The sequence below is a fragment of the Argiope bruennichi genome, chromosome X1, assembly GCF_947563725.1.
Source record: "Argiope bruennichi chromosome X1, qqArgBrue1.1, whole genome shotgun sequence".
Classification (NCBI taxonomy): domain Eukaryota; kingdom Metazoa; phylum Arthropoda; class Arachnida; order Araneae; family Araneidae; genus Argiope; species Argiope bruennichi.
The window spans coordinates 3078492-3150580 of NC_079162.1; the positions used below are offsets into that span (position 1 = coordinate 3078492).

At 33.4% G+C, this 72089-nt stretch overlaps 3 protein-coding genes across 3 annotated transcripts; all 3 read right to left on the reverse strand.

Moving 5' to 3' along the window:
* Nucleotides 1-30222: 30222 nt before the first annotated feature.
* LOC129958422 (uncharacterized) lies at nt 30223-31191 on the reverse strand. The gene has a single exon (XM_056070907.1). It carries the CDS (start codon nt 31189-31191, stop codon nt 30223-30225), a length of 969 nt encoding a protein of 322 aa, XP_055926882.1.
* Nucleotides 31192-46550: 15359 nt separating this feature from the next.
* Nucleotides 46551-47639, reverse strand: LOC129958424 (uncharacterized). The gene has a single exon (XM_056070914.1). The coding sequence runs from the start codon at nt 47637-47639 to the stop codon at nt 46551-46553; it is 1089 nt and encodes a 362-aa protein (XP_055926889.1).
* A 3853-nt stretch (nt 47640-51492) lies between these two features.
* LOC129958425 (uncharacterized) lies at nt 51493-52227 on the reverse strand. Its single transcript, XM_056070915.1, has one exon. It carries the CDS (start codon nt 52225-52227, stop codon nt 51493-51495), a length of 735 nt encoding a protein of 244 aa, XP_055926890.1.
* Between the last annotated feature and the right edge of the window lie 19862 nt (nt 52228-72089).

Here is a 72089-nt window from a genome sequence, read left to right on the forward strand (position 1 = left end):
TATTTCAAAACAATATTATGAATTTAAAATATTTCTATAATTTATCGTAATTTTAAGAATCAAGTTCCCGCACATGCGCAGAATCAATTAATCTTCTTAGCATTGTGCTTTTAAAAAAAGATTTACACAATACTTAAAACTTATAACCGAGTCGTAATAAGAGTCTTTGACCATTCAGAAACTCTCGAGGTACGAGTCTTGGTGGCTAGATCGGCAGGGTGTGTCATTGTATTTTGCTGGTATTCTGTTCGAATCTCGAGATCGACAAATAATTTATAATTTTTCTCTTTTTTAAATAAATTTTATCTTTATTTATTCATTATTCATAGAGTTACTATGAATCATTCCAAATCATATATTTCAAAACAATATTATAAGTATAAAATATTTCTTTATTTTATCGGAATTTTAAGAGTCAAGTTCCCGCACATGCGCAGAATCTATTAATATTCTTAGCATTGTGCTTTTAAAACCAGATTTACACAATACTTAATACTTATTGCCGAGTCGGAATGAGAATCGTTGACCCTTCAGAAGCTCTCGAGGTACGAGTCTTAGTGGCTAGATCGGCTGGGTGTGTCTTTGTATTTTGCTGGTCTTCTGTTCGAATCTCGAGATCGACAAATAATTTATAATTTTTCTTTTTTTAAAATAAATTTTATCTTTTTTTTCTCCATTATTCATAGAGTTACTATGAATCATTCCAAATCATATATTTCAAAACCATATTATAAATTTAAAATATTTCTATATTTTATCGGAATTTTAAGAGTCAAGTTCCCGTACATGCGCAGAATCTATTAATATTCTTAGCATTGTGCTTTTAAAACCAGATTTACACAATACTTAAAACTTATTGCCGAGTCGTAATAAGAGTCTTTGACCATTCAGAAACTCTCCTGGTACGAGTCTTGGTGGCTAGATCGGCAGGGTGTGTCATTGTATTTTGCTGGTATTCTGTTCGAATCTCGAGATCGACAAATAATTTATAATTTTTCTTTTTTTTTAAATAAATTTTATCTATATTTCTCCATTATTCATAGCGTTACTATGAATCATTCCAAATCATATATTTCAAAACAATATTATAAATTTAAAATATTTCTTTAATTTATCGTAATTTTAAGAATCAAGTTCCCGCACATGCGCAGAATCTATTAATCTTCTTAGCATTGTGCTTTTAAAACCAGATTTACACAATACTTAAAACTTATTGCCGAGTCGTAATAAAAGTCTTTGACCATTCAGAAACTCTCGAGGTACGAGTCTTGGTGGCTAGATCGGCAGGGTGTGTCATTGTATTTTGCTGGTATTCTGTTCGAATCTCGAGATCGACAAATAATTTATATATTTTCTTTTTTTAAAATAAATTTTATCTTTATTTCTCCATTATTCATAGAGTTACTATGAATCATTCCAAATCATATATTTCAAAACAATTTTATGAATTTAAAATATTTCTATAATTTATCGTAATTTTAAGAATCAAGTTCCCGCACATGCGCAGAATCTATTAATATTCTTAGCATTGTGCTTTTAAAACCAGATTTACACAATACTTAATACTTATTGCCGAGTCGTAATGAGAATCGTTGACCCTTCAGAAGCTCTCGAGGTACGAGTCTTGGTGGCTAGATCGGCAGGGTGTGTCTTTGTATTTTGCTGGTCTTCTGTTCGAATCTCGAGATCGACAAATAATTTATAATTTTTTCTTTTTTAAAAATAAATTTTATCTTTTTTTTCTCCATTAATCATAGAGTTACTATGAAACATTCCAAATCATATATTTCAAAACAATATTATAAATTTAAAATATTTCTATATTTTATCGGAATTTTAAGAATCAAAATCCCGCACATGCGCAGAATCTATTAATCTTCTTAGCATTGTGCTTTTAAAACCAGATTTACACAATACTTAAAACTTATTGCCGAGTCGTAATAAGAGTCTTTGACCATTCAGAAACTCTCCTGTTACGAGTCTTGGTGGCTAGATCGGCAGGGTGTGTCATTGTATTTTGCTGGTATTCTGTTCGAATCTCGAGATCGACAAATAATTTATAATTTTTCTTTTTTTTTAAATAAATTTTATCTATATTTCTCCATTATTCATAGCGTTACTATGAATCATTCCAAATCATATATTTCAAAACAATATTATAAATTTAAAATATTTCTTTAATTTATCGTAATTTTAAGAATCAAGTTCCCGCACATGCGCAGAATCTATTAATCTTCTTAGCATTGTGCTTTTAAAACCAGATTTACACAATACTTAAAACTTATTGCCGAGTCGTAATAAAAGTCTTTGACCATTCAGAAACTCTCGAGGTACGAGTCTTGGTGGCTATATCGGCAGGGTGTGTCATTGTATTTTACTGGTATTCTGTTCGAATCTCGAGATCGACAAATAATTTATAATTTTTCTTTTTTTTAAATAAATTTTATCGTTATTTCTCCATTATTCATAGAGTTACTATGAATCATTCCAAATCATATATTTTAAAACAATAATATAAATTTAAAATATTTCTATATTTTATCAGAATTTTAAGAGTCAAGTTCCCGCACATGCGCAGAATGTATTAATTATCTTAGCATTGTGCTTTTAAAACCAGATTTACACAATACTTAAAACTTATTGCCGAGTCGTAATGAGAATCTTTGACCCTTCAGAAGCTCTCGAGGTACGAGTCTTGGTGGCTAGATCGGCAGGGTGTCTCATTGAATTTTGCTGGTCTTCTATTCGAATCTCGAGATCGACAAATAATTTATAATTTTTCTTTTTTTTAAATAAATTTTATCTTTATTTCTCCATTATTCATAGAGTTACTATGAATCATTCCAAATCATATATTTCAAAACAATATTATAAGTATAAAATATTTCTATATTTTATCGGAATTTTAAGAGTCAAGTTCCCGCACATGCGCAGAATCTATTAATATTCTTAGCATTGTGCTTTTAAAACCAGATTTACACAATACTTAATACTTATTGCCGAGTCGTAATGAGAATCGTTGACCCTTCAGAAGCTCTCGAGGTACGAGTCTTGGTGGCTAGATCGGCATGTGTGTCTTTGTATTTTGCTGGTCTTCTGTTCGAATCTCGAGATCGACAAATAATTTATAATTTTTCTTTTTTTTAAATAAATTTTATCTATATTTCTCCATTATTCATAGCGTTACTATGAATCATTCCAAATCATATATTTCAAAACAATATTATAAATTTAAAATATTTCTTTAATTTATCGTAATTTTAAGAATCAAGTTCCCGCACATGCGCAGAATCTATTAATCTTCTTAGCATTGTGCTTTTAAAACCAGATTTACACAATACTTAATACTTATTGCCGAGTCGTAATGAGAATCGTTGACCCTTCAGAAGCTCTCGAGGTACGAGTCTTGGTGGCTAGATCGGCAGGGTGTGTCTTTGTATTTTGCTGGTCTTCTGTTCGAATCTCGAGATCGACAAATAATTTATAATTTTTCTTTTTTAAAAATAAATTTTATCTTTTTTTTCTCCATTAATCATAGAGTTACTATGAAACATTCCAAATCATATATTTCAAAACAATATTATAAATTTAAAATATTTCTATATTTTATCGGAATTTTAAGAATCAAGTTCCCGCACATGCGCAGAATCTATTAATCTTCTTAGCATTGTGCTTTTAAAACCAGATTTACACAATACTTAAAACTTATTGCCGAGTCGTAATAAAAGTCTTTGACCATTCAGAAACTCTCGAGGTACGAGTCTTGGTGGCTAGATCGGCAGGGTGTGTCATTGTATTTTGCTGGTATTCTGTTCGAATCTCGAGATCGACAAATAATTTATATATTTTCTTTTTTTAAAATAAATTTTATCTTTATTTCTCCATTATTCATAGAGTTACTATGAATCATTCCAAATCATATATTTCAAAACAATATTATAAATTTAAAATATTTCTATATTTTATCGGAATTTTAAGAGTGAAGTTCCCGCACATGCGCAGAATCTATTAATCTTCTTAGCATTGTGCTTTTAAAACCAGATTTACACAATACTTAAAACTTATTGCCGAGTCGTAATAAAAGTCTTTGACCATTCAGAAACTCTCGAGGTACGAGTCTTGGTGGCTATATCGGCAGGGTGTGTCATTGTATTTTACTGGTATTCTGTTCGAATCTCGAGATCGACAAATAATTTATAATTTTTCTTTTTTTTAAATAAATTTTATCGTTATTTCTCCATTATTCATAGAGTTACTATGAATCATTCCAAATCATATATTTTAAAACAATAATATAAATTTAAAATATTTCTATATTTTATCAGAATTTTAAGAGTCAAGTTCCCGCACATGCGCAGAATGTATTAATTATCTTAGCATTGTGCTTTTAAAACCAGATTTACACAATACTTAAAACTTATTGCCGAGTCGTAATGAGAATCTTTGACCCTTCAGAAGCTCTCGAGGTACGAGTCTTGGTGGCTAGATCGGCAGGGTGTCTCATTGAATTTTGCTGGTCTTCTATTCGAATCTCGAGATCGACAAATAATTTATAATTTTTCTTTTTTTTAAATAAATTTTATCTTTATTTCTCCATTATTCATAGAGTTACTATGAATCATTCCAAATCATATATTTCAAAACAATATTATAAGTATAAAATATTTCTATATTTTATCGGCATTTTAAGAGTCAAGTTCCCGCACATGCGCAGAATCTATTAATATTCTTAGCATTGTGCTTTTAAAACCAGATTTACACAATACTTAATACTTATTGCCGAGTCGTAATGAGAATCGTTGACCCTTCAGAAGCTCTCGAGGTACGAGTCTTGGTGGCTAGATCGGCATGTGTGTCTTTGTATTTTGCTGGTCTTCTGTTCGAATCTCGAGATCGACAAATAATTTATAATTTTTCTTTTTTTTAAATAAATTTTATCTTTTTTTCTCCATTAATCATAGATTTACTATGAATCATTCCAAATCATATATTTCAAAACAATATTATAAATTTAAAATATTTCTATATTTTATCGGAATTTTAAGAGTCAAGTTCTCGCACATGCGCAGAATCTATTAATATTCTTAGCATTGTGCTTTTAAAACCAGATTTACACAATACTTAAAACTTATTGCCGAGTCGTAATAAGAGTCTTTGACCATTCAGAAACTCTCGAGGTACGAGTCTTGGTGGCTAGATCGACAGGGTGTGTCATTGTATTTTGCTGGTCTTCTGTTCGAATCTCGAGATCGACAAATAATTTATAATTTTTCTTTTTTTTAAATAAATTTTATCTATATTTCTCCATTATTCATAGCGTTACTATGAATCATTCCAAATCATATATTTCAAAACAATATTATAAATTTAAAATATTTCTTTAATTTATCGTAATTTTAAGAATCAAGTTCCCGCACATGCGCAGAATCTATTAATCTTCTTAGCATTGTGCTTTTAAAACCAGATTTACACAATACTTAAAACTTATTGCCGAGTCGTAATAAAAGTCTTTGACCATTCAGAAACTCTCGAGGTACGAGTCTTGGTGGCTAGATCGGCAGGGTGTGTCATTGTATTTTGCTGGTATTCTGTTCGAATCTCGGGATCGACAAATAATTTATAATTTTTCTTTTTTTTAAATAAATTTTATCGTTATTTCTCCATTATTCATAGAGTTACTATGAATCATTCCAAATCATATATTTCAAAACAATATTATAAATTTAATATATTTCTATATTTTATCGGAATTTTAAGAGTCAAGTTCCCGCACATGCGCAGAATCTATTAATTATCTTAGCATTGTGCTTTTAAAACCAGATTTACACAATACTTAAAACTTATTGCCGAGTCGTAATGAGAATCTTTGACCCCTCAGAAGCTCTCGAGGTACGAGTCTTGGTGGCTAGATCGGCAGGGTGTGTCATTGTACTTTGCTGGTCTTCTATTCGAATCTCGAGATCGAGAAACAATTTATAATTTTTCTTTTTTTTAAATAAATTTTATCTTTATTTCTCCATTATTCATAGAGTTTTTATGAATCATTCCAAATCATATATTTCAAAACAATATTATAAATTTAATATATTTCTATATTTTATCGGAATTTTAAGAGTCAAGTTCGCGCACATGCGCAGAATCTATTAATCTTCTTAGCATTGTGCTTTTAAAACCAGATTTACACAATACTTAAAACTTATTGCCGAGTCGTAATAAGAGTCTTTGACCATTCAGAAACTCTCGAGGTACGAGTCTTGGTGGCTAGATCGGCAGGGTGTGTCATTGTATTTTGCTGGTCTTCTGTTCGAATCTCGAGATCGACAAATAATTTATAATTTTTCTTTTTTTTAAATAAATTTTATCTATATTTCTCCATTATTCATAGCGTTACTATGAATCATTCCAAATCATATATTTCAAAACAATATTATAAATTTAAAATATTTCTATATTTTATCAGAATTTTAAGAGTCAAGTTCGCGCACATGCGCAGAATCTATTAATCTTCTTAGCATTGTGCTTTTAAAACCAGATTTACACAATACTTAATACTTATTGCCGAGTCGTAATGAGAATCTTTGACCCTTCAGAAGCTCTCGAGGTACGAGTCTTGGTGGCTAGATCGGCAGGGTGTGTCATTGTATTTTGCTGGTCTTCTGTTCGAGTCTCGAGATCGACAAATAATTTATAATTTTTCTTTTTTTAAATAAATTTTATCTTTATTTCTCCATTATTCATAGAGTTACTATGAATCATTCCAAATCATATATTTCAAAACAATATTATAAATTTAAAATATTTCTATATTTTATAGGAATTTTAAGAGTTAAGTTCCCGCACATGCGCAGAACATATTAATATTCTTAGCAGTGTGCTTTTAAAACCAGATTTACACAATACTTAAAACTTATTGCCGAGTCGTAATGAGAATCTTTGACCCTTCAGAAGCTCTCGAGGTACGAGTCTTGGTTGCTAGATCGGCAGGGTGTGTCATTGTATTTTGCTGGTCTTCTGTTCGAGTCTCGAGATCGACAAATAATTTATAATTTTTTCTTTTTTTTAAATAAATTTTATCTTTATTTCTCCATTATTCATAGAGCTACTATGAATCATCCCAAATCATATATTTCAAAACAATATTATAAATTTAAAATATTTCTATATTTTATCGGAATTTTAAGAGTCAAGTTCCCGCACATGCGTAGAATCTATTAATATTCTTAGCATTGTGCTTTTAAAACCAGATTTACACAATACTTAAAACTTATTGCCGAGTCGTAATGAGAATCTTTGACCCTTCAGAAGCTCTCGAGGTACGAGTCTTGGTGGCTAGATCGGCACGGTGTGTCATTGTATTTTGCTGTTCTTCTGTTCGAATCTCGATATCGACAAATAATTTATAATTTTTCTTTTTTTTAAATAAATTTTATCTTTATTTCTCCATTATTCATAGAGTTACTATGAATCATTCCAAATCATATATTTCAAAACTATATTATAAATTTAAAATATTTCTATATTTTATCGGAATTTTAAGAGTCAAGTTCCCGCACATGCGTAGAATCTATTAAAATTCTTAGCATTGTGCTTTTAAAACCAGATTTACACAATACTTAATACTTATTGCCGAGTCGTAATGAGAATCTTTGACCCTTCAGAAGCTCTCGAGGTACGAGTCTTGGTGGCTAGATCGGCAGGGTGTGTCATTGTATTTTGCTGGTCTTCTGTTCGAGTCTCGACATCGACAAATAATTTATAATTTTTCTTTTTTTAAATAAATTTTATCTTTATTTCTCCATTATTCATAGAGTTACTATGAATCATTCCAAATCATATATTTCAAAACAATATTATAAATTTAAAATATTTCTATATTTTATAGGAATTTTAAGAGTTAAGTTCCCGCACATGCGCAGAACATATTAATATTCTTAGCAGTGTGCTTTTAAAACCAGATTTACACAATACTTAAAACTTATTGCCGAGTCGTAATGAGAATCTTTGACCCTTCAGAAGCTCTCGAGGAACGAGTCTTGGTTGCTAGATCGGCAGGGTGTGTCATTGTATTTTGCTGGTCTTCTGTTCGAGTCTCGAGATCGACAAATAATTTATAATTTTTTCTTTTTTTTAAATAAATTTTATCTTTATTTCTCCATTATTCATAGAGCTACTATGAATCATTCCAAATCATATATTTCAAAACAATATTATAAATTTAAAATATTTCTATATTTTATCGGAATTTTAAGAGTTAAGTTCCCGCACATGCGTAGAATCTATTAATATTCTTAGCATTGTGCTTTTAAAACCAGATTTACACAATACTTAATACTTATTGCCGAGTCGTAATGAGAATCTTTGACGCTTCAGAAGCTCTCGAGGTACGAGTCTTGGTGGCTAGATCGGCAGGGTGTGTCATTGTATTTTTCTGGTCTTCTTTTCGAATCTCGAGATCTACAAATAATTTATAATTTTTCTTTTTTTTAAATAAATTTTATCTTTATTTCTCCATTATTCATAGAGTTACTATGAATCATTCCAAATCATATATTTCAAAAAAATATTATAAATTTAAAATATTTCTATATTTTATCGGAATTTTAAGAGTCAAGTTCCCGCACATGCGTAGAATCTATTAATATTCTTAGCATTGTGCTTTTAAAACCAGATTTACACAATACTTAATACTTATTGCCGAGTCGTAATGAGAATCTTTGACCCTTCAGAAGCTCTCGAGGTACGAGTCTTGGTGGCTAGATCGGCAGGGTGTGTCATTGTATTTTGCTGGTCTTCTTTTAGAATCTCGAGATCGACAAATAATTTATAATTTTTCTTTTTTATAAATAAATTTTATCTATATTTCTCCATTATTCATAGCGTTACTATGAATCATTCCAAATCATATATTTCAAAACAATATCATAAATTTAAAATATTTCTATATTTTATAGGAATTTTAAGAGTCAAGTTCCCGCACATGTGCAGAATCTATTAATTATCTTAGCATTATGCTTTTAAAACCAGATTTACACAATACTTAATACTTATTGCCGAGTCGTAATGAGAATCTTTGACCCTTCAGCAGCTCTCGAGGTACGAGTCTTGGTGGCTAGATCGGCAGGATGTGTCATTGTATTTTGCTGGTCTTCTGTTCGAGTCTCGAGATCGACAAATAATTTATAATTTTTCTTTTTTTTAAATAAATTTTATCTTTATTTCTCCATTATTCATAGAGTTACTATGAATCATTCCAAATCATATATTTCAAAACAATATTATAAATTTAAAATATTTCTATATTTTATCGGAATTTTAAGAGTCAAGTTCCCGCACATGCGCAGAATCTATTAATTATCTTAGCATTGTGCTTTTAAAAAAAGATTTACACAATACTTAAAACTTATTGCCGAGTCGTAATGAGAATCTTTGACCCTTCAGAAGCTCTCGAGGTACGAGTCTTGGTGGCTAGATCGGCAGGGTGTGTCATTGTATTTTGCTGGTCTTCTGTTCGAATCTCGAGATCGACAAATAATTTATAATTTTTCTTTTTTTTAAATAAATTTTATCTTTATTTCTCCATTATTCATAGAGTTACTATGAATCATTCCAAATCATATATTTCAAAACCATATTATAAATTTAAAATATTTCTATATTTTATCGGAATTTTAAGAGTCAAGTTCCCGTACATGCGCAGAATCTATTAATATTCTTAGCATTGTGCTTTTAAAACCAGATTTACACAATACTTAATACTTATTGCCGAGTCGTAATGAGAATCTTTGACCCTTCAGAAGCTCTCGAGATACGAGTCTTGGTGGCTAGATCGGCAGGATGTGTCATTTTATTTTGCTGGTATTCTGTTCGAATCTCGAGATCGACAAATAATTTATAATTTTTCTTTTTTTTAAATAAATTTTATCTTTATTTCTCCATTATTCATAGAGTTACTCTGAATCATTCCAAATCACATATTTCAAAACAATATTATAAATTTAAAATATTTCTATATTTTATCGGAATTTTAAGAGTCAAGTTCCCGCATATGCGCAGAATCAATTAATATTCTTAGCAGTGTGCTTTTAAAAAAAGATTTACACAATACTTAAAACTTATTGCCGAGTCGTAATGAGAATCTTTGACCCTTCAGAAGCTCTCGAGGTACGAGTCTTGGTGGCTAGATCGGCAGGGTGTGTCATTGTCTTTTGCTGGTCTTCTGTTCGAATCTCGAGATCGACAAATAATTTATAATTTTTCTTTTTTTTAAATAAATTTTATCTTTATTTCTCCATTATTCATAGAGTTACTATGAATCATTCCAAATCATATATTTCAAAACCATATTATAAATTTAAAATATTTCTATATTTTATCGGAATTTTAAGAGTCAAGTTCCCGTACATGCGCAGAATCTATTAATATTCTTAGCATTGTGCTTTTAAAACCAGATTTACACAATACTTAATACTTATTGCCGAGTCGTAATGAGAATCTTTGACCCTTCAGAAGCTCTCGAGATACGAGTCTTGGTGGCTAGATCGGCAGGATGTGTCATTTTATTTTGCTGGTATTCTGTTCGAATCTCGAGATCGACAAATAATTTATAATTTTTCTTTTTTTTAAATAAATTTTATCTTTATTTCTCCATTATTCATAGAGTTACTCTGAATCATTCCAAATCACATATTTCAAAACAATATTATAAATTTAAAATATTTCTATATTTTATCGGAATTTTAAGAGTCAAGTTCCCGCATATGCGCAGAATCTATTAATATTCTTAGCAGTGTGCTTTTAAAAAAAGATTTACACAATACTTAAAACTTATTGCCGAGTCGTAATGAGAATCTTTGACCCTTCAGAAGCTCTCGAGGTACGAGTCTTGGTGGCTAGATCGGCAGGGTGTGTCATTGTATTTTGCTGTTCTTCTGTTCGAATCTCGATATCGACAAATAATTTATAATTTTTCTTTTTTTTAAATAAATTTTATCTTTATTTCTCCATTATTCATAGAGTTAATATGAATCATTCCAAATCATATATTTCAAAACTATATTATAAATTTAAAATATTTCTATATTTTATCGGAATTTTAAGAGTCAAGTTCGCGCACATGCGCAGAATCTATTAATATTCTTAGCATTGTGCTTTTAAAACCAGATTTACACAACACTTAATACTTATTGCCGAGTCGTAATGAGAATCTTTGACCCTTCAGAAGCTCTCGAGGTACGAGTGTTGGTGGCTAGATCGGCAGGGTGTGTCATTGTATTTTTCTGTTCTTCTGTTCGAATCTCGATATCGACAAATAATTTATAATTTGTCTTTTTTTTAAATAAATTTTATCTTTATTTCTCCATTATTCATAGAGTTACTATGAATCATTCCAAATCATATATTTCAAAACAATATTATAAATTTAATATATTTCTATATTTTATCGGAATTTTAAGAGTCAAGTTCGCGCACATGCGCAGAATCTATTAATATTCTTAGCATTGTGCTTTTAAAACCAGATTTACACAACACTTAATACTTATTGCCGAGTCGTAATGAGAATCTTTGACCCTTCAGAAGCTCTCGAGGTACGAGTCTTGGTGGCTAGATCGGCAGGGTGTGTCATTGTATTTTGCTGGTCTTCTTTTCGAATCTCGAGATCTACAAATAATTTATAATTTTTCTTTTTTTTAAATAAATTTTATCTTTATTTCTCCATTATTCATAGAGTTACTATGAATCATTCCAAATCATATATTTCAAAAAAATATTATAAATTTAAAATATTTCTATATTTTATCTGAATTTTAAGAGTCAAGTTCCCGCACATGCGTAGAATCTATTAATATTCTTAGCATTGTGCTTTTAAAACCAGATTTACACAATACTTAATACTTATTGCCGAGTCGTAATGAGAATCTTTGACCCTTCAGCAGCTCTCGAGGTACGAGTCTTGGTGGCTAGATCGGCAGGATGTGTCATTGTATTTTGCTGGTCTTCTGTTCGAGTCTCGAGATCGACAAATAATTTATAATTTTTCTTTTTTTTAAATAAATTTTATCTTTATTTCTCCATTATTCATAGAGTTACTATGAATCATTCCAAATCATATATTTCAAAACAATATTATAAATTTAAAATATTTCTATATTTTATCGGAATTTTAAGAGTCAAGTTCCCGCACATGCGCAGAATCTATTAATATTCTTAGCAGTGTGCTTTTAAAACCAGATTTACACAATACTTAAAACTTATTGCCGAGTCCTAATGAGAATCTTTGACCCTTCAGCAGCTCTCGAGGTACGAGTCTTGGTGGCTAGTTCGGCAGGGTGTGTCATTGTATTTTGCTGGTCTTCTGTTCGAATCTCGAGATCGACAAATAATTTATAATTTTTCTTTTTTTTAAATAAATTTTATCTATATTTCTCCATTATTCATAGCGTTACTATGAATCATTCCAAATCATATATTTCAAAACAATATTATAAATTTAAAATATTTCTATATTTTATCGGAATTTTAAGAATCAAGTTCCCGCACATGCGCAGAATCTATTAATCTTCTTAGCATTGTGCTTTTAAAACCAGATTTACACAATACTTAATACTTATTGCCGAATCGTAATGAGAATCTTTGACCCTTCAGAAGCTCTCGAGGTACGAGTCTTGGTGGCTAGATCGGCAGGGTGTGTCATTGTATTTTGCTGGTCTTCTGTTCGAATCTCGAGATCGACAAATAATTTATAATTTTTCTTTTTTTAAAAATAAATTTTATCTTTATTTCTCCATTATTCATAGAGTTACTATGAATCATTCCAAATCATATATTTCAAAACAATATTATAAATTTAAAATATTTCTATATTTTATAGGAATTTTAAGAGTGAAGTTGACGCACATGCGCAGAACATATAAATATTCTTAGCATTGTGCTTTTAAAACCAGATTTACACAATACTTAAAACTTATTGCCGAGTCGTAATGAGAATCTTTGACCCTTCAGAAGCTCTCGAGGTACGAGTCTTGGTTGTTAGATCGGCAGGGTGTGTCATTGTATTTTGCTGGTCTTCTGTTCGAGTCTCGAGATCGACAAATAATTTATTTATTATTTTTTTTAAGTAAATTTTATCTTTATTTCTCCATTATTCATAGAGTTACTATGAATCATTCCAAATCATATATTTCAAAACAATATTATAAATTTAAAATATTTCTATATTTTATCGGAATTTTAAGAATCAAGTTCCCGCACATGCGTAGAATCTATTAATATTCTTAGCATTGTGCTTTTAAAACCAGATTTACACAATACTTAAAACTTATTGCCGAGGCGTAATAAGAGTCTTTGACCATTCAGAAACTCTCGAGGTACGAGTCTTGGTGGCTAGATCGGCAGGGTGTGTCTTTGTATTTTGCTGGTATTCTGTTCGAATCTCGAGATCGACAAATAATTTATAATTTTTCTTTTTTTTAAATAAATTTTATCTTTATTTCTCCATTATTCATAGAGTTACTATGAATCATTCCAAATCATATATTTCAAAACAATATTATAAATTTAATATATTTCTATATTTTATCGGAATTTTAAGAGTCAAGTTCCCGCACATGCGCAGAATCTATTAATCTTCTTAGCATTGTGCTTTTAAAACCAGATTTACACAATACTTAAAACTTATTGCCGAGTCGTAAAAAGAGTCTTTGACCATTCAGAAACTCTCGAGGTACGAGTCTTGGTGGCTAGATCGGCAGGGTGTGTCATTGTATTTTGCTGGTATTCTGTTCGAATCTCGAGATCGACAAATAATTTATAATTTTTCTTTTTTTTAAATAAATTTTATCTTTATTTCTCCATTATTCATAGAGTAACTATGAATCATTCCAAATCATATATTTCAAAACAATATTATAAATTTAATATATTTCTATATTTTATCGGAATTTTAAGAATCAAGTTCCCGCACATGCGCAGAATCTATTAATTATCTTAGCATTGTGCTTTTAAAAACAGATTTACACAATACTTAAAACTTATTGCCGAGTCGTAATGAGAATCTTTGACCCTTCAGAAGCTCTCGAGGTACGAGTCTTGGTGGCTAGATCGGCAGGGTGTGTCATTGTATTTCGCTGGTCTTCTGTTCGAATCTCGAGATCGACAAATAATTTTTAATTTTTCTTTTTTTAAAAATAAATTTTATCTTTATTTCTCCATTATTCATAGAGTTACTATGAATCATTCCAAATCATATATTTCAAAACAATATTATAAATTTAAAATATTTCTATATTTTATAGGAATTTTAAGAGTGAAGTTGACGCACATGCGCAGAACATATAAATATTCTTAGCAGTGTGCTTTTAAAACCAGATTTACACAATACTTAAAACTTATTGCCGAGTCGTAATGAGAATCTTTGACCCTTCAGAAGCTCTCGAGGTACGAGTCTTGGTTGTTAGATCGGCAGGGTGTGTCATTGTATTTTGCTGGTCTTCTGTTCGAGTCTCGAGATCGACAAATAATTTATTTATTATTTTTTTTAAGTAAATTTTATCTTTATTTCTCCATTATTCATAGAGTTACTATGAATCATTCCAAATCATATATTTCAAAACAATATTATAAATTTAAAATATTTCTATATTTTATCGGAATTTTAAGAATCAAGTTCCCGCACATGCGTAGAATCTATTAATATTCTTAGCATTGTGCTTTTAAAACCAGATTTACACAATACTTAATACTTATTGCCGAGTCGTAATGAGAGTCTTTGACCCTTCAGAAGCTCTCGAGGTACGAGTCTTGGTGGCTAGATCGGCACGGTGTGTCATTGTATTTTGCTGTTCTTCTGTTCGAATCTCGAGATCGACAAATAATTTATAATTTTTCTTTTTTTAAAATAAATTTTATCTTTATTTCTCCATTATACATAGAGTTACTATGAATCATTCCAAATCATATATTTCAAAACAATATTATAAATTTAAAATATTTCTATATTTTATCGGAATTTTAAGAGTCAAGTTCCCGCACATGCGCAGAATCTATTAATATTCTTAGCAGTGTGCTTTTAAAAACAGATTTACACAATACTTAAAACTTATTGCCGAGTCGTAATGAGAATCTTTGACCCTTCAGCAGCTCTCGAGGTACGAGTCTTGGTGGCTAGATCGGCAGGGTGTGTCATTGTATTTTGCTGGTCTTTTGTTCGAATCTCGAGATCGACAAATAATTTATAATTTTTCTTTTTTTTAAATAAATTTTATCTATATTTCTCCATTATTCATAGCGTTACTATGAATCATTCCAAATCATATAAAACAAAACAATATTATAAATTTAAAATATTTCTATATTTTATCGGAATTTTAAGATTCAAGTTCCCGCACATGCGCAAAATCTATTAATATTCTTAGCATTGTGCTTTTAAAACCAGATTTACACAATACTTAAAACTTATTGCCGAGGCGTAATAAGAGTCTTTGACCATTCAGAAACTCTCGAGGTACGAGTCTTGGTGGCTAGATCGGCAGGGTGTGTCATTGTATTTTGCTGGTATTCTGTTCGAATCTCGAGATCGACAAATAATTTATAATTTTTCTTTTTTTTAAATAAATTTTATCTTTATTTCTCCATTATTCATAGAGTTACTATGAATCATTCCAAATCATATATTTCAAAACAATATTATAAATTTAATATATTTCTATATTTTATCGGAATTTTAAGAGTCAAGTTCCCGCACATGCGCAGAATCTATTAATCTTCTTAGCATTGTGCTTTTAAAACCAGATTTACACAATACTTAAAACTTATTGCCGAGTCGTAAAAAGAGTCTTTGACCATTCAGAAACTCTCGAGGTACGAGTCTTGGTGGCTAGATCGGCAGGGTGTGTCATTGTATTTTGCTGGTATTCTGTTCGAATCTCGAGATCGACAAATAATTTATAATTTTTCTTTTTTTTAAATAAATTTTATCTTTATTTCTCCATTATTCATAGAGTAACTATGAATCATTCCAAATCATATATTTCAAAACAATATTATAAATTTAATATATTTCTATATTTTATCGGAATTTTAAGAATCAAGTTCCCGCACATGCGCAGAATCTATTAATTATCTTAGCATTGTGCTTTTAAAAACAGATTTACACAATACTTAAAACTTATTGCCGAGTCGTAATGAGAATCTTTGACCCTTCAGAAGCTCTCGAGGTACGAGTCTTGGTGGCTAGATCGGCAGGGTGTGTCATTGTATTTCGCTGGTCTTCTGTTCGAATCTCGAGATCGACAAATAATTTATAATTTTTCTTTTTTTAAAAATAAATTTTATCTTTATTTCTCCATTATTCATAGAGTTACTATGAATCATTCCAAATCATATATTTCAAAACAATATTATAAATTTAAAATATTTCTATATTTTATAGGAATTTTAAGAGTGAAGTTGACGCACATGCGCAGAACATATAAATATTCTTAGCAGTGTGCTTTTAAAACCAGATTTACACAATACTTAAAACTTATTGCCGAGTCGTAATGAGAATCTTTGACCCTTCAGAAGCTCTCGAGGTACGAGTCTTGGTTGTTAGATCGGCAGGGTGTGTCATTGTATTTTGCTGGTCTTCTGTTCGAGTCTCGAGATCGACAAATAATTTATTTATTATTTTTTTTAAGTAAATTTTATCTTTATTTCTCCATTATTCATAGAGTTACTATGAATCATTCCAAATCATATATTTCAAAACAATATTATAAATTTAAAATATTTCTATATTTTATCGGAATTTTAAGAATCAAGTTCCCGCACATGCGTAGAATCTATTAATATTCTTAGCATTGTGCTTTTAAAACCAGATTTACACAATACTTAATACTTATTGCCGAGTCGTAATGAGAGTCTTTGACCCTTCAGAAGCTCTCGAGGTACGAGTCTTGGTGGCTAGATCGGCACGGTGTGTCATTGTATTTTGCTGTTCTTCTGTTCGAATCTCGAGATCGACAAATAATTTATAATTTTTCTTTTTTTAAAATAAATTTTATCTTTATTTCTCCATTATACATAGAGTTACTATGAATCATTCCAAATCATATATTTCAAAACAATATTATAAATTTAAAATATTTCTATATTTTATCGGAATTTTAAGAGTCAAGTTCCCGCACATGCGCAGAATCTATTAATATTCTTAGCAGTGTGCTTTTAAAAACAGATTTACACAATACTTAAAACTTATTGCCGAGTCGTAATGAGAATCTTTGACCCTTCAGCAGCTCTCGAGGTACGAGTCTTGGTGGCTAGATCGGCAGGGTGTGTCATTGTATTTTGCTGGTCTTTTGTTCGAATCTCGAGATCGACAAATAATTTATAATTTTTCTTTTTTTTAAATAAATTTTATCTATATTTCTCCATTATTCATAGCGTTACTATGAATCATTCCAAATCATATAAAACAAAACAATATTATAAATTTAAAATATTTCTATATTTTATCGGAATTTTAAGATTCAAGTTCCCGCACATGCGCAAAATCTATTAATATTCTTAGCATTGTGCTTTTAAAACCAGATTTACACAATACTTAAAACTTATTGCCGAGGCGTAATAAGAGTCTTTGACCATTCAGAAACTCTCGAGGTACGAGTCTTGGTGGCAAGATCGGCAGGGTGTGTCATTGTATTTTGCTGGTATTCTGTTCGAATCTCGAGATCGACAAATAATTTATAATTTTTCTTTTTTTTAAATAAATTTTATCTTTATTTCTCCATTATTCATAGAGTTACTATGAATCATTCCAAATCATATATTTCAAAACAATATTATAAATTTAATATATTTCTATATTTTATCGGAATTTTAAGAGTCAAGTTCCCGCACATGCGCAGAATCTATTAATCTTCTTAGCATTGTGCTTTTAAAACCAGATTTACACAATACTTAAAACTTATTGCCGAGTCGTAAAAAGAGTCTTTGACCATTCAAAAACTCTCGAGGTACGAGTCTTGGTGGCTAGATCGGCAGGGTGTGTCATTGTATTTTGCTGGTATTCTGTTCGAATCTCGAGATCGACAAATAATTTATAATTTTTCTTTTTTTTAAATAAATTTTATCTTTATTTCTCCATTATTCATAGAGTTACTATGAATCATTCCAAATCATATATTTCAAAACAATATTATAAATTTAATATATTTCTATATTTTATCGGAATTTTAAGAGTCAAGTTCCCGCACATGCGCAGAATCTATTAATCTTCTTAGCATTGTGCTTTTAAAACCAGATTTACACAATACTTAAAACTTATTGCCGAGTCGTAAAAAGAGTCTTTGACCATTCAGAAACTCTCGAGGTACGAGTCTTGGTGGCTAGATCGGCAGGGTGTGTCATTGTATTTTGCTGGTATTCTGTTCGAATCTCGAGATCGACAAATAATTTATAATTTTTCTTTTTTTTAAATAAATTTTATCTTTATTTCTCCATTATTCATAGAGTAACTATGAATCATTCCAAATCATATATTTCAAAACAATATTATAAATTTAATATATTTCTATATTTTATCGGAATTTTAAGAATCAAGTTCCCGCACATGCGCAGAATCTATAAATTATCTTAGCATTGTGCTTTTAAAAACAGATTTACACAATACTTAAAACTTATTGCCGAGTCGTAATGAGAATCTTTGACCCTTCAGAAGCTCTCGAGGTACGAGTCTTGGTGGCTAGATCGGCAGGGTGTGTCATTGTATTTTGCTGGTCTTCTGTTCGAATCTCGAGATCGACAAATAATTTATAATTTTTCTTTTTTTTAAATAAATTTTATCTTTATTTCTCCATTATTCATAGAGTTACTATGAATCATTCCAAATCATATATTTCAAAACAATATTATAAATTTAATATATTTCTATATTTTATCGGAATTTTAAGAGTCAAGTTCCCGCACATGCGCAGAATCTATTAATCTTCTTAGCATTGTGCTTTTAAAACCAGATTTACACAATACTTAAAACTTATTGCCGAGTCGTAAAAAGAGTCTTTGACCATTCAGAAACTCTCGAGGTACGAGTCTTGGTGGCTAGATCGGCAGGGTGTGTCATTGTATTTTGCTGGTATTCTGTTCGAATCTCGAGATCGACAAATAATTTATAATTTTTCTTTTTTTTAAATAAATTTTATCTTTATTTCTCCATTATTCATAGAGTAACTATGAATCATTCCAAATCATATATTTCAAAACAATATTATAAATTTAATATATTTCTATATTTTATCGGAATTTTAAGAATCAAGTTCCCGCACATGCGCAGAATCTATTAATTATCTTAGCATTGTGCTTTTAAAAACAGATTTACACAATACTTAAAACTTATTGCCGAGTCGTAATGAGAATCTTTGACCCTTCAGAAGCTCTCGAGGTACGAGTCTTGGTGGCTAGATCGGCAGGGTGTGTCATTGTATTTTGCTGGTCTTCTGTTCGAATCTCGAGATCGACAAATAATTTATAATTTTTCTTTTTTTAAAAATAAATTTTATCTTTATTTCTCCATTATTCATAGAGTTACTATGAATCATTCCAAATCATATATTTCAAAACAATATTATAAATTTAAAATATTTCTATATTTTATAGGAATTTTAAGAGTGAAGTTGACGCACATGCGCAGAACATATAAATATTCTTAGCAGTGTGCTTTTAAAACCAGATTTACACAATACTTAAAACTTATTGCCGAGTCGTAATGAGAATCTTTGACCCTTCAGAAGCTCTCGAGGTACGAGTCTTGGTTGTTAGATCGGCAGGGTGTGTCATTGTATTTTGCTGGTCTTCTGTTCGAGTCTCGAGATCGACAAATAATTTATTTATTATTTTTTTTAAGTAAATTTTATCTTTATTTCTCCATTATTCATAGAGTTGCTATGAATCATTCCAAATCATATATTTCAAAACAATATTATAAATTTAAAATATTTCTATATTTTATCGGAATTTTAAGAATCAAGTTCCCGCACATGCGTAGAATCTATTAATATTCTTAGCATTGTGCTTTTAAAACCAGATTTACACAATACTTAATACTTATTGCCGAGTCGTAATGAGAGTCTTTGACCCTTCAGAAGCTCTCGAGGTACGAGTCTTGGTGGCTAGATCGGCACGGTGTGTCATTGTATTTTGATGTTCTTCTGTTCGAATCTCGAGATCGACAAAAAATTTATAATTTTTCTTTTTTTAAAATAAATTTTATCTTTATTTCTCCATTATACATAGAGTTACTATGAATCATTCCAAATCATATATTTCAAAACAATATTATAAATTTAAAATATTTCTATATTTTATCGGAATTTTAAGAGTCAAGTTCCCGCACATGCGCAGAATCTATTAATATTCTTAGCAGTGTGCTTTTAAAAACAGATTTACACAATACTTAAAACTTATTGCCGAGTCGTAATGAGAATCTTTGACCCTTCAGCAGCTCTCGAGGTACGAGTCTTGGTGGCTAGATCGGCAGGGTGTGTCATTGTATTTTGCTGGTCTTTTGTTCGAATCTCGAGATCGACAAATAATTTATAATTTTTCTTTTTTTTAAATAAATTTTATCTATATTTCTCCATTATTCATAGCGTTACTATGAATCATTCCAAATCATATATTTCAAAACAATATTATAAATTTAAAATATTTCTATATTTTATCGGAATTTTAAGATTCAAGTTCCCGCACATGCGCAAAATCTATTAATATTCTTAGCATTGTGCTTTTAAAACCAGATTTACACAATACTTAAAACTTATTGCCGAGGCGTAATAAGAGTCTTTGACCATTCAGAAACTCTCGAGGTACGAGTCTTGGTGGCTAGATCGGCAGGGTGTGTCATTGTATTTTGCTGGTATTCTGTTCGAATCTCGAGATCGACAAATAATTTATAATTTTTCTTTTTTTTAAATAAATTTTATCTTTATTTCTCCATTATTCATAGAGTTACTATGAATCATTCCAAATCATATATTTCAAAACAATATTATAAATTTAATATATTTCTATATTTTATCGGAATTTTAAGAGTCAAGTTCCCGCACATGCGCAGAATCTATTAATCTTCTTAGCATTGTGCTTTTAAAACCAGATTTACACAATACTTAAAACTTATTGCCGAGTCGTAAAAAGAGTCTTTGACCATTCAGAAACTCTCGAGGTACGAGTCTTGGTGGCTAGATCGGCAGGGTGTGTCATTGTATTTTGCTGGTATTCTGTTCGAATCTCGAGATCGACAAATAATTTATAATTTTTCTTTTTTTTAAATAAATTTTATCTTTATTTCTCCATTATTCATAGAGTAACTATGAATCATTCCAAATCATATATTTCAAAACAATATTATAAATTTAATATATTTCTATATTTTATCGGAATTTTAAGAGTCAAGTTCCCGCACATGCGCAGAATCTATTAATATTCTTAGCATTGTGCTTTTAAAACCAGATTTACACAATACTTAATACTTATTGCCGAGTCGTAATGAGAATCTTTGACCCTTCAGAAGCTCTCGAGGTACGAGTCTTGGTGGCTAGATCGGCACGGTTTGTCATTGTATTTTGCTGTTCTTCTGTTCGAATCTCGAGATCTAAAAATAATTTATAATTTTTCTTTTTTTTAAATAAATTTTATCTTTATTTATCCATTATTCATAGAGTTACTTGAATCATTCCAAATCATATATTTCAAAACAATATTATAAATTTAAAATATTTCTATATTTTATAGGAATTTTAAGAGTCAAGTTTCCGCACATGCGCAGAATCTATTAATTATCTTAGCATTGTGCTTTTAAAACCAGATTAACACAATACTTAAAACTTATTGCCGAGTCGTAATGAGAATCTTTGACCCTTCAGAAGCTCTCGAGGTACGAGTCTTGGTGGCTAGATCGGCAGGGTGTGTCATTGTATTTTGCTGGTCTTCTGTTCGAATCTCGAGATCGACAAATAATTTATAATTTTTCTTTTTTTTAAATAAATTTTATCTATATTTCTCCATTATTCATAGAGTTACTATGAATCATTCCAAATCATATATTTCAAAACAATATTATAAATTTAAAATATTTCTATATTTTATCGGAATTTTAAGAGTCAAGTTCCCGCACATGCGTAGAATCTATTAATATTCTTAGCATTGTGCTTTTAAAACCAGATTTACACAATACTTAAAACTTATTGCCGAGTCGTAATGAGAATCTTTGACCCTTCAGAAGCTCTCGAGGTACGAGTCTTGGTGGCTAGATCGGCAGGGTGTGTCATTGTATTTTGCTGGTCTTCTGTTCGAGTCTCGAGATCGACAAATAATTTATTTATTTATTTTTTTTAAGTAAATTTTATCTTTATTTCTCCATTATTCATAGAGTTACTATGAATCATTCCAAATCATATATTTCAAAACAATATTATAAATTTAAAATATTTCTATATTTTATCGGAATTTTAAGAGTCAAGTTCCCGCACATGCGTAGAATCTATTAATATTCTTAGCATTGTGCTTTTAAAACCAGATTTACACAATACTTAATACTTATTGCCGAGTCGTAATGAGAATCTTTGACCCTTCAGAAGCTCTCGAGGTATGAGTCTTGGTTGCTAGATCGGCAGGGTGTGTCATTGTATTTTGCTGGTTTTCTGTTCGAATCTCGAGATCGACAAATAATTTATAATTTTTCTTTTTTTAAATAAATTTTATCTTTATTTCTCCATTATTCATAGAGTTACTATGAATCATTCCAAATCATATATTTCAAAACAATATTATAAATTTAAAATATTTCTATATTTTATCGGAATTTTAAGAGTCAAGTTCCCGCACATGCGTAGAATCTATTAATATTCTTAGCATTGTGCTTTTAAAACCAGATTTACACAATACTTAATACTTATTGCCGAGTCGTAATGAGAATCTTTGACCCTTCAGACGCTCTCGAGGCACGAGTCTTGGTGGCTAGATTGGCACGGTGTGTCATTGTATTTTGCTGTTCTTCTGTTCGAATCTCGAGATCGACAAATAATTTATAATTTTTCTTTTTTTAAAATAAATTTTATCTTTATTTCTCCATTATTCATAGAGTTACTATGAATCATTCCAAATCATATATTTCAAAACAATATTATAAATTTAAAATATTTCTATATTTTATCGGAATTTTAAGAGTCAAGTTCCCGCACATGCGCAGAATCTATTAATCTTCTTAGCATTGTGCTTTTAAAACCAGATTTACACAATACTTAAAACTTATTGCCGAGTCGTAATAAGAGTCTTTGACCGTTCAGAAACTCTCCAGGTATGAGTCTTGGTGGCTAGATCGGTAGGGTGTGTCATTGTATTTTGCTGGTATTCTGTTCGAATCTCGAGATCGACAAATAATTTATAATTTTTCTTTTTTTTAAATAAATTTTATCTTTATTTCTCCATTATTCATAGAGTTACTATGAATCAATCCAAATCATATATTTCAAAACAATATTATAAATTTAAAATATTTCTATATTTTATCGGAATTTTAAGAATCAAGTTCCCGCACATGCGCAGAATCTATTAATATTCTTAGCATTGTGCTTTTAAAACCAGATTTACACAATACTTAAAACTTATTGCCGAGGCGTAATAAGAGTCTTTGACCATTCAGAAACTCTCGAGGTACGAGTCTTGGTGGCTAGATCGGCAGGGTGTGTCATTGTATTTTGCTGGTATTCTGTTCGAATCTCGAGATCGACAAATAATTTATAATTTTTCTTTTTTTTTAAATAAATTTTATCTTTATTTCTCCATTATTCATAGAGTTACTATGAATCATTCCAAATCATATATATCAAAACAATATTATAAATTTAATATATTTCTATATTTTATCGGAACTTTAAGAGTCAAGTTCCCGCACATGCGCAGAATCTATTAATCTTCTTAGCATTGTGCTTTTAAAACCAGATTTACACAATACTTAAAACTTATTGCCGAGTCGTAAAAAGAGTCTTTGACCATTCAGAAACTCTCGAGGTACGAGTCTTGGTGGCTAGATCGGCAGGGTGTGTCATTGTATTTTGCTGGTATTCTGTTCGAATCTCGAGATCGACAAATAATTTATAATTTTTCTTTTTTTTAAATAAATTTTATCTTTATTTCTCCATTATTCATAGAGTTACTATGAATCATTCCAAATCATATATTTCAAAACAAAATTATAAATTTAATATATTTCTATATTTTATCGGAATTTTAAGAGTCAAGTTCCCGCACATGCGCAGAATCTATTAATTATCTTAGCATTGTGCTTTTAAAACCAGATTTACACAATACTTAAAACTTATTGCCGAGTCGTAATGAGAATCTTTGACCCTTCAGAAGCTCTCAAGGTACGAGTCTTGGTGGCTAGATCGGCAGGGTGTGTCATTGTATTTTGCTGGTCTTCTGTTCGAATCTCGAGATCGACAAATAATTTATAATTTTTCTTTTTTTTTAAATAAATTTTATCTTTATTTCTCCATTATTCATAGAGTTACTATGAATCATTCCGAATCATATATTTCAAAACAATATTATAAATTTAAAATATTTCTATATTTTATCGGAATTTTAAGAGTCAAGTTCCCGCACATGCGCAGAATCTATTAATATTCTTAGCATTGTGCTTTTAAAACCAGATTTACACAATACTTAATATTTATTGCCGAGTCGTAATGAGAATCTTTGACCCTTCAGAAGCTCTCGAGGTACGAGTCTTGGTGGCTAGATCGGCACGGTGTGTCATTGTGTTTTGCTGTTCTTCTGTTCGAATCTCGAGATTGACAAATAATTTATAATTTTTCTTTTTTTTAAATAAATTTTATCTTTATTTCTCCATTATTCATAGAGTTACTATGAATCATTCCAAATCATATATTTCAAAACAATATTATAAATTTAAAATATTTCTATATTTTATAGGAATTTTAAGAATCAAGTTCCCGCACATGCGCAGAATCTATTAATCTTCTTAGCATTGTGCTTTGAAAACCAGATTTACACAATACTTAAAACTTATTGCCGAGTCGCAATAAGAGTCTTTGACCATTCAGAAAGTGTCGAGGTACGAGTCTTGTTGGCTAGATCGGCAGGGTGTGTCATTGTATTTTGCTGGTATTCTGTTCGAATCTCGAGATCGACAAATAATTTATAATTTTTCTTTTTTTTAAATAAATTTTATCTTTATTTCTCCATTATTCATATAGTTACTATGAATCATTCCAAATCATATATTTCAAAACAATATTATAAATTTAAAATATTTGTTTAATTTATCGTAATTTTAAGAATCAAGTTCCCGCACATGCGCAGAATCTATTAATATTCTTAGCAGTGTGCTTTTAAAAACAGATTTACACAATACTTAAAACTTATTGCCGAGTCGTAATGAGAATCTTTGACCCTTCAGCAGCTCTCGAGGTACGAGTCTTGGTGGCTAGATCGGCAGGGTGTGTCATTGTATTTTGCTGGTATTCTGTTCGAATCTCGAGATCGACAAATAATTTATAATTTTTCTTTTTTTTAAATAAATTTTATCTTTATTTCTCCATTATTCATAGAGTTACTATGAATCATTCCAAATCATATATTTCAAAACAATATTATAAATTTATAATATTTCTATATTTTATCGGAATTTTAAGAGTCAAGTTCCCGCACATACGCAGAATCTATTAATATTCTTAACATTGTGCTTTTAAAACCAGATTTACACAATACTTAAAACTTATTGCCGAGTCGTAATGAGAATCTTTGACCCTTCATCAGCTCTCGAGGTACGAGTCTTGGTGGCTAGATCGGCAGGGTGTGTCATTGTATTTTGCTGTTCTTCTGTTCGAATCTCGAGATCGACAAATAATTTATAATTTTTTTTTTTTAAATAAATTTTGTCTTTATTTCTCCATTATTCATAGATTTACCATGAATCATTCCAAATCATATATTTCAAAACAATATTATAAATTTAAAATATTTCTATACTTTATCGGAATTTTAAGAGTCAAGTTCCCGCACATGCGCAGAATCTATTAATATTCTTAGCATTGTGCTTTTAAAACCAGATTTACACAATATTTAAAACTTATTGCCGAGTCGTAATGAGAATCTTTGACCCTTCAGAAGCCCTCGAGGTACGAGTCTTGGTGGCTAGATCGGCAGGGTGTGTCATTGTATTTTGCTGGTATTCTGTTCGAATCTCGAGATCGACAAATAATTTATAATTTTTCTTTTTTTTAAATAAATTTTATCTTTATTTCTCCATTATTCATAGAGTTACTATGAATCATTCCAAATCATATATTTCAAAACAATATTATAAATTTAATATATTTCTTTATTTTATCGGAATTTTAAGAGTCAAGTTCCCGCACATGCGCAGAATCTATTAATATTCTTAGCAGTGTGCTTTTAAAAACAGATTTACACAATACTTAAAACTTATTGCCGAGTCGTAATGAGAATCTTTGACCCTTCAGCAGCTCTCGAGGTACGAGTCTTGGTGGCTAGATCGGCAGGGTGTGTCATTGTATTTTGCTGGTATTCTGTTCGAATCTCGAGATCGACAAATAATTTATAATTTTTCTTTTTTTTAAATAAATTTTATCTTTATTTCTCCATTATTCATAGAGTTACTATGAATCATTCCAAATCATATATTTCAAAACAATATTATACATTTATAATATTTCTATATTTTATCGGAATTTTAAGAGTCAAGTTCCCGCACATACGCAGAATCTATTAATATTCTTAACATTGTGCTTTTAAAACCAGATTTACACAATACTTAAAACTTATTGCCGAGTCGTAATGAGAATCTTTGACCCTTCATCAGCTCTCGAGGTACGAGTCTTGGTGGCTAGATCGGCAGGGTGTGTCATTGTATTTTGCTGTTCTTCTGTTCGAATCTCGAGATCGACAAATAATTTATAATTTTTCTTTTTTTTAAATAAATTTTGTCTTTATTTCTCCATTATTCATAGATTTACCATGAATCATTCCAAATCATATATTTCAAAACAATATTATAAATTTAAAATATTTCTATACTTTATCGGAATTTTAAGAGTCAAGTTCCCGCACATGCGCAGAATCTATTAATATTCTTAGCATTGTGCTTTTAAAACCAGATTTACACAATATTTAAAACTTATTGCCGAGTCGTAATGAGAATCTTTGACCCTTCAGAAGCCCTCGAGGTACGAGTCTTGGTGGCTAGATCGGCAGGGTGTGTCATTGTATTTTGCTGGTCTTCTGTTCGAATCTCGAGATCGACAAATAATTTATAATTTTTCTTTTTTTTAAATAAATTTTATCTTTATTTCTCCATTATTCATAGAGTTACTATGAATCATTCCAAATCATATATTTCAAAACAATATTATAAATTTAATATATTTCTTTATTTTATCGGAATTTTAAGAGTCAAGTTCCCGCACATGCGCAGAATCTATTAATATTCTTAGCAGTGTGCTTTTAAAAACAGATTTACACAATACTTAAAACTTATTGCCGAGTCGTAATGAGAATCTTTGACCCTTCAGCAGCTCTCGAGGTACGAGTCTTGGTGGCTAGATCGGCAGGGTGTGTCATTGTATTTTGCTGGTCTTTTGTTCGAATCTCGAGATCGACAAATAATTTATAATTTTTCTTTTTTTTAAATAAATTTTATCTATATTTCTCCATTATTCATAGCGTTACTATGAATCATTCCAAATCATATATTTCAAAACAATATTATAAATTTAAAATATTTCTATATTTTATCGGAATTTTAAGAATCAAGTTCCCGCACGTGCGCAGAATCTATTAATCTTCTTAGCATTGTGCTTTTAAAACCAGATTTACACAATACTTAAAACTTATTGCCGAGTCGTAATGAGAATCTTTGACCCTTCATCAGCTCTCGAGGTACGAGTCTTGGTGGCTAGACCGGCAGGGTGTGTCATTGTATTTTGCTGTTCTTCTGTTCGAATCTCGAGATCGACAAATAATTTATAATTTTTCTTTTTTTTAAATAAATTTTGTCTTTATTTCTCCATTATTCATAGATTTACCATGAATCATTCCAAATCATATATTTCAAAACAATATTATAAATTTAAAATATTTCTATACTTTATCGGAATTTTAAGAGTCAAGTTCCCGCACATGCGCAGAATCTATTAATATTCTTAGCATTGTGCTTTTAAAACCAGATTTACACAATACTTAAAACTTATTGCCGAGTCGTAATGAGAATCTTTGACCCTTCAGAAGCCCTCGAGGTACGAGTCTTGGTGGCTAGATCGGCAGGGTGTGTCATTGTATTTTGCTGGTCTTCTGTTCGAATCTCGAGATCGACAAATAATTTATAATTTTCCTTTTTTTTAAATAAATTTTATCTTTATTTCTCCATTATTCATAGAGTTACTATGAATCATTCCAAATCATATATATCAAAACAATATTATAAATTTAATATATTTCTATATTTTATCGGAATTTTAAGAGTCAAGTTCCCGCACATGCGCAGAATCTATTAATCTTCTTAGCATTGTGCTTTGAAAACCAGATTAACACAATACTTAAAACTTATTGCCGAGTCGTAATAAGAGTCTTTGACCATTCAGAAACTGTCGAGGTACGAGTCTTGTTCGCTAGATCGGCAGGGTATGTCATTGTATTTTGCTGGTATTCTGTTCGAATCTCGAGATCGACAAATAATTTATAATTTTTCTTTTTTTTAAATAAATTTTATCTTTATTTCTCCATTATTCATAGAGTTACTATGAATCATTCCAAATCATATATTTCAAAATAATATCATAAATTTAAAATATTTCTATATTTTATCTTAATTTTAAGAGTCAAGTTCCCGCATATGCGCAGAATCTATTAATTATCTTAGCATTGTGCTTTTAAAACCAGATTTACACAATACTTAAAACTTATTGCCGAGTCGTAATGAGAATCTTTGACCCTTCAGAAGCTCTCAAGGTACGAGTCTGGGTGGCTAGATCGGCAGGGTGTGTCATTGTATTTTGCTGGTCTTCTGTTCGAATCTCGAGATCGACAAATAATTTATAATTTTTCTTTTTTTTAAATAAATTTTATCTTTATTTCTCCATTATTCATAGAGTTACTATGAATCATTCCAAATCATATATTTCAAAACAATATCATAAATTTAAAATATTTCTATATTTTATCGGAATTTTAAGAGTCAAGTTCCCGCACATGCGCAGAATCTATTAATTATCTTAGCATTGTGCTTTTAAAATCAGATTTACAAAATACTTAAAACTTATTGCCGAGTCGTAATGAGAATCTTTGACCCTTCAGAAGCTCTCGAGGAACGAGTCTTGGTGGCTAGATCGGCACGGTGTGTCATTGTATTTTGCTGTTCTTCTGTTCGAATCTCGATATCGACAAATAATTTATAATTTTTCTTTTTTTTAAATAAATTTTATCTTTATTTCTCCATTATTCATAGAGTTACTATGAATAATTCCAAATAATATATTTCAAAACTATATTATAAATTTAAAATATTTCTATATTTTATCGGAATTTTAAGAATCAAGTTCCCGCACATGCGCAGAATCTATTAATCTTCTTAGCATTGTGCTTTTAAAACCAGGTTTGGTTTGATTTTTTTTTTTGGCGCAAAAGCCATTTTTGACCATGCTGCGCCAAGCAAATGGTAAGATGATAGGACAGACAGTAAAAGCACACATGTTAAAATATAAATCGAAAGGTATCCAAATAGACATGCAGAAAATTAATGTGCAAGAATGGTAATAGTTCTATATGGAACACTGTTTCGATAAAAACGCTACAATTTATCGATGTAAAAAAAAAAAATCAAGCGTTAGCATTAGTTAAAAAGCACTAGATACAAATATAAAAACCGATAGTTTTTAAAAATTTAAAAATGTTTGGGTGGAATTTCTCTCCCACCAGGTCCTGCAAAGTCAATGACGAAGACTTAAAAAAGTGTAGACGGAAGGAATTAAAACATGGGCATTCAATTAAAATGTGATTTATTGTAAAATCTACACCACACGTGAGACACTTTGGAGCCGTCTCGCCAAAAATGAGGTGCCTGTGTGTGTAACGAGTATGTCCTATACGGAGGCGAGTCAATTTGACATCAGCCTCTCGTATAGTGTTAACTGGCCACAAATTAATTTTCGGTTAGATGAAATGTAATTTATTATGGATCTGCAGATCCCATGACTTTTGCCAGGTAGATAAAATGCTGCAGTTAAGAGACAGTTTAACGTCGCAAAACGGAAGTCCTTTGATCATAAATGTCGAAGCAGATTTTGCAGCTGAATCTGCTTTCTCATTCCCTAAAATGCCCACGTGACTAGGAACCCAACAAAATAAGATGCTTAGACCAGCTTGTTCTAATACACGCAACATAAACAAAATTCGAATAGCAATTGGATTCATTCTGTTGTGATAATTAGAAAGTGCTTTCAGAGCACTCAGGCTATCAGAATAAATAATGATATTATGCTGAGTAGCAGCCGAAATTTTCTGAAGAGCACAGAAAATTGCCATTAACTCAGCAGTATAAACGGAACAACAATTATGAAGACGGTGACTCAATGTCTCAGATGGAAACACAATGCCACATCCAACATGTCCATCTGTTTTCGAGCCGTCCGTGAAAATAGGTACAAAAGATGAATACTGATGGCGGTGATATAAAAACAGCTGCTGAAAAACAACATGTGCAGTTAAGGATTTATCGAATCCTGTAAAGGGGTTCAAAAAGGAAAAACGCGGGATATCCCAGGGAGGGAAGCAAAAGGAATCAACTGCTTTAATATGAACGTCTTTGAGATCCGAGTCATGCAGCAGCAATTTGACTCTATCATAAAAGGGAAGTATGTGCGAAGGACGGGCATTATACAATCGACGCAGACCTACTGGTAGTGCCATATTGCTTAAGGGGTGTTTTGAAACAGATTTAGTTCTGAAATAAAACTGAGCAGATAATTTCTGCCTCCTTAAGCAAAGGGGTAGCTGATGACATATGACATAGAGGCTTTCAACCGGAGAGGTACGAAATGCACCAGAACAGATACGCAAAGCTGAATGGTGGACTGGATCTAGACGCCTCAGAACAGATGAACGGGCGGAACCATATACCATGCACCCGTAATCTATTCGGGAGAGGACTATTGCCTCATAAATACGGAGAAGGGAGGTTCGATCGGCACCCCAAGATGTTCTGGAGAGTACTTTCAAAATGTTTAACGCCTTCTCACACTTTCTTCGCAGGTGTAAGATATGCGATAGAAAGGTGAGCTTTCGATCGAAAATTCCTCCCAAGAATCGTACTTCATTCACTACAGGAATCGGTGAATCATTTATTTGAATATTGGGATCCTGATGAATGCCTCTTTTCCTACAGAAGTGTACGCAGCTACTCTTCTCTGGGGAGATGGTGTGACCATTGTTATTGCACCATGCTACCAATTTATTTACTGCGTGTTGTAATTGTCTCTCTAATAAATCCATATTACTGCCTTGGCATGAGATCTGCAGATCATCAACATATAGTGTTCCCTGAACAGATGAAGGCAACTTATTTAAAATTTGGCTTAGATGAACAATAAAAAGCGTGACACTGAGGACACTTCCTTGCGGAACACCCTCAGCTTGAATAAAATAATTAGAATAAACATTACCAATTCGAACACGAAAGGTACGTTGTGTCAAAAAATTTTGTAAAAATATGGGTAAATTTCCTCTAAATCCAAAGTTAAAAATGGTAGAAAGTATACCATAGCGCCATGCTCGGTCATACGCTTTTTCTATATCAAAGAATATAGAGACAAGGTGGTTTCTCCTGACATATGCATTGCGAATTTCGGTTTCCAGTAATACGAGGTTGTCAAGAGTTGAGCGACCTCTACGGAAACCACTCTGCAATGGGGAGATGCAACCATGTTTCTCTAATTCGAAAATTAGTCGAGCATTGACCATGCGCTCGAAGGTCTTACAAAGGCAATTTGTAAGAGCAATCGGCCTGTAGTTCAGAGGGACAGATGGTTCTTTGCCAGGTTTTAAGATAGGAATCACAATAGCTTCTCGCCATTGTGAAGGGTATTTCTGCTCAGTCCATATTCTGTTAAAAAGCATTAACAGATTGGAAAGGGAAATGGTATTCAAATGGCGAAGCATGTTATATGTGATTCCATCTGGCCCAGGACTGGTATCATGGACTTGAGACAGCGCCGTTTCCAATTCAAACATCCTGAATTCACAATTATATGGAATGACATCTCGGGTTTTAAAGCGCAAAGGCAACCGTTCCGCGCGATTCTTAATTGCCAGAAACTCAGGGCTGTAAGAATCAGTTGCGGAAACTTGTGCAAACGATTGGCCAAGAATGTTAGCAACGTCTAATGGGTCCGAATACATCATATTACCAGTTTTTAAAACTGGAATAGAAGTTTCATTATAGATCCCATTAGCAGCCTTTACCTTTTTCCCTAAAAGTTTACTGGTAGTAGAGGACGTGATGGATGAAACAAATTTAGTCCATGATTCTCTCTGACTGCGGCGGCGAATGCGACGTGCAAGCGCTTTGGCTTTCTTAAAAGCGACCAAGTTCTCAGTCGTCGGGTACCTTCTAAATAGATTCCATGATTTTTTCTGTTTCTTATGGCTGTCGCGACAGGCTTTATTCCACCACGGTCTACGAAATTTTCTTAAACGTGGGGATGTTTTCGGAATGGTGGTGTTTGCGGCATTTATTATCGTATCAATCACATTTTGTATTGCTTTTGAAATATCTGTATCACTGACCATAGCCTCATTGATAACCGCTAGTTGTGAAAATGTATTCCAGTCTGCCCGCTGGAATAGAAAACGCGGGGGACAAATAGTCGCACTACCGCTATCAGTGTGGGAGAGTATTAGGGGAAAGTGATCGCTATTGTGCAGATCCTCTCCAACTGTCAAATTCAACATCGGTAGCAGTTCAGGAGAGCATATGGCCAGGTCAAGACAGTGGAAGCTACGTGTGGGGGCATGGAAGTACGTTTGCTCGTCATTATTGAGCAGACAGAGACAGTTGTTAGCAATAAACTGTTCAATCTGCTGCCCACGAGAGTTTGTACTAACCGAGCCCCACAAAGTACTATGTCCGTTGAAATCGCCGATTATAATAAAAGGCGAAGGAAGTTGATCCACTAATGTGTCAAGGTCTTGCTGACGTATTATATCATGTGGCGGAAGATAAATACAGCAGACTGTGACCAAAGATCGTATATGGACCTGCACAGCCACAGCCTGAAGAGATGTATGCAACATAAGAGGAGTGCTCGGATAAAGGTTTGAAGTAAAGATGCAGACACCTCCAGAACCATGAGATTCAGTGCCTGCATCTTTCCGAACACAGTTATATCCGCGTAATTTTAGTGGAACGTTGGGTGTCAAGAAGGTCTCCTGAACACCGAAACAGACAGGATGAAAATTGTTAATAATGGACTTGATATCCTGCAATTTGGACCGGATGCCGCGACAATTCCAAGAAACGAAGGTACCCATTAAGAGATATGTTTGGCTGGAGAAAGAACAGAGGCATTAGTCTGAGTTGCCGGATCATCGCAACTCATATCAAGCTCATCTTCATCCGCAGAGGGATGTAATTTTATATCAGGGCTATGCAACTTATCCCCAAAGATCGTTGTTAAATCCTTTTGGACATTACCCTGCATCGCCATTCCCAAAGCGACGGAATTTTTGGAGGTTGATTTTTTTAATTTCAGAGGTAAATCTTTTTGCGAAAGACCGCGTTTTGCAAGTTTTAATGTTAGTGAGCTTTGTTTTTTGCGTTTAGACTTTGTTTTTACAACCTTAGGAGTGTCAGAAGTATCATTAATTGATTTTTCAGAAGTATCATTAATTGATTTTTCAGAAGTATCATTAATTGATTTTTCAGAATCGGAATCTGTAAGTTTTTCAGGTGGTTTGTATTTTTTAGAGTTTTTCACACAATTTGCACAGGAGCAGTTTGAACAATAGGTGCTTTGAAGTACAGAAGCATTACTCTTACCAGGAGTAGGCGTTTGCGCTTGAACCTTACGCCAAGGCTTCGGGATACGTAATATCTTCTTTGAACTTAACAGTAGTGATTTGTTTCTCTAGTATCCAGCGCGGGCATGATCGAGAATAAGAAGGGTGATTGCCACTGCAGTTCACACACTTTTCCTGTGCGGAACATTGCTGGCTGTCATGCCCTTTACCTGCACAACGGGCACATGTTAATGACCCGCGGCAATTCATTTTAGAATGTCCAAAGCGCTGGCAATGGAAACATCTCAGAGGGTTTGGTATATATGGACGGACTGGTAGTCTGATGTAGCCGGCATAAGCAAATTCTGGCAGTTTAGGTGTATTGAACGTTAAAATGTGATGTTTTGTCTCCAGAAGTTCTCCATCACGCCGAAGAGTGATGCGGCGAACATTCGTGACACCCTGCGGTTTCATTTCTGCAATAATTACCTCCAAGGAAACATTTAGCAATTCCCCACAGGTAATCACACCTTTAGAGGTGTTCAAAGATTGATGTGGATTAACAGTAACCGGTATTGTAGCTAATTTTTTAATTTTTTGTATCTGCTGGGCTTGCTTCCGAGAATTAACCTCAACAAGCAAGTCCCCAGAGCGCATTTTTTTTATTGATGTTACACCGCCAACTGTTCCAGTTACAGCCTTCTGAACAAGAAATGGTGATACATTATCGAATGATTCGTTAGCATTAGAGATCCGCTTTACAACAAAAAAACTATCAAAATGGTAAGAATTTGAAGAAACTGGTGCTTTATGACGCCCACTGAAGGGACCCTTTTTGGGAGGAGCCATGCGATATGGTGAATGATTCGGGCCCGACGGCACCGCCCACCACGGAGCCCAACAAGGGAAGGCAGCCACCGGCTCTGGCCATTCCCAGCCTCGGCACTTACCTTGGTGCTAGCCGGAACCTATACGCTCGGAGTTACCCCCGGGGACAGTGACCACCCTTAACGCCAAGCCCAAGCAGTAACCCCTTTGCTTGATCCCTAGCAGACTAGCCACTCAGGTGACTAGGTACCAGCCGATTGATACACCGGGGACCACAGTGCACCACCCGTCTTTCAAATGGGTCGCCACGCACGGCCAACACGTGGGACATTGGCTGTCCATGAGAAGCAAGAAGCAAACAGAGCGGCGACAGCTTCTCATGGAGAGCTCCCTCGCTTGCCGTCGAGGGAAGGAAAGACATAGCAGACAGCAGAAGGCGAAGAGGAGTATAAACATAAAGGGAGTATAGATCCCTGGGTACCTCGGGATTGGGACACCCGTACTCACCTATAGTAGGTGAGCCCCTGAGGGGGCTTTTAAAACCAGATTTACACAATACTTAAAACTTATTGCCGAGTCATAATAAGAGTCTTTGACCATTCAGAAATTCTCGAGGTACGAGTCTTGGTGGCTAGATCGGCAGGGTGTGTCATTGTATTTTGCTGGTATTCTGTTCGAATCTCGAGATCGACAAATAATTTATAATTTTTCTTTTTTTAAATAAATTTTATCTTTATTTCTCCATTATTCATAGAGTTACTATGAATCATTCCAAATCATATATTTCAAAACAATATTATAAATTTAATATATTTCTATATTTTATCGGAATTTTAAGAGTCAAGTTCCCGCACATGCGCAGAATCTATTAATTATCTTAGCATTGTGCTTTTAAAACCAGATTTACACAATACTTAAAACTTATTGCCGAGTCGTAATGAGAATCTTTGACCCTTCAGCAGCTCTCGAGGTACGAGTCTTGGTGGCTAGATCGGCAGGGTGTGTCATTGTATTTTGCTGGTCTTCTGTTCGAATCTCGAGATCGACAAATAATTTATAATTTTTCTTTTTTTTAAATAAATTTTATCTTTATTTCTCCATTATTCATAGATTTACCATGAATCATTCCAAATCATATATTTCAAAACAATATTATAAATTTAAAATATTTCTATACTTTATCGGAATTTTAAGAGTCAAGTTCCCGCACATGCGCAGAATCTATTAATATTCTTAGCATTGTGCTTGTAAAACCAGATTTACACAATACTTAAAACTTATTGCCGAGTCGTAATGAGAATCTTTGACCCTTCAGAAGCTCTCGAGATACGTGTCTTGGTGGCTAGATCGGCAGGGTGTGTCATTGTATTTTGCTGGTCTTCTGTTCGAATCTCGAGATCGACAAATAATTTATAATTTTTCTTTTTTTTAAATAAATTTTATCTTTATTTCTCCATTATTCATAGAGTTACTATGAATCATTCCAAATCATATATTTCAAAACAATATTATAAATTTAAAATATTTCTATATTTTATAGGAATTTTAAGAGTTAAGTTCCTGCACATGCGCAGAATCTATTAATCTTCTTAGCATTGTGCTTTTAAAACCAGATTTACACAATACTTAAAACTTATTGCCGAGTCGTAATGAGAATCTTTGACCCTTCAGAAGCTCTCGAGGTACGAGTCTTGGTGGCTAGATCGGCAGGGTGTGTGATTGTATTTTGCTGGTCTTCTGTTCGAATCTCGAGATCGACAAATAATTCATAATTTTTCTTTTTTTTAAATAAATTTTATCTTTATTTCTCCATTATTCATAGAGTTACTATGAATCATTCCAAATCATATATTTCAAAACAATATTATAAATTTTATATATTTCTATATTTTATCGGAATTTTAAGAGTCAAGTTCCCGCACATGCGCAGAACATATTAATATTCTTAGCAGTGTGCTTTTAAAACCAGATTTACACAATACTTAAAACTTATTGCCGAGTCGTAATGAGAATCTTTGACCTTTCAGAAGCTCTCGAGGTACGAGTCTTGGTTGCTAGATCGGCAGGGTGTGTCATTTTATTTTGCTGGTCTTCTGTTCGAATCTCGAGATCGACAAATAATTTATAATTTTTCTTTTTTTAAAATAAATTTTATCTTTATTTCTCCATTATTCATAGAGTTACTATGAATCATTCCAAATCATATATTTCAAAACAATACTATAAATTTAAAATATTTCTATATTTTATCGGAATTTTAAGAGTCAAGTTCCCGCATATGCGCAGAATCTATTAATATTCTTAGCAGTGTGCTTTTAAAACCAGATTTACACAATACGTAAAACTTATTGCCGAGTCGTAATGAGAATCTTTGACCCTTCAGCAGCTCTCGAGGTACGAGTCTTGGTGGCTAGATCGGCAGGGTGTGTCATTGTATTTTGCTGGTCTTCTGTTCGAATCTCGAGATCGACAAATAATTTATAATTTTTCTTTTTTTTAAATAAATTTTATCTATATTTCTCCATTATTCATAGCGTTACTATGAATCATTCCAAATCATATATTTCAAAACAATATTATAAATTTAAAATATTTCTATATTTTATCGGAATTTTAAGAGTCAAGTTCCCGCACATGCGCAGAATCTATTAATATTCTTAGCATTGTGCTTTTAAAACCAGATTTACACAATACTTAAAACTTATTGCCGAGTCGCAATGAGAATCTTTGACCCTTCAGCAGCTCTCGAGGTACGAGTCTTGGTGGCTAGATCGGTAGGGTGTGTCATTGTATTTTGCTGGTTTTCTGTTCGAATCTCGAGATCGACAAATAATTTATAATTTTTCTTTTTTTTAAATAAATTTTATCTTTATTTCTCCATTATTCATAGAGTTACTATGAATCATTCCAAATCATATATTTCAAAACAATATTATAAATTTAATATATTTCTATATTTTATCGGAATTTTAAGAGTCAACTTCGCGCACATGCGCAGAATCTATTAATATTCTTAGCATTGTGCTTTTAAAACCAGATTTACACAATACTTAATTTGGTCTAAAAGAACAATGATAAGAATACGAATGAATTCTGCGCATGTGCGTGAATTTCACTCGTAAAATTTTGAATCAATATAGAAATATTTTGAAATTAAATTCTATTTTTGACGTATAGGATTTGGAATTATTCATATTAACTCTAGGAATGAAGGAGAAATCTGGATAAAACAAATTTTAAAAAATGAAGAAAAATATATAAAAATATTTGTCGGCTTGGAGCCTCGAACTGAAGACCTGCAAAATTATATGCCACACTCGGCCGATCTAGCCACCATGCTTCGTAAACCGAGAATTTCTGAAGTGTCTAAGATTCTTTATTTCAGTGTCTAAGATTGTCCAGTAAAATTTTAAATACGGTGTCAATCTGGGCTAAAAGCACAATGCTAAGAATAAGAATGAATTCTGCGCATGTGCGCGAACATGACTCGAAAAATTTCGAATAAATATAGAAATATTTTGAAATTAAATTGTATTTTTGACGTATATGATTTGGAATAATTCATTTTAACTCTAGTAATGAAAGATGAAACTGACTAAAATAAATTTTAAAAAAAGAAGACGAATAATATATAAAAAAATTTGTCGGCTTATAGCCTCGAACTGAAGAACTGCAAAACTAAGTTCCAAAATCTGCCGATCCAGCCACCTAGCTTCGTAACGCGAAAGCTTCTGAAGTGTCTAAGATTCTCATTACGACTGTAAAGTAAAATTTTAAATACTGTGTCAATCTGGTCTAAAAGCACAATGCTAAGAATACGAATGAATTCTGCGCATGTGCGTGAACTTGACTCTTAAAATTTCGAATAAATGTAGAAATATTTTGAAATTCAATTCCATTTTCAACGTATATGATTTAAAATAATTTATTTTAATTCTAGTAATGAAAGATGAAACTGATTAACTAAATTTAAATAAAATATATATATAAAAACATTTGACGGCTCCGAGCCCCGAACTGAACACCTGCAAAACTAAGTTCCCCACTCGTCCGATCCAGCCACCTAGCTTCGTAACCCGAGAGCTTCTGAAGTGTCTAACATTCTCATTACGACTGTCCAGTAAAATTTTAAATACGGTGTCAATCTGGTCCAAAAGCACAATGCTAAGAATACGAATGAATTCTGCGCATGTGATTGAACGTGACTCGTAAAATTTCGAATAAACATAGAAATATTTTGAAATTAAATTCTATTTTTGACGTATATGATTTGGAATAATTCATTTTAACTCTAGAATTGAAAGTTGAAACTGACTAAAATAAATTTAAAAAAAAGAAAATATATAAAAACATTTGACGGCTCCGATCCTCGAACTGAAGACCTGCAAAACTAAGTTCCAAACCCTGCCAATCCAGCCACCAAGCTTCGTAAACCGAGCGCTTCTGAATGGTCTAAGATTCTCATTACAACTGTCCAGTAAAATTTTAAATACGGTGTCAATATGGTCTAAAAGCAGAATGCTAAGAATACGAATGAATTTTGCGCATGTGCGCGAACATGACTCGTAAAATTTCGAATAAATATAGAAATATTTTGAAATTAAATTCTATTTTTGACGTATAGGATTTGGAATTATTCATTTTAACTCTAGGAATGAAGGAGTAATCTGGCTAAAATAAATTTTAAAAAAAGAAGAAAAATATATAAAAATATATGTCGGCTTCGAGCCTCGAACTGAAGAACTGCAAAACCAAGTTCCTCACTCTGCCGATCCAGCCACCATTCTTCGTAAACCGAGAGCTTCTGAAGGGTCTAAGATTCTCATTATGACTGTCCAGTAAAATTTTAAAAACGGTGTTAATCTGGTCTAAAAGAACAATGCTAAGAATACGAATGAATTCTGCGCATGTGCGTGAACTTGACTCGTAAAATTTCGAATCAATATAGAAATATTTTGAAATTAAATTCTATTTTTGACGTATATGATTTGGAATTATTCATTTTAACTATAATAATGAAAGATGAAACTGACTAAAATAAATTTAAAAAAAAGAAGACGAAAAATATATAAAAATATTTGTCGGCTTCGAGCCTCGAACTGAAGAACTGCAAAACCAAGTTCCCCACTCTGCCGATCCAGCCACCTAGCTTCGTAACCCGAGAGCTTCTGAAGTGTCTAAGATTCTCATTACGACTGTCCAGTAAAATTTTAAATACGGTGTCAATCTGGTCTAAAAGCACAATGCTAATAATACGAATGAATTCTGCGCATGTGCATGAACGTGACTCGTAAAATTTTGAATAAATATAGAAATATTTTGAAATTCAATTCTATTTTCGACGTATATGATTTGGAATAATTCATTTTAAATCTAGTAATGAAAGATGAAACTGACTAAAATAAATTTAAAAAAAAAGAAAAATATATAAAAACATTTGACGGCTCCGAGCCCCGAACTGAACACCTGCAAAACTAAGTTCCCCACTCGTCCGATCCAGCCACCTAGCTTCGTAACCCGAGAGCTTCTGAAGTGTCTAACATTCTCATTACGACTGTCCAGTAAAATTTTAAATACGGTGTCAATCTGGTCCAAAAGCACAATGCTAAGAATACGAATGAATTCTGCGCATGTGATTGAACGTGACTCGTAAAATTTCGAATAAACATAGAAATATTTTGAAATTAAATTCTATTTTTGACGTATATGATTTGGAATAATTCATTTTAACTCTAGAATTGAAAGTTGAAACTGACTAAAATAAATTTAAAAAAAAGAAAAATATATAAAAACATTTGACGGCTCCGATCCTCGAACTGAAGACCTGCAAAACTAAGTTCCAAACCCTGCCAATCCAGCCACCAAGCTTCGTAAACCGAGCGCTTCTGAATGGTCTAAGATTCTCATTACAACTGTCCAGTAAAATTTTAAATACGGTGTCAATATGGTCTAAAAGCAGAATGCTAAGAATACGAATGAATTTTGCGCATGTGCGCGAACATGACTCGTAAAATTTCGAATAAATATAGAAATATTTTGAAATTAAATTCTATTTTTGACGTATAGGATTTGGAATTATTCATTTTAACTCTAGGAATGAAGGAGTAATCTGGCTAAAATAAATTTTAAAAAAAGAAGAAAAATATATGTCGGCTTCGAGCCTCGAACTGAAGAACTGCAAAACCAAGTTCCCCACTCTGCCGATCCAGCCACCTAGCTTCGTAACCCGAGAGCTTCTGAAGTGTCTAAGATTCTCATTACGACTGTCCAGTAAAATATTAAATACGGTGTCAATCTGGTCTAAAAGCACAATGCTAAGAATACGAATGAATTCTGCGCATGTGCGTGAACTTGACTCGTAAAATTTCGAATAAATATAGAAATATTTTGAAATTAAATTCTATTTTTGACGTATATGATTTGGAATTATTCATTTTAACTCTAGTAATGAAAGATGAAACTGACTAAAATAAATTTAAAAAAAAGAAGACGAAAAATATATAAAAATATTTGTCGGCTTCGAGCCTCGAACTGAGGACCTGCAAAACTATATGGCACACTCGGCCGATCCAGCCAACAAGCTTCGCAACCCGAGAGCTTCTGATTGGTTGGTTTGTTGGTTTGTGAGGTTTATTGGCGCAAAAGCCACATTTGGCCATACTGCGCCAATCAAATGGTAACATTATAAAAGATATACTGAACCAACAAATGAGTGTTTTAAAAAAGTGTGCAAAGATAAAATTGCATAATTTAAAATGTTATCTTGGTATCTGAACATTTAAAAACATAAAATTGTGAAACAAAGAAGAACGAACAAGAACACAAAAATGTTCAACACAAATAGAATAATAGAAAAATTATATACAAGTAAAAATGCCAATAGCTCGTAAGAATTTAAAAATATTTGGGTGGTATTTTTCACCCACCAAGTCTTGTAATGTTGAAGACGAGTTAAAAAAACGAGCACGATACGAATTAAAAGCAGGACATTCAATTAAGATATGGTGAACAGTAAAATTAACATGGCAGCTGTTGCACATAGGCGCATTTTCCCCGAAAATGAGATGTTTGTGGTTGAAGCGCGTATGCCCTATACGGAGACGAGTCAATTTAACATCCATCTCACGTATAGGATGAACAGGCCAAGAAACAACGTCCGTTTTTATAAAATGTAGTTTATTTTGGATCTGCAGATCCCATGACATTTGCCAGTTTGAACAGATGTGGTGATAGATGGACCTTTTATTGTCGCAGAAGGGAATTCCCATGCGCAGATTTTGCGGCCAAGTCCGCCTTCTCATTCCCCAAGATGCCGACATGACTCGGTACCCAGCAGAAAATAATATTTAATCCATCATTTTTTAAAAGTCGCAAGGTGAATAAAATTTTAATGGCAATCGGATGCATCCGATTGTGGTAATGCGATAGTGTATCCAGAGCACTCATGCTATCGGTGTAAATAATAAATTTACGCTGAGTAGAGGATGAAATTTTCTGAAGAGCGCAGAAAATTGCTACCAACTCGGCAGTAAAAACTGAGCAGCAATTATGCAGACGGTGGCTAAGTGTATCAGATGGAAGTATGATGCCGCAACCGGCATAACCATCCGATTTTGAGCCATCCGTGAAAATTGGCACAAAGGAGGAATACCGATAGCGATGATATAAAAATAGCTGTTGGAAAACAAAAGGAGCAGTTAATGATTTGTCGAATCCTGTGAAGGTTCGTTGGTTAATTGGTTTGTGCGGTTTATTGGCGCAAGAGCCATATTTGGCCATGCTGCGCCAAGCAGATGGTAAGAAAAAAGGCCAACAATAAAACCAAACACATTAAAAAATATAAAAGCGAAAATGATCAGCATAAAAATGCAGGAAATTACTGTGCAATTATGTTAATGATTTAAATAAAATACTGATGTGATGAAAGTGTTACAATGAAGCAAAGTAAAAGGTGGAACATGAACAAAAGTCAAAATTACTAAATACAAGAATAAAAGCCAATGGTTTTTAGAAACTTGAAAATATTTGGGTGGTGTGTTTCACCCACCAGGTCCTGTAATTTAACAGAAGACGAGTAGAAAATATTACGACGATGAACATTAAAATTGGGACATTCGATTAAGATATGTTTAATACTAAAAGCAATATTACAAGTGGTACACATTGGCACCCTTTCACCGACGATGAGGTGACGATGAGTATAGCGAGTATGTCCTATACGGAGGCGAGTCAATTTAACATCATTCTCTCGTATAGGTGAAACTGGCCACAAACCAATCGTGGGTTTTATTAAATGTAGTTTGTTCTGGATCTGCAGATCCCATGATTTTTGCCAAGTTTTAAAGAGTTGATAAATAAATAACTTTTTGACGTCACAATATGGGAGGGCCAGAGACAGAGATGTTGATGCAGATTTAGCTGCAACATCAGCTTTTTCATTGCCCGAAATACCCACGTGACTCGGAACCCAGCAGAGAAGAATATTAAAGCCCCTGCTTTTCAGTATCCGCAGGTTAAACAAAATTTCAAAAGCGACTGGATGCATATGGTTGCGGAAATGAGAAAGTGTTTCCAAAGCACTCATACTGTCGGTATATATGATAACACTACGCTGAGTAGAGAGTGAAATTTCCTGTAGTGGGTGAGATATTGCAACCAACTCAGCAGTAAAAACAGAACAAACGTTGTTTAGCCGATAGCTGAGTGTATTAGATGGAGTTACAATGGCACAACCAACATATCCATCTGATTTTGAGTCATCTGTAAACACTGGGGTAAAAGAAGAATACTGACAGCGGTGCTGATGAAAAATTTGTTGGAAAATAACAGGATTAGTTGAAAATTTATCAAACCCCAAGAAAGGGTTCAAAAAGGAAAAATTGGGAATATCCCAAGGAGGAAAAGAATAAAAATCAAGAAATTTAATGGCAACGTTATTAAGGTCCGAGTCGTGCAGGGAATTTTTGACTCTCCGACAAAAAGGAAGAATATGATAAGGTCGGGCATCATAAATTCTTTGAAGGTTTTCAGGAAAACCCATGCAATGAATGGGATGGTTTGGGACAGATTGTGCACGGAAATAAAACAAGGTAGATAATTTTTGACGCCGCAAACAAAGTGGCAACTGGTGACAAATTACATATAAACTCTCAACTGGAGAGGTGCGGAAAGCACCAGAGCAGATCCTGAGAGCAGAGTGATGGACAGTATCAAGATGTCTCAAAACAGAAGGGCGGGCAGACCCATAAACCACACAGCCATAATCCATTCGTGAAAGAATGACTGCTTGATATATACGAAGTAGGGAGGTTCGATCGGCTCCCCAGGATGTTTTGGAGAGAACTTTTAAGATATTCAATTTTTTTCGCATCTCTTCCTCAAGTTTAATATATGTGGAAGGAAAGTGAGTTTACGATCGAACGTCACTCCCAAAAATCTTACTTCAGTCACAACTGGAATTGGTCTATCACGTATCTTTACAACAGGATCTAAATGCATATTTCTCTTCTTACAGAAGTGAACACATTGACTCTTCTCAGGAGAAATAGCGTGACCATTTTTATTACACCAAGTAACCACTTTATTGACTGCATTTTGTAATTGTTGTTCGATTAAATTCATGTTACTACCTTCGCATGAGATCTGCAGATCATCAACATAGAGACTGGCTTGAACAAATGAAGGCAAATAATTTAAAATTTGACTAAGATGCACAATAAAAAGTGTGACGCTGAGGACACTTCCTTGTGGAACACCCTCAGCTTGTATAAAATGATTTGAATAAAAACTACCAATACGAACTCGAAATATACGATGAGATAAAAAGTTCTGTAAAAATATAGGCATGTTTCCTCTAAAACCAAATTTAAAAAGTGTAGAAAGTATGCCATAGCGCCACGCACGGTCATATGCTTTCTCAATATCAAAGAAAATGGAGACAAGTTGGTTCCTCCTGACAAATGCGTTCCGAATTTGGGTTTCCAATAGAATGAGATTATCAGAAGTTGATCTGCCTCCACGGAAACCACTCTGAAACTGGGGTATGCATCCTTGTTTCTCCAATTCGAAGATTAGACGAGCATTGACCATGCGTTCAAAGGTCTTGCAAACACAGTTGGTAAGGGCAATAGGTCTATAGTTCAGAGGGTTTAATGGATCTTTTCCAGGTTTTAGAATTGGAATTACAGTAGCTTCGCTCCATTGTTTAGGGTATTTATGTTCAGTCCAAATTCTGTTAAAAAGTAACAACAAATTAGATAAGGAGGTTTCATTTAAATGGCGAAGCATGCTATAAGTTATTCCATCTGGCCCCGGGCTTGTGTCTCCGGCTTGAGACAGAGCCGTTTTCAATTCAAACATCCTGAATTCAGAGTTGTATGTTAAAGTATTTCGGTCATTAAAATGCAAAGTCAGTCGCTCCGCAAGATTCTTAATTTCCAGAAATTCAGAACTATAGGAATCAATTGCGGAAACTTGTGCGAAAGCATGACCAAGAATATTAGCTACTTCTAATGGGGAGGAATGCACTAAGTTTCCTGTTTTTAAAACAGGAATGGAAGTTTCACTATAAATCCCATTTGCAGCTTTTACCTTTTTCCACAACAGTTTGGTGGAAGTTGAGGATGTGATCGAAGACACAAACTTGATCCAAGATTCCCTCTGACTACGTCTGCGAATGCGTCGAGCTAAGGCTTTGGCTTTCTTAAAAGCCACAAGATTTTCTATCGTAGGGTACCTTCTAAAAATATTCCAGCGTTTTTTCTGATTCTTATAACTATCGCGGCAAGCTTCATTCCACCACGGTCTGCGAAATTTTCTCAGACGTGGGGAGGTCTTTGGAATGGTGGCATTTACGGCACTTATTATGCTGTCAACGACTTGCTGCACAGCGTCCGTGATATCGTTAGTATTGACCATGATCTCAGTGATTTCTGCCAAATGAGAGAAAGCATCCCAGTCTGCTCGCTGGAATAGAAAACGCGGAGGACAAGGAGTCGCACCGTCGCTATCAGCATGCGAGACCATAATGGGGAAGTGATCACTATTGTAAAGGTCTTTGCTTACAGCAAAATTCAGCAATGGCATGAGCTCAGGAGAACATATGGCCAAATCAACACTATGGAAGCTGCGTGTGGGTTCATGAAAGTAAGTGTTCTCGTCATTATTAAGGAGACAGAGACAGTTATTAGAAATAAATTGCTCGATCTGTCGCCCACGAGAATTAGTACTTTCTGAACCCCACCAAACACTATGCCCGTTGAAATCGCCTAGTATAATAAGTGGTCTAGGAAGCTGGTCCACTAAATTGTCAAGATGTTGTTGATTAATGACATCATGAGGCGGTAAATATATACTACAGACTGTGACTAATGTTCGTGTGTGAACTTGCACTGCCACAGCCTGTAGAGGTGTATGCAAAGTAAGAGGTGTGCTTGGATATAGATTTGAGGTTAAGAGACAGACACCACCAGAACTCCGAGATCCTGTGTCTGTATCTTTCCTGGTACAATTATAACCGCGCAATTTTATTGGAATACTGGGTGTTAAGAAGGTTTCTTGAATACCTAAACAAATTGGATGAAATTTGTTTAAAATTGTCTTGATGTCTGAAAGTTTGGAACGTATGCCGCGACAATTCCATGAAAAGAAGGTACCCATTACGAGCGAGGTTTGGAAAAGGAGAGAGAATGGCCATTTATTGGAGTTGCCTGATCTTCGCAACTCATATCAAGTGCATCTTCATCCTCCGATGGATGGAGCTTAAAATCGGGAATGGTTGGTTTGCCCCCAAAAATGGACGTTAAGTCCTTATGGGCTATACCATCTTTCGCCAACCCCAAAGCAACTGAATTCCGTGAAGTAGACTTTTGCAGTTTCGAGGAAAGGTCTTTATGTGAAAGACCACGTTTTGCGAGTTTTAATGTCAGTGAGGACTGAGGTTTTTTTTTCCGAATTTTTTTCGATGTTGACAGGTCAGGTTTAGGAGATTCTGGAAGGCTTTTAACAGAATTCTCAGAATCAGATTCAGAAGTTTTTGCAGGAGGTTTTGTCTTTGTAGTCTGCTTCATACAGTTCTCACAGGAACAATTTATGCAAAACAATTTTTGGACAACGGAAGCATAACTTACACCAGGAGTAGGAGTTTGAGTTTGGACCCTACGCCTGGCTTCGGGGTATGATAAATTTTCTTTTATTTTTAATGATGTCACTTGTTTTTCCAAGTTCCAGCGTGGGCAAGATCGAGCATATGAAGGGTGATCACCACCGCAGTTCACGCACTTTTCTTTTGCGGTGCACAGCTGGCTGTCAGGCCCTTTTTCAGCACAACGGGCACAAGTTAGTGTCCCGCGGCAATTTACTTTGGAATGACCATATCGCTGGCACTGATAACATCTTAATGGATTCGGAATGTACGGTCGAACTGGTAACTTTATATGGCCCGCATATATATATTCTGGTATATTAGGACTGTGAAATGTAAGTATATAGTGTTTAGTTGGGAGTATTTGACCTTCTCGCCGAATTGTAATCTGGCGAACTTGCGTCACTCCTTGTGGTTTCAATTCATGGGATATTTCTTCTAAAGACACATTGAATAGTTCTCCGCAGGTAATAACACCTTTGGAGAAATTTAGAGATGTATGTGAATTCACGGAAACCGGAATATCTGCAAGAGCTTTGAGTTTGATAATTTGTTGTGCTTGTTTTTTGGTGTTTATTTCCACTAGCAGATCACCAGATCGCATTTTCCGAATAGATAGGACATCACCAACTGTAGCTGATATTGCTTTCTGCACAAGAAACGGTGAAACAGAAGAAAAGGTCTCTTTATTATCCGATAGGCGCTTGATTACAAAAAACTTATCAAAATAATGAATATTAGTGGTAATATGGTAAACTTTACGCCCACTGAAGGGACCACGTTTGGAGGAGCCCATACGATATCAGAAAAGATTCGGGTCCGACGGCACCGCCCACCACGGAGCCCAACAAGGGAAGGCAGCCACCGGCTCTGGCCATTCCCAGCCTCGGCGCTTACCTTGATGCTAGCCGGAACCTATACGCTCGGAGTTACCCCCGGGGACAGTGACCACCCTTAACGCCAAGCCCAAGGAGTAACCCCTTCGCTTGATCCCTAGCAGACTAGCCACTCAGGTGACTAGCTACCAGCCGATTGATGCATAGGGGACCACAGTGCACCACCCGTCTTTCTAGTGGGTTGCCACGCACGGCCAACACGTGGGGTTTTGGCTGTCCATGAGAAGCAAGAAGCAAACAGAGCGGCGACAGCTTCTCATGGAGAGCTCCCTCGCTTGCCGTCGAGGGAAGGAAAAACACAGCAGAAAGCAGAAGGCGTAGGGGAGTTTGAACATGAAGGGAGTAAAGATCCCTGGGTACCTCGGGATTGGGACACCCGTACTCACCTATAGTAGGTGAGCCCCTGAGGGGTCGAATCCTGTGAAAGGATTCAAGTATGAAAATTGTGGGATATCCCAAGGAGGGAAACTAAGAAAGTCAACAGCTTTAACGCGAACAGTATTAAGCTCCAAGTCATGCAGGAGCAATCTGGCTCTCTCACAAAATGGAAGAATGTGAGAGGGGCGGGCATTATATAGTCGACGGAGACCGACTGGCAAGGAATTATCGCTTAGGGGATGTTTGAGAACAGATTTAGTACGGAAATAAAATAAGGCAGACACTTTCTTTCGTCTTAAACAAAGTGGTAGTTGGTGACACATAACATATAAGCTTTCAACTGGAGACGTACGAAACGCACCAGAGCAAATGCGTAATGCAGAATGATGGACAGTATCCAGTCGCCGCAAAACAGATGAGCGGGCGGAACCATACAACATACATCCATAATCTATCAGGGAGAGAATTATTGCCTGATAAATACGGAGAAGGGAGGTTCGATCGGCCCCCCAAGATGTTTTTGAGAGAACTTTCAAAATATTCAATGATTTCTCACACTTCTTCCGCAAATATAATATATGGGGAAGGAAGGTGAGTTTCCGATCGAGAATCACTCCCAAAAACCGTACTTCGTTCACCACAGGAATCGGAATATTTTTAATTCGAATACAAGGATCCTGGTGAATGTTTCTTTTCCGACAGAAGTGAATGCAATTACTCTTCTCTGGGGAAATAGTGTGACCATTATTATCACACCAAGCTACCAATTTATTTACTGCGTTTTGCAGTTGTCGCTCTATTAGCGTCATGTTACTGCCTTGGCATGAGATCTGCAGATCATCAACATAAAGTGTTCCCTGAACAAATGAAGGCAACTTATTTAAAATTTGGCTTAGATGCACAATAAAAAGAGTAACACTGAGGACACTTCCTTGCGGAACTCCCTCAGCTTGAATAAAATGGTTAGAATAAAAGTTACCAACTCGAACACGAAAAGTACGTTGTGTTAAAGAGTTTTCTAAAAATATGGGCAAGTTACCCCTAAAACCTAAATTAAATAGTGTGGAAAGTATACCATAGCGCCAAGCACGATCATACGCTTTCTCTATGTCGAAAAATATAGAAACAATTTGGTTCCTCCTAACAAATGCGTTGCGAATTTGAGTTTCAAGTAATATGAGGTTGTCAAAAGTAGAACGACCTCTACGGAAACCACTTTGCAACGGGGAGATGCAGCCTTGTTTTTCCAATTCGAATATTAGACGAGCATTGACCATGCCCTCGAAGGTCTTACAAAGGCAGTTTGTAAGAGCAATCGGTCTGTAGTTTAGAGAGACAGATGGTTCTTTGCCAGGTTTTAAGACAGGAATCACAATAGCTTCTCGCCATTGTGAAGGGTATTTCTGCTCAGTCCATATTCTGTTAAAAAGGAGTAACAGATTGGAAAGGGAAATGGTATTCAAATGGCGAAGCATGTTATACGTGATTCCATCTGGTCCAGGGCTGGTATCATGGACTTCAGACAGAGCCATCTCCAATTCATGCATCCGGAATTCACAGTTATATGGAATGGTTCTTCGAACTTTGAAGCGCAGAGGCAACTGTTCCGCTCGATTCTTAATTGCCAGAAACTGAGGGCTGTAAGAATCAATCGCGGAAACTTGTGCAAACGCTTGGCCGAGAAGGTTAGCAACATCTAATGGGTTCGAATACATCATATTACCGGTTTTTAAAACCGGGATAGAAGTTTCGTGATAGATCCCATTGGCGGCTTTTACTTTTCTCCATAAAAGTTTACAGGAAGTGGATGATGTGATGGATGAAACAAAGTTTATCCAAGATTCCCTCTGGCTACGATGCCGAATGCGACGGACAAGTGCTTTGGCTCTTTTAAAAGCGATAAAATTCTCAGTCGTAGGGTACTTTCTAAAAAGATTCCAGAATTTTCTTTGTTTCTTATGACTGTCGCGACAGGCTTCATTCCACCACGGTCTACGAAATTTTCTTAGCCGTGGGGTGGTTTTAGGAATGGTGGCGTGAGCGGCATTCATTATCGAATCAATGACATTTTGTACTGCTTTCGAAATGTCTACATTACTAACCATAGCCTCATTGATAACTGCTGTTTGGGAAAATGTATTCCAGTCTGCCCGCTGGAATAGAAAACGCGGAGGACAAAGAGTCGCACCGCCGCTATCAGCATGGGAGATTATTAAGGGAAAGTGATCGCTATTGTGCAGATCATCCCCAACAGCCAAATTCAACAACGGTAGCAATTCAGGAGAGCATATAGCCAGATCAAGACAATGGAAGCTACGTGTGGGCGCATGGAAGTATGTTTTTTCGTCATTATTGAGCAGACAGAGACAGTTGTTAGCAATAAACTGTTCGATCTGCTGCCCACGAGAATTGGTACTTTCCGAGCCCCACAGAGTACTGTGCCCGTTGAAATCGCCAAATAAAATGAAAGGCAAAGGAAGTTGGTCCACTAAATTGTCAATATCTCGTTGACAAATGACAATACTGGGCGGAAGATAAATACTGCAGACTGTGACCAGTGTTCGTGTTTGAACTTGTACAGCCACAGCCTGAAGAGGAGTATGCAAACTGAGAGGCGTGCTCGGATACAAATTAGATGTGAAGATACAGACACCACCAGAACCATGCGATCCAGTGTCTGCATCTTTCCGAACACAGCTATATCCGCGTAATTTGATTGGAATGTTGGGTGTCAAGAAGGTTTCTTGAACACCGAAACAAATAGGATGAAAAATATTGAAAATGGACTTAATGTCATGAAGTTTGGACCGAAGGCCGCGACGATTCCAAGAAATGAAGGTACCTATTAAGAAAGCGGTTTTGAAGAAGCTTTAGAAGTATTTGTTTGAGTTGCTTCATACTCGCAACTCATCTGCAAGTCATCCTCATCATCAGAAGGGTGTAACTTAATATCAGGGCTATTTGGTATGCCGAATATGGACGTTAAGTCCTTATGGACATTACCTTGCGTCGCAAGCCCGAGAGCGACGGAATTTTTTAATGTTGACTTTTTCAATTTTTGAGGAACGTCTTGTAATGAAAGGCCGCGTTTTGCAAGTTTCAATGTCAGCGAGTTTTTAGCTTTTTTTCTTTGATTTCTTTTTTAAAACTGGAGGAGTTTCAGGGGTACTACTAATGGAGTTTTCAGTATCTGAAGTGGAAACTTTTTTTGAGTTGCTTGGGTGTCGTGTTGTTTTTAGCACAGCTTGTGCAAGAACAGTTTGCACAAAATGACCTTTGTGCAACGGAAGCATATGTTATGCCAGGAGTAGGAGTTTGAGCTACAATCCTACGCCTAGCTTCAGGATAGGATAAATTTTCTTTGATTTTGAGAGTTATTATTTGTTTTTCAAGCTGCCATCGCGAGCAAGATCGAGAGTAGGACGTGTGATCGCCACCGCAGTTCACGCATTTTTCAGCTGCGGCACACTGCTGGCTATAGTGGCCTTTTTCTGCGCATCGGGCACAAGTGAGTGCACCACGGCAGTTTGTCTTTGAATGGCCAAAGCGCTGGCACTTGAAGCATCTGAGTGGGTTCGGGATATATGGTCTTACGGGTAGTTTGATGTAACCTGCATAGATATATTCTGGTATTTTTGGAGATTTAAATGTTAGGATGTGGTGTTTGGTTTCAATGATTTCTCCATCACGCCTGATGGTAATTCGCCGGACATGTACAACTCCTTGTGATTTTAACTCATTTGTTATATAATCAACAGAGAGATTCCAGATTTCCCCACAAGTGATTACTCCTTTAGAGGTATTTAAGGATGCATGGGGGCTGACGCTGATTGGAATAGTTGCAAGGGCTTTCAATTTTTGTATGTTCTGGGCTTGCTTTCGAGAGTTGACCTCTACTAACCAGTCACCAGAACGCATCTTTTTAATTGATGTTACTTCACCAACTGTTGCGGAGACGGCCTTCTGGACAAGAAATGGTGATACTGTTTCAAAGGTTTCATTTTTATCAGAAACTCGTTTGATTATAAAAAAACTGTCGAATTGGTCTCAAAATTTGAATTGATTGGTACAATGCGACGCCCACTGAAGGGACCACGTTTGGAGGAGCCCATACGATATGATAAGTGATTCGGGTCCGACGGCACTGCCCACCACGGAGCCCAACATGGGAAGGCAATTACCGGCTCTGGTCATTCCCAGCCTCGGCATCCACCCTAGTACTAATCGGTACCTATACGCTGGGAGTTACCCCCGGGGACAGTGACCACCCTTAACGCCAAGCCCAAGGAGTAACCCCTTCGCTTGATCCCTAGCGAACTAACCACTTAGGTGGTTAGCGACCAGCCGATTGATGCACCGGGGACCACAGTGCACCACCCGTCTTTCAAATGGGTCGCCACGCACGGCAAACACGTGGGGTTTTGGCTGTCCATGAGAAGCAAGAAGCAAACAGAGCGGCGACAGCTTCTCATGGAGAGCTCCCTCGCTTGCCGTCGAGGGAAGGAAAGACACAGCAGAAAGCAGAAGGCGTAGAGGAGAGCGAACTGAAAGGGAGTAAAGATCCCTGGGAACATCGGGATTGGGACACCCGTACTCACCTACAGTAGGTGAGCCCCTAAGGGCCCGAGAGCTTCTGAAGGGTCTAAGATTCTCCTTACCACTGTCCAGTAAAATTTTAAATACGGTGTGAATCTGGTCTGAAAGCACAATGCTAAGAATACGAATGAATTCTGCGCATGTGATTGAACGTGACTCGTAAAATTTCGAATAAATATAGAAACATTTTGAAATTAAATTCTATTTTTGACGTATAGGATTTAGAATTATTCATGTTAACTCTAGGAATGAAGGAGAAATATGGCTAAAATAAATTTTTAAAAAAAGAAGAAAAATATATAAAAATATTTGTCTGTTTCCAGCCTCGAACTGAAGAAGTGCAAAACTATATGGCACACTCGGCCGATCCAGCCACCAAGCTTAGCAACCTGAGAGCTTCTGAAATTTCTAAGATTCTTATTACGACTGTCCAGTAAAATTTTAAATACGGTGTCAATCTGGTCTAAAAGCACAATGCTAAGAATACGAATAATTCTCCGCATGTGCGTGAACTTGACTCGTAAAATTTCGAATCAATATAGAAATATTTCGAAATTAAATTCTATTTTTGACGTATAGGATTTGGAATTATTCATTTTAACTCTAGGAATGAAGGAGTAATCTGGCTAAAATAAATTTAAAAAAAAAGACGAAAAATATATAAAAATATTTGTCGGCTTCGAGCCTCGAACTGAAGAACTGCAAAACTAAGTTCCACACTCTGCCGATCCAGCCACCTAGCGTCGTAACCCGATAGCTTCTGAAGTTTCTAAGATTCTCATTACGAGTGTCCATTAAAATTTTAAATACGGTGTCAATCTGGTCTAGAAGCACAATGCTAAGAATACGAATGAATTCTGCGCATGTGATTGAACGTGACTCGTAAAATTTCGAATAAACATAGAAATATTTTGAAATTAAATTCTATTTTCGACGTATATGATTTTAATTATTCATTTTAACTCTAGTAATGAAAGATGAAACTGACTAAAATAAATTAAAAAAAAAAAGAAAAATATATAAAAACATTTGCCGGCTCCGAGCCTCGAACTGAAGAACTGCAAAACTAAGTTCCACACTCTGCCGATCCAGCCACCTAGCGTCGTAACCCGATAGCTTCTGAAGTTTCTAAGATTCTCATTACGAGTGTCCATTAAAATTTTAAATACGGTGTCAATCTGGTCTAGAAGCACAATGCTAAGAATACGAATGAATTCTGCGCATGTGATTGAACGTGACTCGTAAAATTTCGAATAAACATAGAAATATTTTGAAATTAAATTCTATTTTCGACGTATATGATTTGGAATAATTCATTTTAACTCTAGTAATGAAAGATGAAATTGACTAAAATACATTTTTAAAAAAGGAAAAATATATAAAAACATTTGACGGCTCCGAGCCTCGAACTGAAGACCAGCAAAACTAAGTTCCACACTCTGCCGATTCGGCCACCAAGCTTCGTAGCCCGAGAGCTACTGAAGGGTCTAAGATTCTCATTACGACTGTCCCGTAAAATTTTAAATACGGTGTCAATTTGGTCTAAAAGCACAATGCTAAGAATATGAATGAATTCTGCGCATGTGCGTGAACTTGACTCGTAAAATTTCCATGTTTGATATATACGTATAATGTAGAAATTGCTAAAAAGTAATCGCTAAAAGTTAAAATTAAAAGCTTAAATAAATTTAATTCATATTAATTTCTTGTTATAAATATAATTTACCTAGAAGGGTTCCTCAAAATAATTTAGCGCCTGTGGCCTCATGTTGTTAAAATCCGCCACTGGTCATTTGATTTTTTCGTGCCTTTAAAGTAATTGCCATTCATTTACTTTCAAGGCACAATGTTTCATTTTAAAGCCATATTTTGATATCATTTATTCATTTCCATCTGTTTGGTTTCACTTTCTAAGTAAAGAGTTTATACAGCATATGAAAATTTGAAGACAAGATTCACAAAAAAATATAGAACATGAAATATGCATATCATGTAATGGATATTTGAAACATCAAACGGAAGTTTATGATATTTTGAAAATATTTCGGCTAATTTAGATACATCTTTGGGAAATTAAAAGTGCTAAGTCTTAAGCTAAACTAATTAAATTAAAAACTAATAAAAAAGAAAAAACCCTAATCTTCTTTTAATTAAAAAATATTTAATTAAGAAAACTCAATTTAAATTAATTATTAAGGTAAAAATAAAATAAATATAACTATATAAAAATAAAAATGAACAAATAAAATATTTTAAGATGAATAAGCATAACAAAGATAGAATGTGAAGAAACAGCCAAACACAGTAAAATGTCAGAGCTAAGAATTTTTGATGAGCTGTCTGGAATTTTTTTGGTAATTTGAGAGAAACAGCGCTGATTTCAACGGACCCTATTTAATTTGTAGTTCTTGCTAAAGAATCCCTTCTGCCAGGTTTTCAAAATATCATGTACTATAAAAATTTGGTAGAAGTAAAAGTCACCCTATATTCTCTTTAAGTCAATTTATGGAAAAATTTTGTTAAGAACTTCGCTTTTCATAAAATTAGACAGTATATCTTGTCATAAATTCATAACATTTTAAATTATTCTTAATTTTAGCTTTGAATTAAAATATTTGACACAACACACCACCAATTTTTTTTATTGTAAACCGATCGACTCTACAAGCCCCTCTTTATTCCTTGTTGCCTTTAACCAAATACGATTTAATCATGAATTTAATTTTATTTTCCTTTAGATTTTTCTTTTTACATTCAGTAATTCTAACATCATGAAGATTGATCTTGATTCTCATGTGATTACAATGCCAACCAACTATTATTCAATTATATTAACAGCAAGTTTTAAGATTTTTAGCTAAAATGATCGAACATTTATCTGAAATTTTATAGATTATATTTTCAAGTTGATTCTCATTATTAAAATTTTCAAAGTCTCAATCAACTGTTATAACTATCATTAATGCACCGAAATTGTTTTCTTATTCCTTTTCCAGATACCCCCAATTCAATATTTAATATTTCCTTAATTTGTTTCGTTTTCAAATTCAAAATTTATGATTTCATTTTTGATCTTAATCGATTTCACCCTGTGAATATTATTTCTGTAAAATGAAGTAACGAACTATAGGGGCATTCCATTCTTGTTTTGCATTTTTAAAAATAGTTTTAAGTTTGTCCCACTTCCATTTGATATTCTTCTCTTCTAAATGGCAGTCAAATCACTAATTACAGTAAAAATGTTAAGCTAAGTTGGTGTTGTTTATGAAAAGAAGATATTTTTCTTACCACTCCAGAAATTATTCAGTTTAAACTATAATATTAAATGTTATATAATAGCAATAAAAATAACTAAAATAGTTTTAAAGAAATGCCCTGATTTCGCTTAATTTCCTTCCGTCCAATATAACAATTAGGGAATTTCGATTATTATAAACAACATTAATTTCTGTCGATTCCATTTGTTGTGTTGGAAAAAACCAGCTGTATTGGTCTCCACAAAACTTATTCGTACACTTTCTAATAAAATTTTTATGACAAAGAACGCCTTGCATGGTATTGGCATACAATGGTTAAAATATTAACCTTTAGCGTAGATTTAGCATTCTGACTGAATCTATCGTGAAATACTTGAATAGTTTTTGGCGATTAATCCCTGGAGTGCGTTAAAAATCAAATTTGTGCTTTATATGCGTTTTTTCTCAATCGATTGAAACAAAAAATTTTCTCAGAAATACTGTTCGTTTCAGTATTCTGCGGCGACCACTTTTCGGCCGTTCTATCTCACTGAAGGTGACACACGGAAGGATGTGCGCCATTTGCGGAATTTACTTTATTTTTAAATGTAAACATCTCCGCCTTTCCTCTCACCCCTGTTTTATCAAATGAAACCCATCCTAACGCATGCGCAAAAGTTCGAAGGGTTTTAGTATCCGTTGGCAAGCAATACAATTGTAGTCATAAAATCCCATACCAAATTTGATATATTTAAGTCATTGCTTTTTTTTAAATTATCTCGTTTACATATTTCTCACGTTAAAGACCTCAGACACTCAACCTGTTGCTGGATATGACTAAAAATTTGACAGGTGCCTACACTATATATGCTAAATCTGTGTACCAAATTGTAACTATTTAGCGCTCTTAGTTTTATAATTAACGTGTTAACATATTCAAAAAACCAGACAGACGGCTTCCTCTGAACAGATTTTACTTTGAATTGGATAAAAATCTGCAAATTTGGTCTAAAGTCTCTATACCAAATTGCAGCTATCTAGCTCAAAGGTTTTTTGAGTTATCTGTGTCACACAGAAATAGGCAGACATTTTCTTCAATTGCGTTCTCAGGGAAGTCTAAAACTCAGAAATTCTCAAAATCTTAAGTTCGATTTTTTTTTTTGACGATTACTCTATTTTCTCTAAATCACGCATATGAGAAAGTAAAAACTATGAAGAGATGCTGCATTCCAAAAATTGATTCAGGGTAATTGAGGGGAAAAAATGATTGAGGACTTGGGAAACTGTATATAAGAGAGCCCAGTTACCCCTGAATTTCTTAAGTTACACGTTGTTCACGGGCAGGGCCGGCCTTCTCTTTGAAGAGGTCTGGGTACAAGAAGCCAATTGGGGCCCTATATTTTTTACAAAGTCCAAAAATATACAAGTACGAACACAAATTACTACTGCATGTTTATTCAATGCGTGATGTTATTGACTATTTCAGCAAAATTACAATTCTTTTCAATTTCTTTTTCGCTGCAAGTGCATTTAAGCGTTATGCACACTTGCTTGACCGAAGAGAATTCTTTATTAATTTTAATTTGCTGAAAGAGCTCTCAGCATTTATTTTAGTAACTGGTAATGTAAAGAAAAGTTTTAATACACTTAAAAATAAATCATCATAATTATGAATTAATATATGCTGCAATATGCGTAGAACATTATTTACATTCCTTTCATTCAAATTCAAATTCCGTAGCAAAGCAATTATTTGATAGGATTTTCATCTACATCGTTATTATAAAACGTTACAAAGTTTTGGGAACATTTTTCAAATTCATGTCTTCCTAAAGTTTTTATAACAGTGACTCATTTGAAATACTTTTAAATTTATCTTTTATCTGTACAATAACAGTATCAGTTACAGGGTTAAGAAATAACATCTAAATTCCTCAACCGGCTTTTTTATAATTTCATCTTCCGCTGTTTAGAGATATAATTTTTCTTTTTTTCGAATTCTTTTTCATGAAAATGTTCTGAAAAATTCAAATTACATGCAATCGCCTTTGCTTCGTCTAAAAATGTGTTAAATTTTGTTATTAAATTTTGTATATTAGTTTTAATTTTATTGACTAAATTAAAAGCGCAGTCGAGAAGAATAGTTTTTATTTGAAGTAGTTTATTGATAGGGCTAATTTTGGACAATATTATAAATCATATTATTAAACATTCTATAGACTTTTAGCTTTGAATACCGCGGTATTTTATTATTTGCATCAATAAATTCTTCTAACGCATTACAAATTTGTTCGAACTGTATATACACTGCTTTAACCGTATCTATTTTGGCTTCCTAATGAGTATCGCATAATGGTTTAAGAGTAATGTTAAAAAGATTTTGTAGAATTTCCCATCTTTTTGTAGATGCAGAAAATAAGTAATATAAACGTTACAATATACAAAAAAAAAATTACTGCTGGAAGTAGCATCATAAATTAATAACTTAAAAGAATGTGGTAGGTTATTCACATAAATTCTTCTACTTTTTTGTGCTACTTCCTTTCCACTATATTTCTTACTAAATTATGGTTAGTTCTCGCCCTCTACAGGACAAAATTATAAATTGAAAATAATTTTCTTAATTTTTTTCAGTAGAGGGCGCTTTTCGCAAGCTTTTTTAAAAATTAATATACGAAATAACATAAAGAATGAAATCAAAAACGCATTTATGGTTAGATATACGCATTATTCTCTACAGGAAAAAAATTCTAAAAATTATTTCATTTCGTTTCTGAAGAGGGTTTTTTTCAAAAGCTTTTTTAAACTAATAAACGAAATAACATTAAGAATAAAATTAATAACGCATTTATGGTTGGGTGTAGCCATGTACAGGACAAAATTAGAAATTTCAAACAAATTACTTCGTTTCAGTTGAGGGCGCTTTTGGCAAGCTGTTTTTAAATTAATAAACGGAATATAAAATAAATAAATAAATAAAATCAATAATGCATTTATGATGAGTTGTCGCTATCTACAGGACAAAATTATAAATTTAAAATAATTATTCTATTTCATTTCAGTAGATTTAAATTCAAATAAGTTACAGCTTCGGGAGCGGTATTGGCATCAACAAATTCTTTTAGGATATTACAAATTTGTTCAAACTGTATATACACTTTTATAGCGAATCTGTTTTGGCTTCCCAACGAGTGTGACATAGTGGTTTAAGAGTAATGTTTCTGTAGAATTTCCCCGCTCTTTGTAGTAGCAGAAAATAAGTAATATAAACTTTGAAATATTCAAAAAAAAATTGCAATATGATTTTCTGGAAATTGCATCACAAATTATTAAATTAAAAGAATGTAATTGGGAAGCACATAAATTGCACGAGGGTTCAGATCAATTATTCTAGATTGTACACCTTATATTTTCCTTTCATGTTGTTACCGTTGTCGTATGCCTGGTCTCTACAATTCATGATAGCTAAATCAAGTTTACTTCATCTTTTCAATAGAATTTTTTATAGTCCTTCTCCAGTCACATCAGTTATTTCTATAAACGCTCTGTAAATGACTCATTTATAGTTAATTTTTTTCTTCAAAATTTGTATAAATAATAATGACCGAAATTTGCTCCTTATATAGGAAATATCAAGAGTACATTTAAATACTATAGTACGTGGATGCGTTTATACCGTCTTTAATTTTATTAATTCATTTCCTAACGCAGAAATAATTTGTTTTTGTGAGCTATGTATTAAATGATGCACAATTTTATTTTTTTTCATTTTTTATTCTGTTTATTTGATCCATTGACAGAGAATAGTATTTACTTAATAATTCGATTAAATAAATAAAAATTTCCATTATTAGGGGTACATATTATTTCTTGAGTTCCTCGAAGTGGAAAAGTATTGCATGCTATAATTAGAATCAATTGCATTTTTTTATAGTAACTTGATTCCTTTTATCAATAGTCGAACATAAATTTAGTCGTTTTAGTAATTCTTTCCAAACAATAAACGAATTTAAGGGCCAATAGGACGCTCATGATCTTGAATTACATTTGACAGCTATCTATAGTTATTATAATCCCTAATAAATCGTGCAGATTGTTCATTTCCACATCTTTTCGAAAACAGTATACAATAAAAACAACATACAGAGTCTTGCGTTTTTTAATGAAGTTTCACCATCTGGCATTTTTTTTTAATAATACGTAGTGGGAAATGATCTATCTTCAGGATTCTTCGCAAAACATCTTCCGGTTTTAACACAACATTCTAAAATTATTCGTTTTAATTGTACTTGACCATAAATATGGATTACTTGCATTCATTTGATGAAATATGTCATCGTCATTTTCATCGTTATTTTCTGATTCGATCATATTCGTATAAATGCACATTTTTTTTTTTTTTTTGACGCATTTTAGTTTTTGCATTTTCTTTACAAGATTGTGTTTGTGCGGATCTTTTATCTCCAGTTGAATCGTAATTTCTGAAGTCGAAGCAATTTCAATGCCAGAAAAACTTTATAGTCAAGAAAACATATCTACTTGTTTAGCGGGCTTACCCCCCCCCCCTTCTTTTCTTCTAATTTTCTTTTTTGACAGCCAGAAGAATATGTTCTTATCATGGATATGATAAGATCTAACAGTATTAAATATTTTATAGTATGAATTTTCAAACACTATATGCAGTCTTACTTAATAGGTGAGGTAAATTATTGCCTTAGGTTTGTAATATGTTGTATACTTGCATTAGACAATAATATGTTCGTGTATTTCCAAACCCAACGATTTTTAAAGTTAAATTTCTTCTTCTCTCCTTTCCATTCCCCAATTATAGTTCAGAATATTATTTTAGTTCTTGATCATTTTGGAGCCTCTCAATCTCGGGGCTACGGTGCATAGCATCCGCCGCTTAGTGAGTAGATCCATTTTTATCACCACTTCGTCAATTTCCCTTGTTTCAGTTTTATGAAACTGCAAATTCTTCTATTTTTAATTAGAATTCACCATCCATATCTTTCTAATCTCATCTTTGTCCTTCAAAAGTTCAAATATCTGAGGTTTCCAACTTAAAAATGTTCCGAATAACTTTTAAATGTTTTTTGTGAAATTAAAATAGTTGTGCACTCTTCGGACTATCCGCTATCTGTAGTAGATAACACGCAATGAGTTATTTTAAACAATTAAGGGCCATGGAGACTCATAATAATGTCTGCTATTAGGGAGTGTTCTATAAAACACTGTAAAATTTTATACCCGTTGTTTAATCTGTTTAAATAAAAAAGCAAGTAAAAATGTAAAAGAAATGAATAAATTGCATAATTAATATTTTGCTAAATATTGCTCTTCATTAGCTAAAAGGCATCAAGTCAAAAGAAAAGTTCGTTTATCGTGCTGTTTTAAAGTAATATCTCTGGTAAAAGGATGTGCTTTCATGCCAACCGATCAAATACTCGCTTTTAATTTCAACTTCAGTAATGTATCATGATTGCCACATTTGGCGAGAAATTACCGAAAAAATTCGATATTATTGACCGCAACTCCTCCAACCCATCTCTGTGAACAGAAAAAAACATATAAACCCATCATCAGTATAAAATATATATTGAACATATAATGATTGATTTGCACAATTTTTTCTATTAGAGATGTTTTAAAACAAGAATACAGTGTCTTATTCTTTAAATTTTAAGTTTTCAAGTTATAGACAATTTATAAAAAAAAATTGCAACTCGGATTTGTAATTGTTTTATATAATTAAAAAAAGATCATCCGAAACATAATTCATTAAGAATATAAGAAATAAAAATCTTTTGTTTTTAACCACATAAAATGGAGTCCAGAAATGGAGATCTGTAAGAATTTTCCAACGGATTCTTATAATCAAAATTAAATTCTTATTATTTCTTATAATTAAACATTTAAAAAAAGTAATTCGTTTGTTGGTTTTAATCTTTATTTAATTCATTTTTAACTCTACAGCTGCTTATCCCGCGAATTTCGCACCAAGACTAACTATTACGGTTAAAAAAGAATTGGGAAGAAAAAGTTAACCTATCCACAATAAGAAATGTGCTCCTTAAGGCTCAATGGAAGAAAACTTAGACAAAAACCTTTGATAAATGAGCGGAATCGGATGTAAGAATCGAATTCGCAAAAACAAGAACTTAATTACGCAAGGAGAGAGGACACAAGGATTTTTTTTTATTTGAAAAATGACGTATTTACTGATGAGAGCAAATTAAACATTTTTCGGTATTTTCCCTTCAATTTTAAGAAAATCGAACAAAGAATTGCCCACACAAAATTTGAAAGAAACTATGATGCATAGCGGCGGATCAATAAGAGTCTGAGGGTCGCTTCAGCCCAGAACCCTGCACTTTATTGATCAGAGACCTCGACCTTTTAAAGAAAAATTTGCCACAATGTATGCAGAAACTCTCTTTGTAACAACTGGCAATTTTATCAGGATAATGATCCAAAACATAAAGCTCATTGGGTGTGTTCCAGGTTCTTATATAATTATCATCATGTCATGGACACTCCCTCCCCCCAAAGCCAAGATATAAATCCCATTGAAAATTCATGTGAATACCTTAAGAAAAAAGATCGAGAACACTTCGTTTCCAGTAAGGATGAATTGGAAAGAGTATGATAGAAAACAAGGGCTCTCATACAAAATATTAATTAATTTAAAATTTAACTAGTTTTCAAAATCTTATCTGTCAGAGTGTGGATTGTGCATAATTTTTTTAAAATGAATTAATTTATAATAATTATTATTTTTTATAATTGTAATAAATACACTATTGAAAATTCATTTAGCTATGTAAAAATTTTGATAGTGTTAGTATCTTTTCTGTGGTGTCCGAGTTGGGCCTGGAGTGACTGTATCTGTTTTCTATTCTAAAATATTTCTTGGCAATAGCGATGATTTTGAGATATAGTTGTACAGATTTACTAACTGGCGATTTTTCATAAAAAACACTTTTTATTTACGCTAAGAAATGTTACTTAATTCAACATCGACATTGTTTTAGAGAAAATCGTCGAACAGGACAATATCAAAACACATCAATTAAGGAACAATAGAAGAATGTTTTTGGACGAATCAGAATTTTTCCTGGTTTATAGGTAGTGCCTTCCTTAATCTCAAATTCCTAAATGTTATAGTTATTTTTTACGGGTTCTTTTTTTTTTCTCTTCCTTGAATGGTTTGAGGATGATTCAGGCAGTCTCGTTGAATCACAATCTCCGTACTATCAAGGTTTCAACATAATATAAGTAGAGACCTGTAGGTAATCTAATTAAAAAAGAAGTAGAGAAACCAGAATTGGAAAGAATTAAGGCAGTGTTCATTCCTGACTGGAGTGTTTTCAATTCATATATTTATTTCTATGGGACATCGCTTCACACAATATTATTGAGAATTTTGTTGCGATTCTGTATTCTACCATGCAGACACTTTTTTTAATTACTTTTTTTTAAAATCTATGACTGAAGTAGGTAGAGCTGGAATTGGGAAAAATGAATGTGATGTTTGCCTACTAGTAATAAAAGCAGCTTTTTGAATGCAGCTTCTAGTTTAGATTTGCTGGCGGTAATAATAAGCTATAACTTTATTTTTAATTCATGCAGAGCAAATGTTAAAACAGTTTTAGAAAGCTTACATAACAGGCTACAAAATTAAATCGTGAAACATTTCGATTATTTCTTTGGAAAAAACAACATCATCTGTAGGATAACTTAAAGAAAAATAGTACACACAGAACAACGTTTTAGTCCTATGTTTGTCCTGACACTTCCAGACATTACGTTACGAAAAACGATAATTAATATTTATAAAGTTCTTTATCGTTTTACAATCGAAGGTTAAAGTTACCTTGAATTTGATACCTTTGAACTGATATTTATTAAATGTTAAAATTGGCCAAGTGCAATAATAGATAAAAAGATTTAATTCCGTGCATTAATGAGCGTTAGAGAGAATATTTTTGAATTCTTCTCTGAAATATTGTGTTTTAAAAAAACTCATCAGTAAATAGAGATAACAAAATGTCCTTCAAATGTTTTAGAATTTTCTTTACAATCGAAAGTATTATTAAAGTCTATATTCAAAAATACCACTGAAGAATTCTCTTTGCATTAAATAGAATTTTCAACGCATTCAGAAATTTGCATTGCAGTTATAATTATTCCATTCCGTCAGCAAACTAAATGAATTCTTCTCTAAAAACCAGGACGTCCATCTTTGTATTCTTGAGAAAAACGATTTTTAAATTCTACCGCGAAAATCAAAACATATATTTGTGCGTGACCAATCAAGTTTAATACTTATTTCTGAAGGCTTTTGCACGGGAGTAATTTTTAGACAATGTTTGTATGCAAACTGTTTTACGAAAGTTTCTTGGCGAATGTGCTAATATTTGTCGTTTTGTTTCCCATTTTTAATGCTGAAATGGAGTTTGCTCTCAATTCTTAAAAATATTTACGCTGGTGTATTTCTATTAAACCATAAAAACTAAAATTTATGTTGTTCTGTATTTCTGAAATTATCAATGGAATAGAAGAATTTCACTTGCGCGTTTAAGTAGCTGACATGTGGCATTAAGAAAAGAATTTATTTTTTTCGCAAACTTGATAAATGCATGAAAACCATTATTGAAACTGATATGAAATTAATTTTTACACCTACTGTTAACATTTATCGGTTTGCAATACATAGATTTTTTCCCCTCGATGAAATTTCAATTTTGCATATAGTAAAGTAAACGGCAGTATTTTCTAAGAATTCTTTCTTCTTCCACATAGTATCCCAGCTATCTGATCACATATAATTATTCTAGCCAGAGTCTTTTCTCCCAGGAATACAGGTTTTTGCCAAGATGTTCTAAAAATATGAAAATAAATGTTTCAATCAAGTTATTTAGTTTTTAGTGTCCAAAGGCTGAAGTGCTGACAAAAAAATGTCTAAATTTTGACATTTCTCTGGACTATAAACGGAAGTTACTTCATTTCTGCGATCTACAAATTTCAGATCTAAATGTGTGAATGGAATTTTTTTGAAGTTGCGATTTTAAAACACCAAAAGTGAAGGACTTCCACTTGAAAAGATGTAGTTCTGCTTTGTAGAGGGAGAAAAATATTATTTTCGTGAGGAACGACAAACAATTTTTTGAAAAAAAAAAATCATTGATGTTTTGCTAATTAGGTTTCATGATATTATCAAAGATGTTTTCACTTTTTACATATGTCTACAAGAAAGTGCTTACAATATTTTTATATTACAATCTTATTCTTTTCAATACTATTAAGAATCGGACAGAAGAAATAAAGAAAACCCCTGGGAATTATTTCGCCAGAATTTACTCGTTCACTCCAAGAAATGTATTAGCGTATTATAAACCGTAATGCCATTCGTGAACAATAGTTGCGAGAGAGCTCATTAGCTTGCGATATTGGCGATTAGTCAATGGGATATGGTTAAAACGTAAGTACGGGAAAAGCGCCGCCTGGTCACAGCAGAAAGGCTGCGCGCAAGGATCCTGTTCTGGACCAGTTTTTTGGAATCTTGTCGCAAACGAAATTCTTTCTGAAAAATGGCCACCTAACATTCACCTCCAGGCATTTGCAGACGACAAATGCTCCAGGCATTTTGTAGTAGCCGAATCAACAAGAGCAAAATTGAAATCAGTCGCCCAGGATGCTCTCTCAATCTTCAAGCGCTGGACCGACAAGCATCACCTTCAAATCTCCGTAGAAAAAGCATGTAATATCTTGATAAGCAAATTAGTCAATGGCCCAACAATTAAATAGAATAACGTAACAATAAAAAGGCAACAATCTTTAAAATATCTCGGTGTTACTATCGACAATAAGCTAAACTGGATTCCTCACCTCCTTAACACCAAAACGAAGGCGATTCTCTTATACCAAAATCTCAGCAGAATTGCTGGTTCCACATGGGGTCTGAAAAAAGAATTCAGGCGTCATCTCTACTTCACCGTTGCCGAGAGAATAATCCTACATGGAGCATCAGCTTGGGCCTATCCTCTCTCATCCCGACAACAAAGAATCCTAATCTCAATACAGAGAAAATTTCTTCTGAGTATTTCTGGAGCATTCCGAACAACATCCACGGCAGCACTGCAAGTTATAGAAGGAATTCTTCCACTTCACATCAAAGCGCAAGCAGAAGCAACCTATGTAAGAGAAAGTCGTCTTCAATTACCTAGCCATTTTCAGAATATAACATTCCATCCTGAGAACTTCGAGATGAAATGCTCTCACACAAAAATCTTCCCCTCAAACTTTCTTTTTGAGGACATAATTTCCCTCAAACAAGAATTCCAACCTACAAACAAGACGGATATTTTTACAGATGGGTCCAAAATCGAGGGGAAAACCGGATTTGCCTACTGCGTATTCCAAAAGGAACAAATTACTCATCAGTGGCTCGGCAAACTGAACGAAAATAATTCTGTCTTTCAGGCAGAGCTGTTGGCCATTAAGGAAGCATGTAAATGGGCTAGCAAATACGATCATAACGCTAAAATATGGAGTGATAGCGAGTCCAGCTTAAAAGCGATCAGTTCATTCTCCACCTCAAGCCCAATTGTTCAGGAAATTAAAGCCATTCTGCTCCCCCAACCTTCTATTAAGTTAGGATGGGTTAAAGCACATGTAGGCCACAACGGATACGAGGTTGCAGATTCCCTAGCCAAACAGGCCATTTCTGCAGGTACGCCCGTTCAATACCCAGCTCCTAGAAGCCATCTGAAAAGTATTGTAAATGAATTGAGCCTACAGCGATGGCAAGAAGAATGGGATAATGGCTCAACTGGCAGACACATCCATCAAATCATCTCAAAAGTGTCCTTTGACCCATCATCTTGGAATAGGCTTGACATTATCTTTGCAACTGGCCATGGCCCTTTCCCTTCATATTTCAAGAGATTCCATATTAAAGGATCTGATCAATGTGGCTGCGGCGAAGTAGGCGATCCCCATCATTATGCCACTAGTTGCCCTCTCACCACATCTTTTCATCTCAAAAAACCCATCCACGACCTAGAAAATATCTGGTGGACCAACGTTATGAGAAACAAGATGTCCAAGGTTAAAATTAGAAATCTTGTGCGGTTCCTACAAGAGAACGAGGAATTGATTTCTCCAGACCCAAGCCCAGTATAAATTTTCGTTTCATTTCTCAACCAAGCTCTTCTCCAGAATATATTACCTTCAATAGATTTCATCTACTCATACTCCCCACCGAACACCTCCCTCATCATTATAATATTGTATATAGTTACTTTTTATGTGTATTGATGACATTTTATGTCTTTTTGTGTATATTGATTTTTTTTTGTCTTTTTATGTGTATTTCTTTTATCTTAATAAATACTCCCACGTATATCCTTTCAACCGACAGGGAATCCTAGAGATTCCACGTTCGGGGATATTCTGTGGCGAAAGAAAGGAAGTACGGGAAAAGCGAATGTGAATTGTGGCTTTCTTCTTTTCAACCGATTGAAACCAACATTTGACAGAGAACTATTATTATGGTTACAAAATTTCATATATTTAAGGAAGTAATTGCATTTTTGAGTTATTGCGTTTATATGATTGTGAAAGTATAGATAGTCAACGCGTTCACGATTTATTTCCAAATTTAACGCGAATAACTTTTATGCTAATTCTATATACCAAATTTCATTTATCTAGCTCTCTTGTAGTTAATTTATATTTGAATAGTTTCGGCAGATTAGAGGGGAATATATTTCGTTTCAAATTTGATAGAAGTCTATAAATTTCGAATTAAATCTATTTCCCAAATTTCAACTTTCGAGCTCTGTGTTTTTGAGTTACTCTGTTCTTGTACGAGCATCACTCTATAAATGCGTTTTTCGGACTCTGTTAGGTATGAAATGTAGAGTTTCGCAAAATTTCAATTTCGATTTTTTTTTTTTTTTTTTTTTTTTTCTTTTATGATTTCAATGTGATTTTTGTATATTAGATTGTATAAACGGGAACAACTTCAAGAAACAAAGAAAATCAAAAATAACATTTATATTTCCACGTGTAAGAAAGAAAAATGAAGAAATGCTATCTTTAAAGCAGCGTCATTGAATTCATTCTCACTGAAAAGCAATGTATTTTATCTACCATAAATTGATTAATTAGAATACAAATTATAAAAAATCAAAATTTCTTAATTTTTAAAGTATACGATTTCGAAATTTTGATGAATCTTCATATTTTAGAACTCCAGTAATTCCTTTTTCAAAGAAAAATTGAAATTATATCAGTTTGTTCATGCAAATATGAAAATGAATCAAATAAAATATTGCGAACTCAAAATTGTGAATTTTTATCAGATTTTGAAAGAATTCCATCATGTTTGTCTACGTCGCAGTTTAGGATCCGCAAAGAGGCTAAATACAATTCATTCAAGAATGTCAAAAGAATATTTGAAAGTGGAATAAAATAACTTTTCTGTTCTGAATTCTTTAGATATAATTATGCAAAACATTTTAATCTAACGTCTATCCTAAACCTACTTTAATGTGAATGACGGCATTGTCATATCTCGCAAATAAGAACTAATGGGCAAATAGGCATGTCATTTGTTTTATATTATGAAACACGCATAAAATCAGTTGAAAAATATACGGCTTTCGAATTTGTGTTGTCTCTGTATTCATTGCTTCTTTGGTCGATATTTTATTATTTCATGATTTTGATATTTAAATAAAATATACATTTTAAATGCCAAAAATATTTTACTCTATTTAGACCTTCCCTTCCCTTCCCTAACAATAGTCATTCAGGTCAGCACTTTCAGGCACTTTATATTTTAGGATTACACCATTGATAAATACAAAGTCTTGATATTAGCATACATAAGCTGCAAAAAAAAAAAAATCCTCTCTTAATACAACTTTTTTATACAATCCATGGCTCAACAAGTTATATCAAAGTTTTTAGAATCTCTACAGTGATATTTTTAATTTTTTTTAATACAAGAAAAATACCGTGATTGTCAAAAATTTCTCTTTCGAGGTTTTCTCTAAGCTTTTGGACGCCCTCTCCGAAAAGTAAATGTCTGTGGACATTTGGATTTATGTTCCATTCTGGTTGAAATAAATCAAGTATGTCCACTTGCCCACCAGAGAGGACGAAAAGTAGAAAACACTTTGGACTAAATAAACAGTTTTATAGCCAGAATTTTTTAATTGAGAGAAAGTTTGTAACTACACTAAAATACATGCTAAGCAGGAGAAAGTCCTGGTACAAGTTTCAGATCATATTTAGAGGACAAAATAATAATAATAATAATAATACTGAGAAGGTTGCTTTGCAATTCTCAAATGCTCTCCGATGGAAGTTATTCAGCAGTGAGGAAAAAAAACACCTCATTTTCCGATACTGCTTTTTAATGTTCCTCGACAAATTGCTATCAGAAAAAGTAATTTTCTTTCCTAAATTTAACACTGAACTATTAAAAATTGTAGAAGACATTTAGGATAAAACTTATTCAAGTAGATAGAAAAGTAAGTTTTTCCAACAAATTTTTTTCTGAAAATATAATCTGAAATTTATTTAATATTGACTCCTATATAACACATATTTCCACAGGCATCAAAATAATTTAGCTCCTGTGTCTTTATTTTGTCAAAAATAGCCACTGAGTCTTCCTTGATAACTCAAAAGCATTCGACCGATTTTGAAATGATTCAAATGAAAATGTTAGATTGTATTGCAAAACTAATATTCTGTCTACCTAATAGAAAACTCACTTTAAAATCCAGCAAACATCAAGAATTGTCCAGGAACTTTTTTAACTAGATCTTACGAGGTTCAGTGTCTTCAGAAATGATGTCCCGAAACTGCTCTGCGCTGATAATAGCTCTAATGAACTATATATGCCCAATTTTTCTTCGACAAAAAATGGCCATTACGGAAATACTAAAGCAAAGTTCTTATTCTTGATTGAAAAAATCACCTTCGTTCTTTAAAACTCTTCAAAACCAGTATACCAACAACACAATGAAATCGCATATATTGACTTAACACTGATTAAATTCATTAAATAATAATGATTAAATTCATTCAAATAATTAAATATATATTCACAAGTGCGAAATCTAAACTTCATCCCAGCACAAACTCAAATCCTCATCTATCAAGAAAGAATAAATTGGTTGCTTATAGAACCATTTTTGGCCTTTCATCTCATATCTTAAAAAACTGCTGCAAAAACGAATGATTAATTAGAAAAACTTCAGAATAAATTAGTAACATGCCGTCGTTTATATGAATCATGGACACCCAGAAAAACCTACAGGTTATCAATAGTTAACGATTTCCAAAAACTCTGAAGAAGAATTTGAAAAATAATATAACTGCGAAAATACTGGTGCTAAAAATGGGTATCCGAATTATACAACACAAAAAATAATAGTCCCAGCATATTACTCTGGAAATTTTCCTCTGTAAACTCACGGTTCACGAACATGACTGAAAGCGAAATTGCTGATACATTTAGTAAGCACTCAACTTTCGCAAACATTTTTTTTTAATTTAACTCCAAGTTGTAGTTATATTCTCTCTTTGTGCATTCATTTATGTTTTCACATTTCCTGAGTACTTGAATTGTTGTACCACTTTCTCCAAACAGGTTAATGTTAACAGCTCCCGAGATAAAGAACCATCGAAGTCGAGCAATGTACAAATTTTCTTGCTAGAGTGAAGTGAACGAGTACAAACGCATTGTGGAAAGTAACCCACATCGATTATAAAATTATTAATTGAAAACATCAAAATCAGAAACATACCGATTTATAAAAGAAATCGAACTAAGTTATTTTCAAAAAATCCAGAATCTCCTATTTAACATTTAGCAGTATTATGTATCAATGTATTTAAAACTATCTTAAAAAAAGACGCTCAGATTATATGATAACTTTAATATACACATTAAACAAGAAAAGCAAACCATGTTATTTTACAAGGCATTTAAATGAAAACTTTATATACATCAATGAAAATACGAGACATTGAATAAGCGACATAGAAAAAAAACAGCATTATGCTAACACATAAATCGTCAAACATTTCAAAGCTTTGAAAACGTTTAGAAATAAAAGCCGATATTACAAAAATTAGAAATTCGTCTCCAAAACATGATCTATAATATGACAAAATATAGTAAATTTTATATCTTTCAATACTGATTTTATAAACTTTACATATTTTAATACATTTCTTCACATGTCGAGCAATAGGTAATAAACTAGATTTTACGCATTTAATCAGTGATTTTTTAAAAAAATAATTTTAAATGCATCTCAATAGAAATGCGATACATAATCGAAAATTGTTATACCAAATCGTCATAATTCTTGAACATAAATGAAGAAACGTAGGTGAAAAAATAAGCGGACACTAAAAAATATATACACAATACCTTCAGGATCATTATATACATCACATATATACAATATATACTTCAAGATTATATACATCACATATATACAATACATTTATCTTTGGGCAGATTGTTTCTTATACACTTTATACACCAGTCCGTGTAGAGATGCGAGAAAGAGTTCAGTCCACATTTTGCTAGGCAAGACAGTGTAGTCCACATTTTGTCAGGCAACAGACAGACTGAGTTCATTCGACAATTTGTCAGGCAACAGACAGACTGAGTTCATTCGACAATTTGTCAGGCAACAGACAGACTGAGTTCATTCGACAATTTGTCAGGCAACAGACAGACTGAGTTCATTCGACAATTTGTCAGGCAACAGACAGACTGAGTTCAGTCGACAATTTGTCAGGCAACAGACAGACTGAGTTCAGTCGACAATTTGTCAGGCAACAGACAGACTGAGTTCAGTCGACAATTTGTCAGGCAACAGACAGACTGAGTTCAGTCGACAATTTGTC

Excerpts from the sequence above, each read along its gene's own strand:
- LOC129958422 (XM_056070907.1), bottom strand. The coding sequence starts at position 31,191 with ATGGTATATGGTTCCGCCCGTTCATCTGTTCTGAGGCGTCTAGATCCA.
- LOC129958424 (XM_056070914.1), bottom strand. The coding sequence starts at position 47,639 with ATGCGATCTGGTGATCTGCTAGTGGAAATAAACACCAAAAAACAAGCA.
- LOC129958425 (XM_056070915.1), bottom strand. The coding sequence starts at position 52,227 with ATGCGTTCTGGTGACTGGTTAGTAGAGGTCAACTCTCGAAAGCAAGCC.